Below are 59,670 nucleotides of genomic sequence, written 5' to 3' on the forward strand. Positions count from 1 at the left end.
GCAGCCCAGAGCTTTCCCAGCTGGTCCGAGAGACACTGAAGCCGAGTAGTGTGGCTTCGAGTGATCCAGAGTTTTTCCAGCTGCTCTGGGAACCACTGGAGCTGGACAGTGCGGCTGTGGACAGTTCAAGGCTTCCTCGGCCACCCTGATGACTTCTGGAGTGAGGTGGTGCAGCCCTGAGCCATTCCCCACCGCACTGGTGATTAAGAGCAGATGGACTCTAATCTGGAGATCCAGGTTTGACTCCGCATTCCTCCACATGAATGGCAGAGTCTTATCTGGTGAACCAGATCTGTTTCTCCGCATTCCTGCTGGGTGACTTTGGGCTAGTCACGGTTCTCTGGAACTCTCTCAGCCACACCTACCTTACCAGGTGTCTGTTGTGGGGAGAGGAAGGGAAAGGGGTTTGTAAGCCCTTTTGAGGCTCCTTACAAGGAGAGAAAGGGGAGGTATAAATCCAAACTGTTCTTCTTCTATTTCCGCCCTAGGAATGAATGTTAAACATTCTTGGAAGAGAAAGTAAAAGTATGCATTCTGGGCCACAACTCTAATGTAAATTAAACCTGCAATCCGTCCTGTGATTCCCCAACCAGTAAGCCTGTCCTCTTCATAGCACTGTCTCTTCAGGCTGTTTGAAGTCTGTTTCTTGGCTATTACAGGCATGACAGCATGTTGAGGACTGATTTTTATAACTAGACAGAGAATTCACTCTAAAGAACAGGCCATTTCCTCTCTCCATTTATTTATAAGCCATACTTCTCACTCACACAGAACCTGAAGTGGCTGAAATAACTAAAAACAAAATAACAAACATATTAATACAGATACAGAATAGTCTACAACAGAAACTACCATAATTCAGATGGAATGGGAATAAATCCCAGCCCTCTTATGCCCTTCCAACAGTGCTTCAGATTTATTTTTGCTTGTATGCTGGGGACAAATATATCTTAGCAACGTCTTTATTAATACCTAATATTAACACCAAATATAATAATTATATATACAATATATTATCTTATTAGATCTTTAAGTCAGCAAATTTGTCTTTATCTCAGCAGAATCAATTTAACAACAATATGGCAGAAATACATAGTACCTAAAACTGAAGGAATCTCTGACTGGGACTGCTAAAAGTAAGAGTAAGTGAAAGGACAGCTTTTTGGAAGGACTTCCATCTTTTCTCCTATATTTAATGATCTTCTCTTATTTCACAATGCAAAAGTCACTATATTCTAATTTGGTTATCTTCTTCTCATTGCGAAAATCTGCTTTTTCGATGTGGGACTTGGGACTTCCCGTCTTCCGAAGCCATTCTTTAAGCTGCTGTACTTTGAAAGCAGGGCCTTGGATCTGTCCTTGCACAGTGCCATAGTCTGTATTCTGGACCCAGCCAACCACACCTAACTTTTTTCCTTGCGCCTGAACAAAAGAAAAAATAGGTAAATATAGCAAAATAGACATTGCAGTTAGTCTGAACAGGAAGCTACAACTTTTCTTTAACAGCATCCAACATACAAGGTGAATACGCTGTACCTACCATTTTGTTGTTACTGATGCTTTTTAAAAAGTTTTGAATTGTGTTGTATTTTATGTCTGTAGGAACCATGCACCATCTGTAAGATCCCTGTCCTCAGTTGAGATACCCCAATGTGATTCCCCAGTCTCCTTAGTTGTTTTGAAGGGAACCCCCTTGAAAGCCTAATCTTAAAGAGGATGCCCGGGATAAGTTTCAGAGTGAGAAGTGGGTTATCAGAAGACAGAAAACGCAGAACAGAGGGCACCAACAGCTTGATTTTTTTCCTGCGCCTGCAACATGTATAGACAGGAAACCAGACATTGTTTGGAGTCATGCTGGTCCCTGTCCACCATCCTGGGTCCTACAACTGTAATTCCTTGGCCACCTGTCCCCCAAACCCATATTTTTCCAGTAAAAGCATTTTTGTATGCCTAGGCCAGGGAAAAAGAGTGACTGTTCCTGAAATGGAGGCTCAGTACCTTCCCCCCACCCACCCCACCCAATGACAGATAAAGTGAATGAACCCCACTCCAATCCGAGGGTACCTCTGTGCAATTGGTAGTCGTCACAAACAGTTTGAGTTTCAAGGGAATGTGACTAATGAAGGGTCATTCCGCTGATATGTTGTTGCTGTAATTCATTGGTCCAAAACTGGTGCCTTGCCACCCCTGGTCTCCATAACATAATGGCACCCAGTGGAGCAGAACCGCCCCCTGGTGTTGATAACTTATGGTGCACATGCCCTGCCAGTTCCCATGAGGCAAATATTAGCCAATATTTTGGGGATCTCCCCCCCCCCAGTCAAGTCAAGAACATCTGAGACTGAATGAAAAGAAGGTTCAGCCACAGAAGGTTCAGAGTCAAGTTTTATGTTTTGTGATTATGCATTTGCTCATTGTATGGATGCAACGGTGGTCCAGAAAGAAAACAGAAAGGAACTAAAATTAAATCGAACCTCCTGTGATCCTGCGATGGTTAAGGCTACAAAGCCAGCCACAGATGCAGGTGAAATGTCAGGATAAAGTGCTACTAAAACACAGCCATACAGCCCGGAAACCACACAACACTCCAATAAATTATTCGTTTGCATTTACAGCTACTCTCTCCCTTTTTTCATAATTCTATTTTGGGATATTCCTACCCAGGTCTACTCTTCTATATACAGACTACGAAGTCTTGCACTATTCCTTTCTGGAACCCTTTTATTTTCCCTTCTCTGTGTCCAACTCGGTAACACAACTAAAATGCTATTTGTGGAAAGATAATCTATAACTATTTTAAATTTTAAATAATTACATAATATAAATCCTCCAGGGCTCTCAAAGTTAGATTCTCACCAAAGAGCAGTGCAGGTGCCAAACAATAAAGGCTGCCCTGGGGACACTAAAGGAGAGCACACCCACCTGTGTGTGTTTGCGAAAAAACACCCCTTGGACTTTCCCAGACACTTCATAATCCACCGAAATGAGGCCGTCTCCCTCAGCCATAGCAGGTACCACCTGGATGAAAAGGAGAAGCACAGTTAGACAGACTAAGGCACGCAGAAACCAACTCCATTTCCACCTTTTCCAATGCAACAGTGCAAAGTGTTTGCGACTATTCTCCACCGATCGCAGCATAAGGAAGCCGTCTGAGTAGGCCATAGACATCGTGAGGCATTGGACTGCCTTCCCCTATAAGGGCAGGAATGGGGAAGGCAGGGAAGGTTGAAGGGCAAAGGTATACAGGGGGAATGAATACAGCTGGGACAGTCTTGCAACAGACTCCGCCCATAGTTGCAGCCCTGTGAGCAGAGTAAAGGGCGGGAGCTTTAAGACTTGCCTACTAAGTAGCTTCTCCGAGCTCTATCCAAAAGCGCGATGTTGTGCTTATTCTCCCAGGCAGCTGCTCAAGAGCCAGGACGCGCAACGAGCTCAACCGCCGCTAACGGTTCAGGACTTGCATCCCATCACCATAGAGTTGCCCTCTTCTCCGAAGGCTAGAGAAGTCCCGGAGTCTCTGGTGATAGCCACGCTAAGCCTCGGAGGGAGGCGGGGGAGGGGGCTTTTCTTAGATAAAACGCCGGCCAGAACGGCAGATAATCCGAATCATAGAGACTGAATAATTACATTCCGGGGAAAAACGAAAGACGGAAAAATATTGTTTGGAAACCGGATGTAGCGCCCGCGTGTGCGTTGCTAGGCAACTGTGGTAAACGGTCACACCTGGCGCTGGAGGCTGAGATAAGAATAGGAGGGCGGAATGAGGTCTGGCGGATGGACGGAAGAGAAGGGGGGCTTTTTGGAGCAGCCTGGCGAGATAAGTTGCTTTAGCAACCGAGCCGCCATTTACATCCTTAAGGTTCTGTGCGGAAGGCTGGGGCCCCTTACTGCTCATTGTACGGAACTGAACGGTCAAGTCCCTGCGGTGAGTATTGCTTTGTGAAATGTTTTGGTTTAAAATCTAACGAAGTTCTAGCTTTCAGTTTGGGGGTAGTGGGCTAGAATCCCCCCCGCCATGGAAGCTGTTGAGTGACTTTACACCAGTCACATACTACTTTACAAGATTATTCTGTGGATAAAAACAGGGGAAATTCTCCCGAGGGAGAAAGGCAGGGTTTAAATGAAACAGATTTAGTTGCAGAGCATTTGTGGTGTAGTGGTGAAGATTGTTGCACTAGTATCTGAAAGACCCAGATTTGAATCCTCGTTCGTCCCATGGAACCTCGTTGGGTGATCCTGGGCTACTCTCTCAACCTATCCTACTGCCTCACAAGGGTTGTTATGAGGATAAAATGGAGGAGACAGGAATGATATAAGCTGCGTTTGGGTCGCCATTGTAAAAAAGGCAAAATATTAATTAAATAAATTAGGTGTGTTTAGAGCTGGGGTCTCACCTAAGAGACCAAATAGCCAAATGTTATTCTTGGCTTCTCATAAATAGTATATGCATTTAAAATTAAGTCTGGATTAAACTTCAGCCTATTCACCCTTAGCCACTTGATCACACGAGTCAGTAGCTCAGGAAACTTAGATATATGCAATTGATTACCATCAGCACACTAATGATGTCTAGCTCCAAATAAATGGACAAACATATTAAACAACATGAATATAATACAGAACCCCATGGCACTTTGCAAGATAACTCTCAGGATGCTGATTCTTAATCTTTTACCACTATGGTCAGAATTATTTTACTCCAGCCCAGTTCAATCCATGTATTTTCTCATCTTGTAAACAGAGATTATGCACCAGATTAATTAAAGCTGTCTCTGTTCCATAACTAGACCTGAAGAAAGACTGGAGTTACTCTGCTTCCATTGTAGATAAATGACGGGTTCAAAAATCAGCCTGAATTTTCTGATTCAAATGATTATTTAATAGAAGATATATTACTGCTTCTTTAACACCCTTGAGAGAACATTCTGAGATAATTAAATGTTAATGATTTTCATTGGATGCTTCCTTATCTAGTCAGGATAGCCTGGCTCCCAAGTATTTACATTCATAACCCATAATATTTTCTGTACTATTCCCAAACTAGCGTCCAACTTGGATTGTACCTGATATCATCAAAAATATAATGCAGAAGCACTATAGCTAATTGTTAGTTCTCTTTTATTTAGAGATACCAGTCCAGGGGTTTTCAACAAACTATCTTAAATAATTAAGCTGGCCACAATTCTGCTCATGCAGTGATGGCAGTAATCATAGCCTGTTCATAATCTTATGAATTATCTCAGTGGGATCCATCATATCTTCTACCAACAACACTGTAACCATCATCCCATCTTTAAGATGTGGCTGGTCTGATCTGTGTTCCCTGGAAGCAGAGGGACAGAAGGGAAAATCCTGATCATAATCCATATGAAGAAGGCATAATCATATGGTAGACTGTCCTTAGTCTGGTGTTAGGACAAACTTCTAAAATTTTACATTGTGTACATATATGCTCTTAAGCTATCCAGAGCTGAAGGAATTCTAATAACTCTAACATTAGGAAGCACATAGGGTTAGGGCTAGAATTAGAGCAACTGTGCTTTGTGGGGAAATTGGTGTGTGTGTGAATGATTAGGTGCTAAATCTCAATTCCCCCTTTCTTACCCCTTTCCTCAGCTCTGTTGACAAATTTACAAATGCATAGGAGAACAGGGCCCCCAGCTTGCCTGGGAGTGCTTGAATAACATTTGTGCAAACTTTGGGATCCTGGATATTGTACTGATTTCCAATATGCATTTTGTGGATCACTCTTCAAGGCCACTGACATTATCTGCACCTTTATAATTGCCCTGTGGGACTAGTGAGTCTTTCCATCTCCTTTGTCTAATATAGTGGGGGAAACAAGACAGTAGAATGAGAGCGCTAATCACAGTACATACTTAGCTTGTAATATTTCCACAGGCTTTGCTATAAATGCCGAATGGCTCAATTGCAGCTTTCTGTGTGTTCTCATGCGGATCCAATGGCATCCAGCCCCAGTCTTCCTGCAATAAGTCTGAAGAAATGTCATTCAGAGGCTCTTAGAGAGCAGCCAAGGTTCGAACACCTGCAGACTAATATCCAGCAACAATTCCTGTCCAACAAAGATAAGAAGCTGAAAGATGTTTGCATCCAAAAAGGCCGGAGTGCTTCCTGTTCTGACCCTGCAGAAAGTAGCCAGCCAATTTCAGAGAATGTGGGCTTCCAGTCTGCTGGCCCTCATGACTGGTACCTCAAGAACCAAGCTAGCATTCTTCCCTCCCACTGGAGAGCCAAGCGGAGAGAAGGTGTAGACAGGGCATACCCACTAAGACCAGTCTTCCATCAAAAAGCTGGTAATGGGGCCATAACTAGTTCTTTGCAAGATGCAAGCCCGCCAGCTACACAGACTGCTTCCCCTAACATTAGTTCAGAGAAAAAAGGAAGATCACATGCAGTCAAAGCCCAGCATGTTGGAGTGCCTTGTTCTTTTTCAGTAGAGCAGTCATGGAGAGCAGCTGCTTATCCAAGAAGGGCTGAGTCCAGCTACATTCAAAAACTGGAGGCTGCTGGTAGGAATTTGGGGGAGGAGATCCAGAGAAAGGAGGCCCTCCTCAGGGAGAAGCTGATGAGAACAGAAGAGGAGCTCCGGAGGATCCAGTGGGAGAGGCGACAGGCAGAGGCAAAAGCAAGGAAGGAACATGGACTATGGATGCCTGAAAGGAAAGCAGCAGACATTTCTTGGGTTCAACTTTCCAGATCTACAGCCCAGCCAAGTGATGATCAGTGGAAGAATGTTCCAAATAGCCCTGTAGCTTCTAAAGAGACAACCCCAGTTCCCTCAGAACTCCACATGGAAAGGCTTAAAAAACAACGGTTGGTGGCTAGCAACAGTAAAATTCAAGGAAAAGTTTCCCAGGAAAATGCAACAGCTCCTTGTCCCGAGCTGGCTTCCAGGCATGACCAGCCTCCAACAACAGTCCCTTTAGGACAGACTGACAGCATGGTTGCAGCAGCACCACTACCACCAGCATACGTGGATGCAGTAAGCAGTGTAGAAGACTGGGGTGAATGTAGTTTTTGTGGACGGAAGCTTTACAGCGCCAGGTTGGAGAAGCATATAAGTATCTGCAGCAAGAATCACAGCTCCAAGAGAAAAGTATTCGATTCAAGTAAAGCCAGAGCAAAGGGCACTGAATTAGAGACGTTTAATCTCTTGATGGGCTCAGATGCCTCTCAGGTAAGGCTCTGATTTATTTATATACTATTTCTTCGTGAAACCAAGTGCCAAGCTGTCTCTGATACAACCTTTAAAAATATAACCAGATCAAATGCTCTCAGACCACCCTCTAGTTCCCACCTTGCCTAGCTAAGGTTCAATTCAGTTTTTTTTCCTTGGAGTAACCCTTAAAGCCTTATGTGTGCTGCAAGTCACAGCTGACTCACAGCAACCCCAGCAAGGGGCTTTCAAAACAAATGAGAAGCAGATGTAACTTGCTGTTGCCTTCCTCTGCAGAGTCTTCCTTGGACTCCCTTCAAAGTACCAACTCTGCTTAGCTTCCAAGGACTGATGGGATTGGCCTATACCAGGGGACTGCAGCCTGTGGCTCTCCAGATGTTCATGGACTACAAATCAGCCTGTGCCAGCATAGCCAATTGGCCATGCTGTCAGGGGCTGATGGGATTTGTAGTCCATGAACATCTGGAGAGCCACAGGCTGCAGTCCCCTGGTATAGGCCGTCCACATACTACAGATCCCTGGCCTATACCATGCTGCCTTCCCTCCCAGAATGCCTTATGCACCTTGATAATCCAAAAGTACCTTTAATTTCCACTTACTCGCTTAAATGCATTTCCACGTATAGTGACTTCCAAACATTAATTATGCTGAGCAAAAAGTTTGAAAAAATAACTGGAACTCAGTAAGATTTTGATTTAAGGCACTGCCTTGTCCAAGAAAAGTATAGCTTCTTTCATAGTACAGGAAGTGCCATAACTAATTAAGCTCAGCCACCGACAATTAATCTGTAAAAACCATGCTAATAAAACAACATTAAGGCCAGAAGCTTAGTTGGGTACAGCAAAGAATCATGGGGATGAAGAAAATATTCAAACTTGGTCATAGTGCAGACTGTAATGGAGCTTGAACGTTTTCTTTTTCAGAAAGTCTGTGCAATTTCAGAAAGTTAGTTCTGTTAAATTCTTCTCAGTTCAAGTGATTTTGTCTGTACTCCAACCACAATATTCAGATATTAAAAATAGTGGTGCAGTTGGATTAGAGAGAAAGTGCAGACCTGCAATGGGACTATAAGGAAGCCCCCAGGACTTTTGGAAGAGCACTTTGTCGATATATGTTCCATCTCCAGCCCTGCATCCTGGGGCTCCACTTGTTTAACTGCTTCAAAGGATTAGGAATTTGCTGCATTAGAAATGTCCCACTTTCAGACCTGCGACAACTGATTTGGCTTTACATCATACACAGGCAAGAAAGGTTGCACACTTTACAGTGACAAAATTACACTAATGGTTTTCTTTCTCCCCTTTGTTACTACAGAAAAGAACTTCAACCAAAAGTATTGATGCTTCCAAGCAAAGCAGTATGCAATCTAAGCAAAGCGGCTGGAGACAGAAGCATGAGTCTTTTATCAAGACACTGCGTAGGGCTCGTGAGGTGCAGCGAGTAATTTCTAAAGGGGGAAAGGCCTCAGATCTTCCCCCAATACCTGCCATGGAAAACCCAGACTACAAATTGTGCCCGTACTGCACACGTCAGTTTGCTCCTAAGGTGGCCGAGAGACACATTCCCAAGTGCAAAAACATTAAGAATAGACCACCACCGCCACCACAGCAAAAGAAATAACAGGCCCAGATGAATACTTCAACTGAAATAGTTACATTGAAACCACCTGCCATTTCCTTCAGTTTGACTGGACAAGTAGCAGAGAGCATGCTAGTGGATGTGGCTTTATTTTTTTAAAACAACAACGCAGGTGAAGTTTGTAAACCTACAAGCTGTGAGTAGATTATTAAATCTCTCATGTTGTATATTAGGGTCAGTACTTCTTAAGAGTTTAACTAGACCTAAGGCTGTATTTTCCATTTCCCTAATATCACTGACTGATCCCAGTTATTTTGTGTGTTTCTTATCCAGAAGCCCTTTCACTTTAAACTGAAGCATTTACATCTTTTGGTCCATCCCTTTTACACATTGGATCAGTGTACGACATTTTAGGCTCTTGGAAGACATGTGTTTAAGAAAAACATTCTTTGTTCTTGGCTGTTGTGTGTTTTCTGGGTAGTGTGGCCGTGGTCTGGTAGTTTTAGCTCTTAACATTTTGCCTGCATCTATTCACATCTTGCTGTGACTTGCCTCTGAAAATGCCAGCCATAGATGTAGGCAAAATGGTAGGAGCTAAAACTACCAGACCCCAGCCACACAGCCCAGAAAACCCACAACAGCCAGTTGATTCTGGCCATGAAAGCCTTCGATAATATATCCTTTGTTCCACTATGTAGAAGCATTGCCAGGTGCAGAGCCAACTAAGTTCTCAAAACTGAAACACAGACTTTACAGTTATTTAGGCTGGCCACTGTAGTAAGGTGCAGTACCTTCAGGGCAATACCTACTTGAAATAACTCATTCCATCCCTCTCACATCTGGGTTTTAAAGCCAGTGTTTTTCGTTCCCCTGCAAATTATAGTAGATAGACACTTCTTCAGCACAGCTTTTACTGCCCTTGTTCTCCTTATTTGCTGTACACCCTGGCTGGCTAGATGGCACAACTACTAATTTGATGTCACGAGCACAGCTCACCCAAATGCTTACCTTCCTAGATATACAACACAAAGCTTTAACAGAATTTGGTTTGTAAGAATACCTACAGATTTCCTGTGACCTACATTTTCCAAGTGCAGGCCAAATGTGTAGTTTTAATACTGTTTTAAAGATGGCAGGTTTAAAAGGGGTGCTGTCCACAAACTCCTATCTCATCTCATTGGTTATAAAAAATAGCTTGGAGATCACTGGAGTGTTTGGTTTGGGAAAACTTAGAATGTATGATTGACGATAGCGTGTACTTTGAAGAAACTTTTGAACTAGGAATATGACACAACAGTTGCAAAATATTCCAGAACTTCAGTTACTAACAAAATCCCCAAAAAGTTGATGCCAGTACAGCTTTTTCGATGGTTCATAGACTGTTGCCCCTTTTGAGTGTGTTCAGATCAGATGTTATCTAAGTAGCAATGCTTTTTTTGTGTGCGGCTCTCATACATCCACCTAGGAAAAACATGTTTTTAAAGGAGTTCATGAAATATATCTAAATTCAGATGCTGTTTCTCTTGAGTAATGGCTTATGATTGGTCCTGAGACAACTTCAGTTGTACTGGTTAACAATATTAATTTAAAGTGGGACAAGGGACATCTTCCCTGTTGTTGCTCTCGGATCTCTCAGTGGCCTTTGATATAGTTAATTGCTCCATTTTTAAGTAGTATGTGTGTATGAATTTTTTAGTTGGGTGTCACAAATATGCAGATAAAACTTAGTTCTGCCTTTCAAGCTTCCAGATGTGTCCATCTTGGTTCAGAATTGATACTTTAACTTGTGGCCCTCCAGATGTTATGGGCTTCAGTTCTCATCATCCCCTGCCAGCAGGGCTAATTGCTCATGATGGCAGGGGATGATGGGAACTGTACTCCATAACATCTGGAGGGCCTCAAGTTTGACACCTGTGCTTTAAGGTTATGGTCAGGTGGCTAAGGCAGAACAAGCTGAAGCTGAATCCTGACAAGACAGAGGTAATGCTGGTTAGGAAGGCTGATATTCTAGAAGCACTGAATCCACTTGTCCTAGATCAGGGGTAGGGAACAACAAGTCCAATTGGCCATGCTGGTAGGGGCTGATGGGAATTGTAGTTCCTGAACATCTGGAGGGCCGCAGGTTCCCTACCCCTGTCCTAGATGGATGCAAGTTGAACAGGTGAGAAGGAAAATGGCTGTATTACATCTGGGGTATTTTTATGACAGCCAGTGTGGTGTAGTGGTTGAAGTGTTGTACCCAGTTTCAAATCCCCACTCATACCAATGCCACCCCCAAACTCTTAATCTGCTCTGAAAAAGAAGAGGTTGCGGGTGCTAGTGGACCTTCCCTTGTTGTTTGAAAAGCAGGTTGGTATGGTGGCCAGGAATGTCTTCTGTCAGATGCATCTGATTTGCCAGCTTTCTCATTAAATAAATTCAGCTGATCTGGCTATGCTGCGCCATGATTCTATAATCATGTGGTTGGATTACTATGTAGGGCTGCCACTGAAGACAATCAGGAACCACAGCTAGTTCAGCATATGGCAGCCTGACTGCTCTCCGGGGCTAGCTGCAAGAAACACGTGCCCAGTTTGAAACATCTTTATTGGCTGCCAGTCTGTTTCTGAGTTCATTTTAAGACATTGGTTGTGACGTTTAAAGCCCTTCACAATCTGGCCCACATGTTTGAAGACCTGTGTGCTAACTATGGTCATCAGGCAGCTACATATTGGCTGTGCCACCACTTAGCCTGGCCCATCTGGCATCAACCAGGGCCCAGGATTTTTCAGTCATGGCTTCAGCTCTGTGGAAATGGGTTCCCTGAAAAGGTGAGAAGGACCCCCTAACAAGAAATCTTCAGGAGCTGCTGCAATGCTTAACCATTTCCTAGGGCTCTTGAGGGGGTTTGAATAGCAGCAGGTGTCTTTTAAGTGCATGGCTGCTCCTGTGGCCCTCCCCACCAGTGGGTCATGGCATTGAACACTACTCCTGCACTCTTGCTGCCAACATAATGGGGGCAATTGCGGGGGGTGGGGAGGTGTCCAGGAGACGAACAAACACTAGTTGGCTCCCTCCCAGCCATCACCTATGTTGCGCCAGTGGCTGGGGCTTCAGACTTACACCACCTATTTTATGGTGTAAGTCCATTAAGCCCCATGGGGGCTTTCTAGCAGCAGGAAGGCTTTTTTTGTGTTTATAGCCTCCCCGTGCTTCCAGGAAGCCTCCTTGGGAGTGGCAGGCTGGTGCAGCCACAGCACCACAGCCAGGTGCCCTTCCCATTGGATGGGGCTGTGAGACATAAAAACCCATCAATAGCAAGTTAAATAAAGCGGTGATATCTCACAAGTATGGGTTACACCTGTCATGTTAATGCAGTGAATACTAATGATATACAATGCTGATAAAATAGTGTCGTTATTAAAATAGATTGGGGGGTTTAAGTGTGTTAGGGAATCAACATTCCAGTAATGGCTAAGATGTATTACAGTAAAGAGACACACACTTACTGGAGAACACAGGACGTTTCTTACATGTTAGCATTTCTAACAGTGGGAGTTGTAGAACCATAGAAGGTGAGCAAATTCATTCCACCACAGCAAAATAGGATATCCAGTGTTAACATAGCCAGCAGGGAGCTGCAGGCAGGCAAGCATTATCTCACTTTTATTAAAAAGAGTCTGGACAGGTAGGCTAATAAGTGTGAACGTTTATTTAAAACAAAACTTCAAACCATTCCACCATTGAACATCTCAAAGATAGATAATGACAAACTAGTTTTCAGCTAGTGTCAGTGCAGATATAAGACATATTCTACCATAACAAATCAACAACAATGCTAGAAAAAGATCAACATCTGAGTGGTTAGCACTGCTGGATGGGGAAGGGATGTGGATCTGAAACCGCTTCAAGGCACCCTGGCCCACTTGTCCTTCACTCAAGTCCAGAACAAGGTCTGTTGTAAAATGCTTCTTTGGTTGCATAACATAGTCGGTGGATAAGTCATGGTCTGTAACAGGCACATACTGGATGCGTGAATCTTTTAAGGCACATATTGCTGTGCATCACAGTCACTCTCAATACAGTAAATCTACTACTGTAGTAGTTCCAAGAGGAACCCTGTTCACTTTGTTTTCCAAACATGGAGGACTGAGAAAAAAAGACAGGAGAGCTGTCTCCATCAGGTCAGCGAACCTTTGCTGGACATGGCCCCAACTTACTTCTTTCCTCTCAAAGTCTCTACTGTATAACATTCATACAAAGCAATTCCAATACTTATAGAAGACAGGAGATCCCATGTATAAAGAACACTCAAATGGCACAATCATTCGCTGAACAATTTGGAATTCATTATATTCAAGTTCTTTGAGCTGCTCCTTCCTATAGCAAGGAAGGCAAGCCTACTTGATCTTGGGTCTGAACACAGGAAAAAACTGCCTGATTCTTTTCTATATATTAGAAGCTGAACCAGGTAAAGCTTTTAAAAATCTGCTATTCCTAAAAGGATGCTCTGGCAGCCATCTCCAGCCAGAAAATATTTTATCAGCCTTCTAGAATATAAGAGTACCTAGGGATCTTAGAGTGGTTGTGGGAGACTAAGATAACATAAATTGACCAGATCAAAAGTAAGGAACATCAAAAAAAAACAGAGTGACTGCTGCAGGTTAGGTTAGACTGTGAGGAACTCTGGGAACTCTATGCTAGAGTTCAATTATTTGGCAAACTAATTAGCAAAAGTATCAATTTTATTATTTAATGGGAAATGAACTATCCTGCCATCAAAGTTACTTCATACGCAGCTTATTACTGACAGTATACAAAAACCTTTAAAGTTATATGTGGCCAAGCAGTGCCAGGAATATGGTCAGATACATTCTGCTAAAGCCCGCACAGCTGCTTTCTGGCCTTAAAGCTGTGGACAGGAAGCAAAATTTGGGGTGGGGATAGAGTGAAAGGCTTTCAACAGCACTTCTAAGAAACTAGGCACAAACAAGTTTTGGGACTCAAATCAAGCTGAACAGATGGAACAAATAACCGTCTAAATTCAAATTCTACACATTCCTCCTCTGGCTTGAAAACAGCTGTTGCAAACTCTACAAATAGAGACCCCCCTTCTTAGATAACAGGAAGTTTCAGCCAGTTTTTGTGTTTGTTTCAGCTTAGCAGGAAGGGTTAAGAATGGGTGCCTGCAATCTTCTCCCAAACACCCCTTTAAGTTAAAGCTTTAAATACTTTTGGTACAGACTGGAAGTAACAGGGCTAAAAATGCATGTGAAGTGAAAAATATACGTGCTACCATTTCTGTTTTGTGAGCTCTCATCTACATTCAGAACAAGCTCTTGTCCTGGCTTCCCATGGAGGCAGGGGTCCTGCCCCTTAACCTTTCAGGACATTTTCAGTCTGACTGCAATGCTGGGTCATACATAAGTTTCCCCCTTTTGCTTGCCCAAAGATGAAGTGACTGACATTAGAGACTCAATACTGCCCTTGGGAAGTTGTGAAAGAATGAAGTGCTAATGGCAGTTAGTCATTCCTGTGGCTACCTAACCTCAAAGGCAGGCTGATATAACAAGAGCTGGCTGCAACTGTGATACTGGAGTGTGTCCCAGCTAGAGCTTGGAGCTCTGTCACTCCAAATTTCTTCCTAGGATCTTAGCTTAAGAGGGTGTGCCCCCCCGCCCACCCCACACACATATATAGGGAAGCTGTTGTGGAGAATCTAATCTCCTATTCACAAAGGACCTGTAGTCAGGAAAGCTGCTCTTTCATTTAGTTAGTGTGCTGTGAAATTGGATGGATACCAGTGGCCTCAAAAGACTAGAGACTGAAGCGGCATGAATCAGTTCCCAGGAGACACCAGGAGTCAGAATCCAGGTCAGGCTTTGGATCCACTTCCATCTCTTCCTTGGATGTTTGTGTGGCTTTGGTGTGAACCTCCAACTGTCCAGATAAACAAGAAAATCATTCTGTACATAGTAAAGTTGCAGATGATACATTAGAACCCAAATTCCATCAACTGGATATCCATGTTCTATTATGGTACACCAAAACACATAGACAGAAAATATTGAAATGCACAGGCTAACACTCATTTGCCTAGATGTCAAGGAAGTATTATGGGACCCTTTCTGCTTCTCAGGGACTTATTTATCTAGAATTTGCTTGTGTGGACAGTCTGCCTCTGCACCAATGAATTAACTGGGCATTAAAAAAATCCCTATTAAAAATAATGGGATAATTCCCCAGCTAAACTCTATATAACAAAAGGAAGCTGGAAAAAAAAGCAACTGTTATTTTATTATCCTAACTTTTCCCTGACTGTCCATCTACAATGTTCTACATGATTTAAAATCTTGATTAGGACTGCCAATAAATAAAAGAAAAACAAACATGGAACAACGTAAAGGAAGACCTGCCGACATCAGCACCTTCGACCACAACTGATGGAGAAATTGCCATCTTCCAATCAAACCACTATTGCCTTACCTCAGTTAACTCTTTCAAGCAAGAGAAATTTAAAGAGCCCAAGTTAGTCTGAAAAAACTAATTTTTATAGCGCCTTTTGGCGATCGAATATCATTAAATCTTAACTCAATGACTGCTACATCCAGAGGTGGGATCCAACCAGTTCTAACCACTTCTCTAGAAGTGGTTACTAATTTTTTCTGAGTGCTGAGAAGGGGTTACTAAAGCAACCTCCCCGCCCAATAGGGACTGGAGGTGTGTGTGTGCAGTGACGCCACTGTTTGAATCCCACCACCATCAGAACCTGTTATTAAATTTTTTGGATCCCACCACTGGCTACATCCTAGGTTCTGAAGTCCATCCAAAAGCATAGAATCATAGAGTTGGAAGAGACCCCAAGGGCCATCAAGTCCAATGCAGGAACACAGAATCAAAGCACTAAATCGAAATATGAATCCAAATCAATTTCAGTGGCCTGCAAGAACACTTGTCAACTGACATGTAATGCGCCCTTACCGGTTGTGTTCCTTCCGCCCTGGAGAGGCTCTGAAGCTGAGCACTGAGATGAGAGGTTTCCTGCTGCAGCTTCTGCTGGTCTGCCAAGCATTTTAATACCAAACCACTCAGTCGCTCCAGTTCAGCCTGCAACAAGCTGCACTTGCATGCTGTTGGTACCACCGATGTCTTTTCTCCACTGCAGGCCTCTGTTGTATCAAAGAGGTGCTGCTACACAGGAAAGAGGATTGAGGGATATTTTTGTGAGTACCACAAATGCACAAAAACCTTCAAGACGAGTGACTGCCCAAATCATAAAAAGCCATGGATAACAAGACGACACAGATCAAAATACTAAATATCAAAATCAGAATTCTTGAAAAACTGGCGCAATAAAACATTAGCTCACAAATAAACTGTTGTCAGGTCTCTAGCCACAAATCTGGATCACTCCCTCCGTTGAGAATAACATCCAGGTTTCACTTGAAGCTGTTTTCTCAACTCTTGTTTAGATCTCTGGATATTTATTTATTTTATCTAAAACAGTTATTAACCACCTTTCTACATGTGGGGACTCAAGGCAGCTTACAATGCAATGCAAATAAAACAATATATATTTTTAAAAATGTACAAGACCACAATTTAAAATGTCAATTAAGGCTGCCAATAAATACCAACTAAATTAGTCAAATGCAGTCCTAAATAAAACTGTCCTCAACAGAAACAATTATAGAACAAGCTCCTCCAGGAGGGGCACCTGGCCTTCTTACATTCGATCTTCAGATCGAATGTGAGGAGACCAGGTGGACCTCCCTGAGGTAGTTTGTTCCATAATTGTGGGGCTGCACCAAAAAGGCCTGCTCTCACGGGCCCATCAGATGAGCTTCTTTGAGCAAACTGCCAGGAGGGCCTCTCCCTAGGATTTAGGAGCATGAGAACAAACAAAAATTTCCTTTGGGTAAAGCAGAACAGACCATGATGTCCTTAAGCAACCCCATTAGTCTGGTCTTTGCTCAATCAACTGCTCTTTCACATGTGCCGCCTGTGTTCAGCTTGGTCTCAATTCTCTCACCTGTGAATTTTGTCAATTTAGTAGTCTAGATCATCCTTTCCTTCTAGACAAACACTCTCTTTTAAGCCAATCACTGTGAACATGATTTCTGCCCTAGCCCCAAATCACTATGAGAGGTTCCGAAAGATGACAAAGATTTATGTTACCCAAGATTCTGCTGTAGACTTGTCAGTGTCAACAGGAGGAGGAGATGCCAAGTGGAGGCCCTTCAGCTCTTTGTAGGGAAGGGTCTCCTTCTTAGATCCTGAAGAGGCTAGACTTGCAAGAGATGGAGTGTCAGGCATGGGGATGAACTCTGCATTCTCCAGCTCCTAGTCACAGAGAAAGTGCAAGAATTGTGTATTAGCATTTATATACACTACCTACTCCCTGAAGAATGAGAATCAGGGATACAGGAAGATTTCTGGCTAGAAGGTGGAAAACATTTCCATTAATGGTGAGAGGGCTGCAGTCACCATCTATGTATAAACATAGTGAAAGTCAGCATATCTACCAGTGGATAGTGAGCACAGCAAAGTAAAGTAGCCTCACTCCAGCTTTAGTTTGTGAGTCCTCTTTCTATACCCGCTAACTGCAAGAGGTAATTATTGTACAGATTGGGACCACTGACCACAATGCTATTAAATTCAGAATTCATGTCAATGGAAGATCACCCATAATTGCCAAAAGAGGAACAGCTGATTTCTAAAAAGGGAACTCTGCAAAACTGAGGGAACTAGTCAGAAGGAAGCTGACAGGGAAATACAAGAGAATTACATCCTTAGAGTGCTGTCTCTTCATCCCAACATCAGGTAAACAACCTTAAACCCTGGAGTATCCTAGATGGGGCACCTTTAACCTACCACAGAAAGCTATTTAGTCAGAGATTTTCTCTAATGTTGGAAAAATCAACGATGAACATAAAACTAGCTGTTAAAGTAGGTGCAGGAGGATCTTCTTCTTTGGACTCCCTCTTGATCCTGTGTTGAAATTTTAGACATATCATCCCTATAAGTAAAATCTGCTTTGTTTTGATATGAACAGGTTGGCCAAAGAACTACAGCGGAACCTCGGTTTTCATTGCCCTCGGTTTTCATCGGTTTCGGTTTTCATCGATTTTTTCAGTGAAAAATTTGTCTTGGTTTTCATCAATCTGCAGTAAGGTGCAGGGGTTTGTGGAGAAAAATCACCCAGACAAAGCTGTTGTAGGCCATGTCTGCAACTTGTTTAATGACAATGTCTTGCCCCATTTCAGACAAATCTTAAAGATGCATCAGAAACAGACCTTTTTGGACAGCTTTCTGGTGCGACATTGGTCCACTGGCTCTGAAGCTGGTCCAAGTGTTATTGTTTGTTACTGTTTTCAGCATTAAACACTTTGTTTATTCACCAAAAATGTGTTTTTGGTATGTTTTTTGGAGTGCCAAGAACAGATTAATTGGATTGATTCCTATGGAAAAGTTTGCCTCGGTTTTCATCGGTTTCGGTTTTCATCGATTCTTTTCAGACGGATTAACAACGAAAACCGAGGTTCCACTGTACATCTGTAGAGCAATTCCAATTATACTGTTTGTGTAAAATGTGACTAATTCGCAGCCAATTTATGGAAACCCAGTAGGGTTTTCAAGGCAAGAGATGTTCAGAGGTGGTTCGTCATTGTCTTCCTCTGGTGACTTCCCATCACAGTGCTAACTTCTGAGATCTGACGAGATGAAACTAACCAGGGTCATTTAGGTCAGGGCACCAACTATACTATCTATATATATATAAAGAGACAGATTTACTGTGATCATTTAAGATCAGCCAATAAGACATTCATGTCTAGAGATGAGCCTTTCAGCCTCAACTTCTGAGTCTTTGGTGGGAAAAGATTGCTTTTCCTTCATCTTCTCAACCCAGAGACTGCAGAAAAATCAATTTAGAAATTATTACCTTGCGTAACCAGCTAGGGCAAGAGCTGCTGGCAGAAGCACTGCTATCTCCAATGTCTTCTGTTGCACTGATCCGATCCCCCATTTTGCGGTCTGCTTCCATGGTTCCTCGGAAACCTCTACTGGGATCAGGAGTCTCAGACTCTCGCTCACTTTCCTCATCTTCTCCTCCTTCAGCTGTAGAACTCTGAGCCACTAGCAGAAAACAGTGGAATATTAGTAACAATTTCCCTTACTTGTTCAGCAGAATTTCCTAGCCTGGGAATGCAGATCGCTGTCTATTTTCAAGATACCCAAGATATAAAAATGGAAGGTAATCTCACTTATCTGTGAGCTGAAGTGTCACCTCACCACAGCAGTATAAAAACTAAAACTTTGGAAGATTTAATGTACATTCTTGACACTCCTGGGGTTAACCTAAATCCACCTTCAAAAGTCATGGCAGGATGAAAATAAAATCTTCCCAAGGAACACTCAGAGTACCTTAATATGGAGGTTGGCCATTTGTATGTTAAATGAATGTAGCTAACAGAACAAAAGCGGTATCTCCTATGGCTTTAAGAGTAGAACAAATTTTACTTAAATGAGAATTGACAATCCTGTAATTAGAGATTTGGGATGCAACATGTAAGAGAATTAGTCCTCCAATTTCTCCATTAATGTCACCTATAGAAGCATAATATGATAACAGTGATGAAAAATAAAAAATTCATTACTTTTGAAGATGTGATAGACTCTCAAGGAGAAATCAAATCTTGATTAAAAAAATAAAAGAGGAGAGGAGAAAAATACAGTGGCTTTTAGATTTAAGATAAAGAAGAGAAATTACTAACAAGATTGATAGAATTTGAAAACAAAAAAGAATTTCAAGATAAATGAAAAATGCACCTCTCATATTGTTCTCAAAAACAAGATTAATAATGAAAAATGAGAATATGATTGTAGCGATGCATATAAACTATTAATAATTGCTCAAGTTTTGCTATACTAGAAATTGTTTCCAAAAAAGAGTTAAGAGGGAAACTGATTATAAGTAAGAAAATGTGATAATACAATACATATTTTGTAAGAAATATTTTAGAAATCATAGTAATATCAATGTTTCTTTTTAGTAATACATTATGCTCATTAGAATTTACTTGTTTTTTTAAAAAAACTGTAAAAACATGTTGGCTTATGATTTTACAGAATTGTATGTGTATAACCCTACTGCCTCTTAGTGCCTAGAATTATATTTGTTTTTTTCTGTATTGTTCTTATTGTTTTCCTTTTTTTCTTTCTTGGAATACTGAAAAATAAAAAATATATCAAAAAAATTCTGAAGCCTATAAGTAGAAGGATCTCATGGCTTTAAATGAGAAAAGCTTCTTCAGTTTAAAAAGAGAAAAGAATTCAACTGGGAAAATGCCAGGCACAACTGGCAAATGAAAGAATGTGCTGTTGAGTTGCAATTGATTCGTGGTGACCCCTTCAAGATGAGTGGAGGTGTTTTGTTATTGCCCTCCTCCACGTAGCAACCCCAGTCATTCTGTTGGTCTCCCATTCAAGTACTGACTGCGGTTTCCCCTCCTTAGCTCCCAAGGCCAGGTGAGCTCAGGCCAACTGGGCTAATCGGGCTGCTAAGAGGCAGCTTAAGTGAAATTAAGTGGCTTCATGAGAAGGCCCACTGAACACAAAAGGATGCAACAAATGTTGAGAAGAATCTTAAAATAACCACATTGAAGAACAAGAATCGTACTTATCGCTTATTATGTTTTCACTCTTTAGTGGCTGAATGATGTTCATTAAACTATATGCCATTCCTTTTTGCAATAAAGGACTGCAGATACAAGAAAAGTTAATTTTTTTCTTTTTATGATTGGAGATATGGTGCTCTACATGTACCCACATAAAACCTAACTTGGCATGCATTCCAATATACAAGGGGAAGAAATGAGGTGACTCCTTCCTGGATTTGAACAGACAAGATGTCCAACATCCAAAAGAAGCTGCAGTAGAAGGAGGTCAAGAAAAGCCTGGAATTCTTAAATTGAGGAAGAACCTTTAAAGAGACAAAAAGTGGTTACTCACCCGTCCCAATGGACAAGCCACTGCTACTTGAACGAAGGATGGTTTTGGAATTTATCACTTTTTCTGTAGAGAAAAAGGGATTTTTTTAAAGTAATGGATTTCCAAAAAAATCTCTGAAAGAATATAGGCACTCTTCCAAGTAACTTCTAGTTAAAGAAGACACATATCTGGAGAAATGCCCCTGATTCCTTGGCTTTTTGTACTTACCGACAATTATAATAGTGTGCCAGCCACGGCAAGACAGATCGGGAACATAATGCAGGGAGCCAAAAATGGGCCGAGGCCACGACGTACAAATATCAGAACTATGAGCTCTTTCTGTTGGTGTCATCGCTAAGCGACCATTGCCACCATTCCCCCAGGCAAAAATATGATTATCTGAAGAAGAAAAGACCTTTATCAATCTCAAATCAAACAGTCCATTACAGTCTTTCACATTCCTTTTGTTTGAATTACTAGATTTTGAAACTCTAATCAACAAGCTCATATCCACTGTACATGCACTTTTGACTATACAAACTGTCAGTAGAAGGAAGTTCCCACTGCCAAAGAAAGTTTCCTGGAATTACCTCCCATTTTGTACTACCAGTCGCCAAGAGGGCAAGAAACCATCTTTAGGACCCTATAAATTCAGGCCCACAGAGGTACTCTTTGGGGATAGGGCGGGATATAAATCCTAAATAAACAAACAAAATTAGCCCGCTAGTGGTCATACTCACCATCAGTAGCAGCTATAGTGAACTCATCCCCACAGGAAACCCTGATAACCTGCTTTCCCCCAAGGGGGCCTCCAAGCAGATTAATACCCAAACGTTTCTTATAATCTCCAACACCCAGCTGCCCACACTTGTTGGAACCAAAAGTAAGCAGGCGGCCCCGTTCTGAAAACAAAAACAAGCACAGAACCATTGTAGATGCCAAGACAGAAAGTTGATAAACTGTACCGGAGAATCTGCTGGGCTGCAGGAACATCAGTGCATGTCATCGTAAGGTGGTGAAAAAACTGTCAGCTATGCCTCAACATTATTACTACATCACTAGTAGCTTAAGCAAATATTTTAAAATGTCAATCTTTTCAATAACTGTTCCATGACACATAGGCCTGTGCCTGAAAAGTTCTGAAGCTCCATTACTATTGACTACCTAGAAAGTGTTGCTGCAGGCATCATTCCTCATCTCACTAGAGAACACTGTGCTATATCAAAATTGCATTGATTTCAGCAGCTCTGCCCTGGGGGCAATTAGCATACTCTTCTTAACCAGAAGTGGGACTTTATGCAGGGCTCAATGCAGAGTCCTGGAACAGATCTTACCATCTATAGCAGCTGTGTGTGTTTTTCCTGGGGCAATGGTGCGAATTTTGTAGAAAGAGAGCTTCTTGGCCAAGGTGAAAGTGGTGGTGTAGGGTATTTCTTGGTAAGCCTAAAGGATGACAGAAGTCAATATGACAAATCTAATGCCAGAACCCAATTCACGCATACATTTTTAGTCAAGATACATTTATACAGTAAGCCACGCAAATACATAAGCAGATACCATAAAGTTCACTCCTTTAAACTCCTGCTTGGATCAATTTGTAGTTTTATTTTATTTTTTATTTATATCCCACCCGCCCCAACAGGGCTCAGGGCGGCAACAACACAGAATCCAAGTACAATAATAAATAGCCAAAATTTCTTACACACACAAACATGCAGTAATACTACACAACTGAAGTAAATGTACTGCTGGACTTAGGAAATCCTAATTGTCCATTTATTATATCCTATACTTCCGCTAAAGGTACAATACTTGAATAAAGCTGTCCCAGTTACCGCCCCCCTCAAGAGAACATCTCTCCCATTTGAAGTGGTATTCCAGAAATGCTACTCACATCATGATTAATGAGGCCTGAAGTGCACTGGTTCAGGCCCAGCTTATTGAATTCATTCAGACCACAAGCTAAGACCTTGCCTGCCTGTGTAAGCAGAAAAGTTCCATCATTGCCACACTGGACTGAAACAATATTGGAGGTCTTCTGAATTTCCACCTATAAAGAGCAACATTAAACACCATGAGAGGCACAAAAAACATCAGAGCACCAACTGAATACCAGGTTCTGTACAGTAGTAAAGCAGAAATTTAATCTTTAAGCCAGAATACAATAACTGCTATAGTGACAAAGATTCATGCACTTCAGAAGATACACCTACAGTGCCCTGTAATGAACTGATCTTAGAATGACGTTCTCCCATCGATTTATCACTTGTAACTATCTGAATCCAACCACGTTTGCAACAATAACTGTTCCAGAATTACAAATAAAATTGTACAGAACAATGTGAAAAATGCTAGCAGCAATTTTGCTGTCTCATCAAAGGAAAAAATGCCCTGGAACAGAAGTTCAGTAAACCTGTCTATACCCTGCAAGTCATGACAAGGGATCAACCAGGGTTACCTTCTGTGGGAGGGAATGATCCTCTTCTGAATCCAGCCCTAGGCGTCCTGTATTTGGAAAGATGCAATTAGAAACAGCCCTTATTTCTCATGCTAAAATTACAGGAGTATGGAAAAATTACCGTGTATATTTAAATTCCAAGCATACTGCCCAAGTCTGAGGAAATGGAACTGAAGCATTTCTTAAAGTCAGAGACAGAGCATCCCACATCAGATGGAAAATGGTTCTAATGTTTATTTTTTCCAGAACAAATTCCTTTTGAATCTTCTTCAACTTCAGCTCCATGGAAAAATAATCCTGTCACCAGCAATTAGTATCTTTCAATTGTTTTATTATGCAACTACAGTATACTGTGGTCACCCATCTTGAAACTTAAGAACTTGGCCTATGTCTTTTGAAGTCTCCTTATTTGCTGGTTGCAGTGGGTATTCCGGACTGTGTGGCCAAGGTCTGGTGGATTTTGTTCCCAACTGGACACTGTGCATAACAGACTTCCCTTTGTGATGCACCTCTGAAGATGACAGTCACAGATGCAGGCGAAACGTTAGGAACAAAATCCACCAGACCACGGCCACACAACCCAGAAAACCCACAACAACCAGTTGAATCCGGCCACAAAAGCCTTTGACAATACATTCTCCTTATTTACTTTGTTCCACCCCCCTCTCCCAGCATTAAAGGCTGAAGAAAGAAGAAATCACGTACCATATTCTCCACAGCCCCATGTGTAGACCTCTTGGTTTCTGGTCAGCACAGCCACATGGTTATCTCCACAAGATACCTGTTCCACAGAATTGCTGAGAAAGAAGTTCAGCTGCTCAGGTTCCAGAACCTCAGAGCCAAAAGCTTTGCCAACACCTATACAGCCATAATAGTCTGAGCCAAAGGCAAATACCTGACCTTCATCTGCAAAAAAAAGGAGAGGACAATTGAATGAAGAAGGAGGAGGAGGAGGAGGAGGAGGAGGAGGAGGAAAAGGAGGAGGAGTTTGGATTTAAATTCTCCTTTTCTCTCCTGTAGAAGACTCAATGGGGCTTACAATCTCCTTGCCCTTCCCCCCACACAAACACCCTGTGAGGTGGGTGGGGCTGAGAGAACTCCGAAAAGCTGTGACTAGCCCAAGGTCAATCAGCTGGCATGTGTGGGAGTGCACAGGCTAATCTGAATTTCCCAGATAAGCCTCCACAGCTCAAGCAGCTGAGTGGGGAGTCAAACCCGGTTCCTCCAGATTAGAATGCACCTGCTCTTAACCACTACGCCACTGCTGCTCCAGGTTACCTCAGTTTACTTACTAGATGTGCTAAACTGAAAGCCATCAAACTACCATAGGTCAGCTACATGCTGAAACGAGTGGATTTCATATCTAAGCAGATTCCATATCTGTAGTGGGATGAGAGCATGACTCAATTGTAGAGCCTCTGCTTGGCATACAGAAAGTCCAAAGTTCAATGCCCAGCATCTCCAGTTAAACAGACCAGGTAGCAGGTGAGGCGAAAGCCTACCACCTGGAACTCTGGACAGATAATGCTATTCTGAGCAGGCAGTACTGACCTTGATGGACCAAGGGTCAGATTCTGAGGAAAGAAACGGCACATATTTAGTATGGCACATCTTTATCCTGCCTTTTCTCCAAAGAGCTCCAAGCCGCTTTATAACTCAGTGTGCACTGCCTCATTTTGCCACTGTCATTATGTTTCATGCCCTCCCATTAGCAAAAGTTATTTTCTGTTTCACAGTTAATACAAAATTTCAAGTCTACCACTATCTGTACACTTTGCTGTATATTCATCTCTCACCTGTGATGCACACAGTAAAGTCATCACCACAAGACACTTGGCGAATGGCCTTGCCCTGCAGTTTTTCCACATGCTTCGGTTGCCTGTAAGAGGCCCTGTCGCCATGCCCCAGTTGGCCGTGCAACTTGGTGCCCCCTTGCATGTTCTGCAAAATACAGAAGGATGCTGAAGGATGTGTACCTGGAATTCCCCGTCAGAACCAGATTACAGAATGACACAGGCTTTTAATGAGACCCAGAGAAGGCCACAAATGCTTGCAAGGCACTTCCATGCACACACTTGCAGGTGAATATGGCCAGCAAGTCATAGTTTACTTATGGCAATCCCGTCAGGTTTCCAAGGCCAGAGATGTTCAGAGTTGGTTTGCCATGGCCTGCCTCTATTAACCACTACACCACGCTAGCACTATAGTTATTCATTACAACTTTTCTTAAGTTTCACAATAAGTTAACTAATCCATTTTCTGTAATGACTATAAGCATCAACCTTGCTGGTGACTACAGCATAGTTTTTGTTTGGTCTAATAAACTTAATGATTTGACAATATATGTTCAGTTGTTTAAGAAATCTTTTCTGACTGATCAAATGGCCAGCCCCACTCAAGACTGTGCCAAAATACTCGAATATCAACAGTGGTGTCAAAAGGAAATAAAAACACACATTCACAAGCTAAATCCTTCCCTAAGGCTGAATATATTAGATACGATGCAAGACATGTTCTTATGCTTGCGTCCACCCTCTTCATGCACCCAAATGCTTCCCTCTCCTCATTTTATTGGATTAATAAACTTGGGGGTAGGGATTCAAACACGGTGGTTCACTCCATCCCAAACTTCCCAAGTTCATTTTACTTACCACCCATGTATAGAGCTCCTTCTCCACTGTCACCACCGCAAAGTGAGTGTTTCCTGCACAGACCTGTCGTGCACTGCTGCCACCTTTGATGGCATCTAGCTTTTGAGGGGTGGACTTTCCACCCCCCCATACATACACTTCACTACTGCGTGAAGTCACCACTGCAATGGGAGCCTCATTCATGGTGCTTGATCTATAAAATATAAGGGGGTAAGGAACAGTCAAGACTGCTCAGCATAAATCTCTTTCCAAGTCCCAGAACAGAAGACAGGTTGGAAGAGAAATAAGGATCCAGATTCTAGAAATCCTGATGACTTTTCCTGTTGGGGGAAAAACCCCATTCAAAGACTACAGAAACAACATAAGGCGTTCAAGTACAAGATGAGCAAATACTACAGTATCACCAATGTATGCAAATAAAATCTGGATGATACATACAGGGTTTTTGAGTTTGAGAAACTTTTCATGCATAAGAAATAGAATACATAGTCAGGCAACCTTGTTCCGAATATAACCTTATTCTTAACAGCTTTCTCTCTCCTCTTCCCCTCCCCCCCATTATTAAGAGTTATCTTCCAGTAACTGACTGTCATCATAGAGGGGGTGAAAATCCCACACCACAGTAGCATTTGTACCCGAGACAAGAAAAAATTAAAGGGTGAGTGTGGATTAAAGCATAATTTATTGTAAGACCATTCGCTGTTGAATTAACAGACAAATGCAGTTTGGTGGGAAGTCAATTCAGGCTTATAGCGAATGGACATCCATTTATAAGACATTCTTCATTCCTATGAAATGATGACTATCATCTGGTGTAGTATCATATATCCAAAATGTCATTAAACCTAACACTGTTTCACTGTTACTTCCGCCCAAGCAAGGAGTGAAGTCTTGGGACTGATTTTCTTCAACACACAAGCACCCCCCGCCCCGCCCCACCCCTCCATTACCTTGGTCGCTTGTTCGGGCCATTAAGCAGCGCAACTTTCTCTTCCATCTCTCTGCCAGAAGAAATAATAAGCATTAAAAATAACAGCACCCATGTATTAGTACAGTACTTCTCAAGGAAGATCAGAATGTTCTTTGCCAACACTGCAAACCAGGCAGAGGAATCACTCCCACCAAACTGGTGCACCACCATAAATGTGAATATATAGTCAAACCCTACTGCCAGTTCTCCCCCACTCCATCCCACTATTGCCTGCAGTGAACCCTGAAATCCTGCTCCTGTTGGGGAGGGGTCAGTGAAAACAGAATGGGGACCTGCAATGAGAACGGAGAGGCACAAATCTTGTGCAAGTGCAAAACAGCATTTATTTAGGCTTCTTACTTTGGCCATGTTGTGTTTTCACACTTAAAAGAAATGGGTGGATAGATATATGAGCAAAAAAATTAACATGCACCATGTGGTGGATATATTGCTGCTCCCCTTAATGTGCAGAAGTCATCCAAGATGCTCCTTTCAGTAGGCTAATAGTGGAAACACACATTAGGTGGAAACAACCGATTCCAAAGGAACTCCAGCAATGTGTGTGCAGCAGATATGCATGGCCAGGCAGAAGAGGGACTTTTCCCTTGCAACCCCACCCCAATCTATTTTTCACCCTCAGCAAATGGGAAGTCAAGCAGAGAAAACAGGAGAAGGGGCAAGTGAGAAAATACAAATGCTCTATCCCCACCACTCTGTATACTGACAGCAAAAATCAGGTAGAGAATTCTGTGTTTTTTGCCCAACGCATAGCTCCAGCACAGTTGTCCTTTAGACAATCAGGTACTCCAACATTTGGTGGATTTCCATTTCCATCATATCATCATCATTATCGTCATCCAATAAATAATTTGGTACTGTGAGTCTACAACAGACATATAGCCTCCAAGACAGAATTCCAGTATTACAGCAGTGGGGGAGGGCTTTTTTAAATCACTTCATTATTTGCATGCATTAGCTCAGAGGTGTCCAACTCTGGCGCTTCAGATGTTCATGGACTACAGTTCACATCAGCCCCTGCTGGCATGGCCAATTGGCCATGTAGTCCATTAACATCTGAAGCGCCAGAGTTGGACACCCCTGCATTAGCTCCTTAAAAAGGTGTTCGCCACAAATCCTCACACATGATCTATTCCTAGAAATAGTTTGCATTACTTGATTGCTTTGACTACTCTGAAGCGCTTCATGTACTGTCCCTTGTTGTAATACTTATAACAGCCCTGTAAAGTAGGTCAGTATTATTCTCTTATGAAAGTTTATTGTACTTCTGTAATGTCAAATGGAGGTTGAAATTCAGTGTTTACATTTTTAAAATTCCCAGCACCATTACAAAGGCTCCCCCTTTCTTATAAGACTTGTCTTTTTCCAGAAATAGTCACTGGGAAGTCTTTTATGACAACTCTCCTTTTGTTTTGTTTTTTAAATAAGATATCAGACTCCAACATAAAAGAGTTCTCTGGGTCTGCACTCGGGAGAAATATGGGGCATAAATGAAGTAAATGAATAAAAAAATAAAAACAGTATTCATGTTCAAAACAAATATGTTTACCTCCTGCGTTTGCTGAGAAGGGGACTACCAAGCACCTCATCAGCAGTAGGCCTCTTCTCAGGATCCTGAAAGAGGTGAGGGACAGGTCACTCCCTAAGGAAAGGGATCATTTTTTAACACAAGTCTTAGGGCAGCTAACCACAGTCTTGTGATCTCTTTCAGTTTCCCCAAAAGCCAAAGAGGTACTACGCAGAAAGTGAAAAGTTAAACCAGAATATTTAAATTGTAGATTCATCTCCCCAAAGTCAAAGGCGCTGCTGTAGCTACTTCCATGTCAGAGTTCCTGGACAGCCAAGGATACTAAATCTAGGTAATCAGAGCTCAGAGGCACAGAATGCCAAGGAATTTACATCTCAGATCTTGCAGCCCATACAAGGCCTGTCCCCACTTCACCTACAGGTGAGCATGATGGACACCAAAGCTGACAGAGAGCAGTTATCTCACCCACCTGATCAAGGCAGGAATGCACCATCTGAATGAGATCCAGAGAATAAACACTGGAATCAACCTCCATGGTCCGGTTGCCTTGCACAATCTTCACACACAGGTTCAATGGATTCTTTAAAAGGAAATAATGAAACAAGCTGAATATCTGCCTGAAAGGCATGCTATTGCCCACCACTCTAAGTAGGCAAGCAAGATATTGGCAAGGGACTTCAGGATCAGACTAAAAGACACCAGCACCCTTAAGGAAGAGACAGTGGCACAGCACCCAGGGGGCCGGGTGGGGTGCGAAGCACCGGGTGCATGCCTTGCAGGGGCATGGCTATGACGTGGCGGGGGTTTTCAGGGGGCGCAGGACAAACGCGCACCCCAGGCGCAGTTCCCCCTCAATTTGCCTTTGGGAAGAGAGGCCCATCTATATCTCTCACTTCATAAATTCTCAACAGTGGATTAGTCTCTCCCAACCGACACACACAAACAGCATGAGACAAAACTTAAGAAGGAAGAAAGCTATGTAGCACCACAGTTGTGACTTACGGTAGCATCAAAAGTTCTCTTCAGTGTGAGGAGCTCAAAAGCGACACAGCCAACTGCCCAGATGTCAGATTTGAAGTTGTATTTTACTCCCTGACACAGCTCAGGAGACATGTAGTATGGGGTTCCTACCAACTACACAAAAAACAAAAATGTTAAGAGACATTCTACCCAGCTCTTCATCAGATGTAATTAAGGTAGATATATTCTATCCAGCTCTTCATCAGACGTAGTTTAGGTTACAGGAGTTATTTTACTTCTGCAAATGGCAAGTTTTCTATTTGACATGTAACCCTCACTCAACCCCAAAACACAATGCTTAGATTTTAAGATTCTGATGTTATAACAACTGGGTTTTACCAACAGCTGGAAAATGGCCAGAAAATTCCCTTTCAGTTATCAAATTTGCTCAACCAACGGGAGATTTATTGTGAATAATATTAAAATGAAAACAAATGGTTGAATGCATGAAAATAAAAACATGGAAACATAATGATGGATATGGAATGAGTGAAACTAAACAAACAAAAAACACAGAAAACTAGTGACACATTGAGGACAGTTTGTGCAAGAGATACAGAGATTATTATTATTATTTTTTTATTTAGATTTTGTAGATTGCCTCAACCCCCGAAGGGCTCTAGGCGGTTTACAACACGTAATATCTAACAACAATTAAAACATAATTACAACCCTTAAAATCAATAGCAGCATACAAAAATTCTAAAACAGAAGCAGCTTAATCCCATATGGGTGGCGCCCGGGCCCAAGGCCAGGAGGGGCAGCAATGCCAAGAGATGAAACCAATATGAGGCATTGCTAAAGATGACAACATACAGCAGGGGCCTCACCAAGGGGCAGCCAATCCGCAGCCAGCCTCTCCAAAAGCCTGGCGGAGCAGCTCAGTTTTACAGGCCCTGTGGAACTCACCAAGGTCCCACAGGGCCCGAACAGCTGGTGGGAGAGCATTCCACCAGGCAGGGGCCAGGGCTGTAAAGACCCTGGCCCGGTTAGAGGCCAGTTGCATCATTGAAGGACCAGGGACTTCCAGCGGCTTCGCTGATAAGGAGCATAGCGGCCTATTTGGGACATATGTGGTAAGATGCAAGATATATCGGGATTTGCAAGTGGAAATGTGAATATGAAGGAAAATATTATGAAACATTAGAAGGCCAGACCCCATCTAACCTTTTGCATGCATCAGGTATTACTAGGCTGGGCTTTGATCAGTTTCAGTTATTTCATTCAAGGCAGGCCCTGGAAAGTGCATTCTGTTTCACAGAGATGATGAAATGGGATAGACCCTGCTATAAACTAGATCAGGGGTCAGGAACCTTTTACACTCAAGGAGCCATTTGGACCCATTTTCCCTGGAAAAGAAAACTCATGGAGCCGCAGATACTTTTTTACATTTAAAATGAAGATAGCACTGTGTATTTTGGTTTTTTACCTTTACGCTTTGTATAAAACAATTATAGTGTGTTGCTTATGAAATCCATTAAGTGCTACAGAGAAAATAATATTTTATACGATCTGAAGAGAAACCAGAGTTTAAATAATATTTTATTTATGTGATCAAGGTGTCTTCCCTGTCAGGTAAGTATAATTATTTATGTAAAGAACACATTTTGAACTCTTAAAAAAAATAACCAAAAAAACACGTGGAGTTGAAGGTCTCTTTCAAATGAATTAAAAAGCTGAACTTAAATTATCCACTTAAATTATCAAAAAGGAGCCAGTATTTTAAAAAAAAAATGTTTTCTGCACTAAAAATTGATGGTATGAGTATCAACTGAGGCAGTTTGGCTTTAGAAGGAAACTATGTTATACTAACTAGGATCAGAAATTTCATGTAGATTGAAGGTAAAGACTGCGAGAGGATGGGGCTGGGAAGAAGAAGGATCTCAGCAGAGTATAATTCCATGAAGTAATTCACTGCAAGGAAACTGATTTCCGTAGTTTGAAGACCCATTGTGATTTCAGGAAATCTCCAGGCCCCACCTGGAGGTTGGTAGGCTAAATTGCTGCTATATTATATGGCAATAGGCCACTTTGTTGCAGAGGTGCAAAGAAAAATGTCAGCCAAAATGCCTACCCTTCAGCATTGTAAATATTAAAGAATGCCACATCCAAACTCCATGGAATTCTGCCTGTGTAGAACTGCCCCCCACAGCCTGCCGACATGGGCTTCTGAAGCAGGCTATTAATGCATCAGACATAGCACTTTCCTTGTTTAGAAGTGTACATTAGACCATTGGTGCGTCAAAGGAGCTGACTGCATCTATTATAGCGGTACTGAAACACAAACACATTCAGCAACATTTGCAAATGTGGGCGGGGAGAAAGGAAAGCAGGCTATATCAAGTTCTACATCCATTACCTACAGTGGATGCCACAGGTGGAGTTTCATAGGAGTCTCAGGGTTTGAATTTTGGCTCTTGCTGTATTTTAATTGCAGGCATCCTGGGCTGCTCCCACATTCCATTCAAACAAACACACACAACCCCCCCCAGGAGTCTCAGGGGTGTGTGAAAGGAGGCTACCTTGCCTTGCAGTTCAGCTCGGCATGGCAGCTTAAGCACACGCCCACGCTGCCCTCAGATCTCCCAGGAAGTATCTTTGCAGCCCTCCGGGAGCTGAACAGGCAACAGGGAAGGGAAGCTCCCTGCAGGCACCCTGGGGTCAGCGTCCATCCCATTCACAATAACGCTATCACACACACACAACCCCTTGCTACGAAGGTCTCAGGGAGCATGCACAGGGGCTTCCCTACCTTTGCAGTTCAACTCCGGCCGGCAGCAAAGACACGCCCACGCCGCCCTCCGATCTCCCGGGCGTGTTTTTGCAGCCGCCGGGAGCTGAACAGCAAGGCAAGGGAAGCCCCTTGCAGGCACCCTGGGCGGCTTCCATTCACACACACACACAACCCCTTTACGAGTCTCAGGGTGCGTGCAAGGGGCTTCCCTTGTCTTGCAGTTCAGCTCCGGTCGGCAGCAAAGACACGCCCACGTCGCCCTCCGATCTCCCTGGGTGTGTCTTTCCAGCCGCCGGGAGCTGAACAGCAAGGCAAGGGAAGCTCCTTGCATGCACCCTGGGCGGCTCTGGGCGGAACTGCCTCTGCGGGCAGCGGCGGCATTGCGGCTGCCCGAGCGGGACAGCACGACCGGTCCCAACGTCCCACCACTTCGCTTCAGCGGGTGGGAAGCCATGTGGAGCCGCAGAAGAAGTGTTAAAGAGCCGCTTGCGGCTCCAGAGCCGCAGGTTCCCGACCCCTGAACTAGATGGTACAAACGTCAAGACTCCATGTGCATAATTGCTCTTCTAGATACATTATTTGAGGGCTGCTTCACAGATTTTGTTTCAGTTTTCTTTACTGTAAAACAATACTCTTCTGTGCCAGTCTAAGGAAACATGTTCCTAGATCTACCAGACCACCGCCACACAGCCCAGAAAACCCACAACCACCCACAGTTCCAGCCGTGAAAGCCTTTGACAGTGCAACTAAATGATGGTTTATGGAGGCAAGGCTGAAAGACTGAAGAAATCACAAGCCATAAAAACTTAATTATATTACTAAAAGGAAGAAAATAACTCCTATAATATTGCTACATTAGATTATTTTGGAACAAAATATTGTTTGAAAAATAATTTCAGTCTAACCAATCAGTTATAACTATAGAGAAAATATACAGATACAAAGAAAAAAATTGCTCAGCAGAACATGAAGATATAGTTTGCAACCTTATACTCAGCAACAGAATAGTTTCTAACTGTTGATAAGAGAATCCAAAAGGGAAATAGGAAAGGAATTAAAAACAAAAAGTGTTTATGACTCCTAAATCGCAGCAACACATATAATATCTCAAATGGGAAAACGAAAATATTCTCTCAAACCCAGAGAGCAGATACTTACTGTCTCAGCCATGGAATACTCAGAGTTCAACTTTTTCGCCAAACCATAATCGCCCAGTTTTATGAGATTTGCTTTAGTGAGGAAGATATTCAATGTCTTTATGTCTCTACAGAATAAAAAAGAATGAAACGTTTCAGATGATTCCTTAGTTCGCCATGCTTCATATGGAGGAGTGTGGAATCAAACCCAATTCTCCACACTACAGTCCACCATTCTCAACCACGACATCATGCTGGCTCTCACAAGATCAGTCTTTTGTTAGGGTTCAGTCTCCCTCAGCATCATACAGTCTTGTTATACAGAATTTCATACGAAATCAACTCGGGAATGCTCTTACATATTTCAGACAGAGAAACAGCTATCAGAGAATGTTATTTCCTTCTTGGTATGCTGTGATTTCATCTGCTTCTATATTTTTGATAAATACTTTATACCGAAAAGTAAGACCTCATTTACATCTACATTCTGCCAATAAATCAAATTTGGCTGACTGGGCTGTGCTAGCATTATCTGTTATATACACATGCAGTGAATAAGAAAGTCAACCAATTGAATTGAACACTTGGCTAAATTGAAGAAAATAAAAGCACTTCAAACAGCACCAAAGCAAAATTCCTATTTTTTTCTTGCTTTTATCGAAAGTAAAGAAGCATTGCATTGTCAGGGGAAAAAAGAGCGTTTCAAGCAGGTTTTATTGTCAGAAACTAGGTCACAATTAGCCCTATCTTTGTTAAACACATCTACCTGTGCAGTATTCCTTCTCTGTGGATGCAGCTTACGGCAGATACAATCTGAAATAGGTACCACACCACCATCTGCAAAGAAAGAATATTTACATATGAGCCAAACAAAATATGCAACTTTCCTAGGAAAAGTAACAGAATGCAGGGCCATTTGTTCCTTAGGAATATCTCAATCGTATTAGGCTAGCAGCACCAAAATTTCAGGGATGTTTCTGGAGTCTATCCTGATGCTATCACCCAGGTTTGGTGAGGTTTGGTTCAGGGAGTCCAAAGTTATGGACTCCCAAAGGGGGTGCCCCATCCCCATTGTTTCCAATGGGAGTTAATAGGAAATGGGGGCTACACCTTTGAGGGTCCATAACTTTGGACCTCCTGAACAAAACTTCACCAAACTTGGGAGGTATCATCAGGAGAGTCTCTTACTGATACCACCAAGGTTTTGTGAAGTTTGGTCCAGGGAGTCCAACGCTACGGACTCCCAAAAGGGGTGCCTGATCATTAGGAGAGTCTCCTGAAGATACCCTGAAAGTTTGGTGCTGTTAGCTTAACAATTGCACCCCTGACAGCAGGCACCCCCAAGTTTCCCCAGATTTTCTTTTTAAATCTCCCCCTCCCTTTGGCATGGATTTAAAGGCAGAATCTGAGGTCCCCAGTTTAAACATTGAAAGTGATGCTGTTTCAGGGGGGGGGAAGAATCCACCCCAAAATAGCATCACTTTCAATGTTATTCAAACTGGGGACTCCAGATTCTCCCTTTAAGGTGGATTTAAAAGGAGAATCTGGGCTTCCTTGTTTAAACACCATTGAAAATGATACTGTTTGGGGGTGGATTCCAGCATCACTTGTTTAAATGAGGGAGCCCAGATTCTCCTTTTAAATCCACCTTAAAGGGAGAATCTGGGGTCCCCAGTTTAAATAACATTGAAAGTCATGCTGTTTCCCTCAATTGGGGGGACTGGATACAACACCATAACATGTTTTCATAGCAGTAATAAAACATTTTGAAAGCATTTTGAAAATGTTTTCAAAAAAATATTTCTGCTGTGCAACATGGCCCATTGCTGTGTTCAGATTTGTGAGTCAGGGCATGTTCTATAATGTGATGGTGACTTTGAAACGACCTGGTGGAAAAAATCATTGCTTGGTCACGGTGGGAGAGGGTGGCCGCCCATGGGGGGGCATCAGGTTTTGCTCAGTTTGCCTAGGTACGCCACTGATAGAGGCAGTGAGGAAGTGCCATCCCCAGTTAAGGTACAACCTTTCCCTCCTTTGGATTGGGCTGCTAGTCTGGGTCCTGCATATGTTTAGTAATACATTTCTATACTTGCTTCTGAAGAAGCTTTGTTTCACATTCTATCATGTATTGCAGTTAGATCTGAGAGAGTACTATCAAGAAATTGAGTTCTAATACAGATTCCTATTCTTTCACATTCCTTGTTTCAGGCTAAGAAATAATTCCACAGTGTTGTGTGTTAGCAAAAATACCAAAGCTCTGACCTTTTGCCAGCTGATAAGAACCCCAGGTGTCAGAAATTAAAATATGGTCCCATGATTCATTCTCTGAGACATCAAAGTCATAAAATCTGGCGCCATGTTCCAGGCAATTAAGCTGATTAAACTATTGCGATGTCATTGTGAGAAGGGAGTGTTGATGTCTGTAGAGTATATCTTGCCTTATCTCATCTTGACCCTTAAGATCACCTGGTCAGCAATTTAGTGTGTAACCATCTTAGCTCATCAGGCATTGAGTTGATTGGTCATCAAGCCCCTGACCATTTCAACTCTTTGCCATAAAAATGGCTTCCCAAACCTAGCAATAAATGTTTCTTTGAGCCTTACAACAGATTTCTAGATATATTTTAGATCTTGACAAGTGTCCTGGAAACTATGGCTGCCTGATACCTTGGAACTTTGCCCTGGATTGAGTGGTCTCTTTGAAGCTGAAAATCTTGTTTTGATTTTGCTGAGCCAATGTAATTATTATCTAGCAGTGGGAATAGGTTTCTCCGTTTTATTCCTCTCTGCTATTGCTCTCTTCTGGAGTAATTTTAATAAATTTCTGTTTAATCAGATTTGAACTTGCTTTTTACTTTACCTAGCTTCAGTCTAAATTCAATCCTAAACCTCTTTTGCTACATAATACAAGGTTAGCTATTTTGGAAACTTGCTCTGCAAATGCCCAACCTCACAGGACTGTCTTTCTTGTTTCTAATCATGAAAAACCTGGAAGTTTTCCCTTTAGGTACAAGCAGATTGTTCTCTGATACGACACCTGAATTGTGGAACTCTTTTACTTCCTCATTATATAGTTCCTACCAGAAAGGAAATATTTTTAATTTGCAGAGGCTTTTGCAGGAAACTCAAGACACTTGTTTTATTCTGCTGTGTTTAGCCATTTCAGTATGAAGGCTTTTAAAATGTTAAGTTGCTTTGAGTACCAAATTACTGTAAACGTGACAAATAAACAAGCAATACATGCATTTGTCTGCTTACTAGTTTTTTAAGATTAGAATGAAGAGTGTAGGTCTTTTGTTACTTTTTGATAAAAAGTGAAGCAGAAAGGCAAGGGTTATGGCAGGAATGATCAAATTCCATATTACAGCTGATATTTCTTATTTGCTGTGTGATCACAGTCAGGGAGATCAATGAATTCCTTGGGAACAAGGATACAAGCATCAAAATGTAATGTAATGAAAATTAATGAGTCAATTAAATTGCATGATCATGTTTATATTTAAAAATAAAGACATGCATTTAATTCATTATTGTGTACCACATTCAAACTGCAATCCTATGAAGAGGTACTCCATTCTCAGTCCATTGAAGTCAATGCTTAGGTTTAACCTAAGTGGCACACTTCTAAGTCCATTAAGTTGAACAAAATGAGAAAGGTGTTCCTTGAATAGGATAGCACTGTTAGAAGAATACAGGTTAAAGACCAAAGGAAAAAATAAAAATTGAAAGGATTTAACAGCTGGAAGATCCCAGAGAAAAGCAGCTTAGTAATTCCCACTACCATTCAAGTTACCTCTTCCTCAAACAACTTGTCTTTCTGCCGCAGGATCTTATCATAGAGATTCCCCCCTGAAATTGAGAGAAATATTTAGTTGTTGATTGTAATCGCTTCATCAGTATTTACTAGAAATCCTTCCAATAATTCACTGTATTCTTCAAACCTCTTCTGTGTGCAAAACCTGTCCATCTTTCCTCATGATCTTCAACTGTTGCTGATTGTAACCTGAGCACAAGGGGCTTTTTAGGCAAAACATTCAAAGAAATAAAATGTATCTTTCACATCAGCAACAGCTCTTCTTCAAGATATACATGTAGCTTTTAAAGTAACCTCTTCTCTTTAAGATTTGTCTTCATAAGGAAGACCTTTAAGACAAAGTGAACTACTCACTGCTTCACTGATGTTACAAAAAAACCAAAACAAGTGTTCTCAACTTGAATGCAATTCAGTTCCAAGGCAAAAAGAGTTCATACTTAATTTAGTGCAGTTTATATTCTTCAGTAGAAAGGCAGACTAGAAGGTTCTGTAGTGGGCTAAAAACAACACCCAAATCAACCATGAACTGGAAAAAAAGGGGGGGACACACCCACATTCACCAGGAAAACTTGAACAACATTTGTTATGCCACATATTTTATGCTTTAGTTTCTCAAAGGTGTAGAGGTCTACCAAACCACTTCATTTTGTAATCACTTGAAGCATATACATGCAATACAGCATTGCAAATCCAACCACAGCAATGCCTAACAATTTGTGGAGTATGTCAGGCAATGACTGTCAGCTTATTTTCAAGTAAAAGAATATTTGCAGCAAATAAAGTAGAACATTTACAGTCTCTACTTTATTTACTGTTTTCACTCCATCTGTTCTTCAGCTATTTCTGCTTCCCACTAAGCGTGGCTTAGATTACTTATCCATGAACCATAAATGGCAGTCCCCCAAGATTAATCTGGTTTATGTTTCTAGATCTGCCACTACAGTTATAAACAAGACACAGCCTTTCTGTGTTCCATCTTTCCCACAGAAACCATGATGGAAGTGTTTGCTGTTTATGAGAGAAAGTGCTCACCATTACAGTATTCCAGTTCAATCAAAAGTGTGGTATTGTCCATGAAATGATTGTAATAGGCAATGATGTTGTCATGCTGCAGCAGAGCAAGAATAACAATCTCATTTAAGGCATCACGCCGTTCTTTTTCTGAGAGTCTGGTCAGGTCCACTTCCTTCCAAACTACAAGCGAGTCATCCTGGAATGCAGGAAACTTTGTTACAGTTATTGTTACACAGTTTCCCAAGATTATTTTTTTAAAACTCTCTTTAGATTTGGCAATATATTTATATGGAACTCAGATGAAATTTTTATTTCTGATGCGAAGAATTACTATCTGGAACTGGTATTCTCTTTTTTTCTAAAAGGATGGTACAAACTTTTCATGGAAAAGATTATGGTGTTACTTTACACATAACTACTCAGACATAGCTTATTTTCCATAACATAACACTTTACAGATGGGAGGTTCTAGATACTATAGCCACACATTTATATAGAAAAGACATCACAGATAAAGGGAAACAACATGTCTCCGCATTTAATATTCATATTTCATCCCTGTTATTCAGAATTCACAACAGTGATCTATAACTGTTCTTTGATACTATATTAAAGATATTAATATTTGAGAAGTGATGTTTCAGGGGTTTTTCCTCATAATAGTAAGCAAGGGAGAAATGGGAGAACGCTCCTGGAAATGATGTAATCTGTGCTGATATTTTGGACATGTTCGCTGATTTGGCAGTATATTACCACCTCTACCTTAGACAGCCACCATTAGACATGGCTTCATCTTTTAAACTAATTGGGCTAAACCAGTTAAACCAATTAATATGTAAGGGTACAGCAAATCCAGGGGGCGCCTGAATTTCTACTGGCCAATTGGGGGAGGGGGTGGAATGGGCACATGAGATAGAATGGGCTCATTCTGACACATTTGCCCTCCACTTGGAGTAGGCAGCACTTACAATGGCCAGGAAAGCAAACAGGGCAGTAGATGGGCTCCACGACCCACTTGCAGCTGCCAATTCCACAGCTATGCCGGCCTAATATGGAGACTTATGAAGCTAGGGGTGTTCTGGAGGAGTTCCCAGAGATGGAGCCAACACTAGTTGGCTTCCACTGGGCTTTGACTCTGGGAACACTGGTGGCATGGGCAATAGACCCCAAAGGGTGGTGTAACTCCACTGAGCCCTGTGGAAGGTTTTCAGGGAGCTGGGATCTTTCAGCCTTTTGTTGCCTCCTCACACTGTCTGGAAGCCCTTTGGAGGTGACGCGGCAGTAATGCCATCCCTGGCCACCCTAAGTTTTGGACTGGGCTGCTAGACAATCAAGGCTCATCTGGGTATGCCATAAAAAGACTGCAGTAATAAGCTTCTTTGAAATTGTATTGTCGAAGGCCTTTACAGTCAGAATCAACTAGATGTTGTGGGTTTTCTGGGCTGTGTGGCAAGGCCACAGTCATAGCCACAGAGGCATAACCACACAGCCCTGAAAACCCACAGCACCCAGTTGTCTGAAATTCTTTCCTTAACATTACTCCTTGCTTTATTAGCCTGAGAACCCTTTGTTATCAGTCTCCATGAACTGCAAATGGTATGCCTGCAAATTCTTGAAGAAATATGATGCGACTGTACAGCTGCCTTCTCTGTCTCTCTTCTCCCATCCTGTCATTCTTTTTCTGCCAGCAAAGGAAATTGTTAAAAAGCAGATGAAACAATGTTCTTGCATTCTTGTCCAACATTTCAATTTTTTTCAGACACCCAAATTCCAGTGCTCCCCAGTTCTCCAAATGCAAAGCTAGAACTGGACTCTAACTGCAAAAGTAGCTGAGACTGGAGCCAGACACATGAAGTTCAAACAAACAAACTTAGCAGAAGTTCTCAGACACTCCACAGACAGGAATCTCTTTGATGTCACCACCCCAATTTCCATTTAATAACAAGGTTTCATCAAACTATTTGAGACAGCCACAACTTTTCAGTGAGAAGTTCCATTCTGTCACTTCTAGTGCCTAATTTACAAAGCAGGGTTTTCAAAGCAAGAAATGGACAGAAGTGATTTGCCATCAGAGTAGCAACCCTGGACTTCCTTGGTGATCTGCCATCCAAGTACCAGCCAGAGCCAACCCTGCTTAGCTTCCAAGATCTGATGAGATCAGACTAGCCTGGCCTATCCAAGTCAGGGCACATACAACTGGATAACAGTACCTGGAGAAGGGCATTACTGTTACCACATTTCAATGGTTTATCCTGAAACTGGTCAGTAAAAGTATTCCTAACCAAACCATCATCTCTTTGCTGGCTGATACCTGCACTTTAATATCAACCGCATGGCAGACAAAAATTCAAAGTATGCAGCTCTCCCCCCCCCCCCCCCCGCTCATCTGAAAAAGGATTGGCAGGCAGAAGTGGCAAACCTACCAGAGTCTCCTACCCATTACATTGCATCACTCTAACTAGACTAGAGTTAAGACTGTAGCGGGGAGACAAGTTTTGAAAGAGGTTTACAGCGAAATGCACATTTACACAGAGCCCCACTTTATTCAACAGAGTGCACTCCCCCATAACAATTCCGGATGAGAAGCACCGTCGTTGCAAAACATAAACAGAAGTTCCGGTGGCAACTAACAAGATTTCGGTCCAGCATAAGCTTTCGTGGACCATATGTGCCGAAGTTCAGCAAAGTGCTCAAATCTAGCTTTGTTTACACTTTCACGAACTTAAGCCTAACTTCTTCGCATGCTCCCATGCAAGCGTGCACAGGTCTGCAGCTCGATACATGTCTTTAAAGGACACGGGGGAAGGGCGGAGAAAGAATTTGCGGGGGGGCACATTTTTAATACCTCAGTACGACGATACAGGGTGGCCTCCCCGAAGGCCCCCCGGCCCAGATTGCGGATGGGGGCGTAATGCAACTCCTCTTGCTCGCCGCCTAAGCCAGGAGGCGCAGGCCGGGGGCCGCTCCTGCTGGACGACTCGCTCCCGAAGTCGGAGTTGATGGAGTCGCAGTGCCTCTCGTACTCGCCCAAAGACATGGCTGCTCCTGCGCCGCCTGCTTGCCTGGGGCGGAGGAAGAGGGGAGAAGCTGCCCCGCCGGGGGTCTAGAGGAGATGGGGAGCCTCGGAGGGCTGGAGGCGGCCAGCAGCTCCCTCCAGCAGCAGCTGCAGCAGCCTCCGCCAGAGATCCAGCAAGGATCTATTAGCGCGCATGCGCGAACCCCCTTTCCCCAGCCTCAGACCAAGCAGGAAAAGGGTCCCCCCTGGGCTACCCCTTCACCGGCCTCCCGGAGGCCTCTCAACCCCCGGGCGCTCCATGTCGGCGGCTGCTTCTGTTGACCCGGAACCACTTCGCCGCTGCTGGCGCCGTTACGTCCCGCAACCGGAGGCGGGGCAGAGAGAACCCCAGGAGCTGATGGCGGAAGGGGACGGGAAGGATCGTGCCCGTCTTGAGAATGATGGGTGGGAGCAGTTGGGCGGTGGAGCTGTGGAGGGTCTCCTTTAGCGTGGCGCTCATCACTGTAAAGGCACCATAGGGACGCCGCCTTCTTCGCAGAGACCAGTGAGAAAGTTGCCACTGCTCTTTTAACACACGAGTTCATATATAACGATTGCAACTCGTTATAAACATGCTGTGTGGAATCCACTAAAGAGTTGGTTGCCGGATAACGACTCTCGCAGTGGGAAGAGGCCGCAGTAGCCTCTCCAGTCTTCATTCATAGCAAAACCTAAACCACGTAATACCTTTAATGAAGTCCAGCGAAGACAGCCCGTGTTTGATTTATGCAGCACTCAGCATGTTCCCGACCACTATAAGGCGCTGTCTTGTAAAAATTCTGCGTGCGAGGAATAGTGATGGCCAGAGGTCTAGGATTAGGCAAATTGATGGAAGAGAGGTCTGTGGCTACTAGTCATGAACTTCCTCAATCAGAAGCAGAAATCCTCTGAATCGCAGTCCCAGGAGACAAAATCAGGGGAAGGCCTTCATCACTGAATTGTGTTTTAGCCATAGGAAGTAACTGGTTACACTGTGAGACAGGATGCTGGACCAGGTGGACCACTGGTCTGATCCAACAGGGCTCTTATTGTGTTCTTATGACCAGGTATGCTGATTTAACATGGTGCTAGTGTTAGATTTTTCATGTCCCTAATAAGCCAGCTGACTTTAAATAATAAAACTCTCCTCTGGCTAATGCCATGTCAGTATGTAACAGCAGTTGATGGCATTGTTGTCCAGATCTTCAGAGGAATTTGAACCCAGGTCTATCAATCTCAGAGAGTGAAGGAAGGAACAGTAAAGAGATGATGGGGAAGGTGGAGAACTTTCCCTGACTTTTTCCAGCAAGCATGTTGGTTATTTTGATTGTTTCCAGGCCAAAGATAAGCAACTTTTTGATTCATGTTTAGTGTGTGTGTGAGGTCACATGTTAAAATGTAAGCTGACCTAAGATAGAACATATTTGTAGTTTTACATTCTGGTTATATGCTTTAAATGTTGTCTCTGTGTTTGTTGTTTTGTAGCCTGCCTTAGGTACTTTAAAAGAGAGAGAGGTCAGAAATGTTTAATATAAATAAATACTATACCCTATTTTATTTATTTAAAGCATTTAGTAGCCACATTTCTGCCTTATAGTATTCAAGGTTGCTCGCAGTATAATATCGGCCAGCAACAGTATGCATTGTTTGGATCTCCAGTCAAATACTAAATCCTTTTTTATTTTTTTAAAAAAGGAGAGTAACATGAATCTATAACCTGATTAATTCTTATTCTTATTTGTAAATAATTTGATGAGAATACTTTGTTTCTATTGAAAATGCATTATTCAATCAGGCTTTATACTATATAGGTAAGAGGAAAAAAACCAATATCTTTTAGATCTAAAAGGTCAAAGTATATTGCTTTCCCTTGTTCTTTTTTCTCTTTTATTATTTTTTTAAACTGTATTTCATAATTACTGTTGTAGATGAGCCCAGTGATCAGACCAGGAGTCCAGGTGTTCTTCATACTGTGGCCAACTACTTGCCCTGGAGAACTCTGCAGACAGTTTTGCATGTTATCAAAGAGTTTTACAGAAAATGATGAAATCACCAATCTACAAGTCTTAGTGGGAGTTGGGTTCAGGCACAGATTGTGACCTCAGAAAAACCCATCATGATGTAGTGAGTAGACTGCCTGATTAGGATCCAGGAGGGTTAGGATTGAATCTCAACTCTGCCATGGAAGTCATATACACATAACCTACCTCATAGGATTGCTGGGAAGATACAGAAATGATGTAAAGCTGTTTTGGGTCCCCATTGGGGAGGAAGGTGCTGTATAAAGGAAGTAAAATAATAATAAAATGATTTATCCATTTGTGACAAGCATAACATCAGAAAATGAAGCTATGATTCCCAAGTCTCCAAACTGGTCATGAGTTTCATTATGATTATAGGAGTTGCAGTGTCAAAAATGAGGGGAATCAGAACCTCCTGTCTCAGACTGTGTTCAGAATGCCTCCCTCATGTTCCTGTTTGCAATAGAGGTTAAGGTTGCTTGTTTTTGGCAGGCATTAACTCAACAGAAAATGAAGCTAGGTGCCTTGCAGCTGGCCAGCAGATTCCAGGTGATGGAAATTGCAGAGCCAAAAATGAAAGAGATTGTTATTTCCTGGCCTAGATTTATACATCCCTCTGCTTTTTGCAAAGGAAGCAACTTTTTACTTACAAAAAACAAGGAAGCCAGAGGTAACACAGACAGGGAAGGTTACAGAACAATGGGGGTTAACAATTTCTCTGATCTTCAGACTGTGTAACTATGATCTAGGAGACCTGGGTTCTAATTCTCACTCTCTCATGGGAACCTTGCTTGGGCTACTCAGCCCAAGGTTTGTTGTGATAATAAAATGAAGACAAGGACAATGATTCAAGCTGCTTTGGGTTCCCCAATCATTGGTGAGGAGGGCAGGGTATAAATGGAAGTAAATCCCTCTACTGTTTGCAATGGAAAGGACAGCTAATGGCTAAAATCTGGGATGGTAGAACCAACAGAGGCAGGCAGAGTGGAAAATATCCCATCCTTTACAAAACATAGGGGGTTTAATAACTTCCCTAGCCTATTAGAACCAGTGTGGTGTAGAATGTCCAGGTAAGACTAAGAGACCCAATTTCAAATCCCAATATGCCATGGGAGGTTGCTGATGACTTTGGTCCAGTTGCACTCTCTCAACCAGACTAGTTCACAGGGTTGTGCGGATAAAGTGGAGGGCAGGAGAATGATATAAACTGCTTTGGATCCCCAATGGGAAGAAAAGCAGGGTATGACTTTTGTTATAAGTCTGATTTTGGCTACAGTTGACCCAAAAAGAGGGTGTTTGCTCTTGCTATTGCTTCATCTGGTATCACCGCAACTCTTGATTGGACACTGCAAATTAAGTATTCTAACTTCTGTTAAATAAGCTATGGGGTTGGCATGGAAAAGCTAACGGATGACTTGCCTTTGGTAAATAAATAAATGGCTACTTAGTGCAGGAAGGGGTTGTGCTTCAAAAATATTAAAATGGGCATGGTTCAGGGCCAACAACGCATCAAGGACCCTCAAGATTAAAGAGTACTGATATAAGGATAATTCCCCTGAACATCACATAAAAGCCTGTTCACATAGAACAGTGGTGGCGAACCTATGGCACAGGTGCCAGAGGTGGCACTCAGAGCCCTTTCTGTGGGCACACATGCATAGAGTTCATCATGGGGGGGAGGCGGAAAATCACCCACACCCACACATGCATCTAGGCTAGCCTGGGCACTATCCTTTACCTGGGAGTAAGCTCGGTTGCTGGCAATGTGTCTTACTTCTGATTAAACTCTCCTAGGGTTGTGATTCACCCATTCGAAGCGTTGTACTGTTGCTTCACCAAGCTTACTCCTGAGTAATGTGCGCCTCAGAGCCAATCGTCTTATCTATACTAAACCTCAGTATTCAGGTTAAATTGCCGTGTTGGCACTTTGTGATAACTAAGTGGATTTTGGGTTGCAATTTGGGCACTCAGTCTCAAAAAGGTTTGCCATCACTGACATAGAACATCACAAAAAAACCTGTTCAAGCAATTATAATAAAACATTGGCACCTCTTGTCTAACAATTGTAATAAAACATTGGCACCTTTTAATAACCATAATAATGAAAAACCTCTGAGACAGGTTAGAGAACCATAGACAGGGAGAAGTACCAGATGGTATAAATGGTAAGGGGAGGACAGTATGCCGCTGTTGTATGTTGTGTGGGAGTGCAGAAACAAACAGAACATTTCAGAAATCATGCAGTGCCAAGATTTTTTAGATGCTCATGTAACAACTGTAATTCAAAGGAGGTAGTTTGTGTTATTCAGTGTCACTGGAATTTGTTCTTTTTTGTCATTCTCTTCTATTTTGTTAACTGTAGTCGACCCACGTGGTCAGCGTAAGAACGAGACGAGACGCGGAGATAACATCTGGTGGAGATCGCCAGCAGCGGGAGCCCGGAGGTCCGTGTTCCTAGCGAGTCTCCCGCGTGCTCGCTCCTGGCACCTTTTATTGTTATTTTATCGGGGGCGTGTAGGAGGGAGGACCGGGGGAAGTTCCGGGAGAGCGGGAGGCGAGGTCGAGGAGAGATCATCATGCTTGATGCATGATCTCACCTGGCTCACGCGGCTTGGGAGAGGAGCCGTAAGCTGTCTGAGCCTAATCCTCACCTGGGGGCAAGACTCATTGTCCCTGCGCCCGGTGACTGAGGCCAGACAGTTCATGACCCGTGACTCATAGGGGGGATGAGGAGTGGGGAGTCGCGGTCGCGACCAGAAGGTCGTAAGGTCCGTTAAGGCGTCCCAACGTTTCTACCACGGTGTGCTGTTGCTGGGTCAGCAGTGCATTACTACATCTCCTCGCTTACATTTTAGAAGGGGGACGGCGGAAATGCTAAGGGGTGATTTAAGGGGACGCTTTGTCTCCTCCGCCCGTCTGGTCAAGCTGACCGAAAGCTGCTTGTGTAACACATCAGGAGGAACTTGGTTAGCGGGGTAAGCGAAATTCGAGGGAGCTTCTTACTAATAACACACACGTTACAGGCAATATTAGACACACATTGAACGTAAACAAGATCCGATAACGAGGCACACAATTAAACCAATGCAGAGCTTGCACAATAAAGCACTCAACCATCCTCCCGGCAGCCAGCTCCGGAGGGCTGACCACCAATGGGGCAAAACATCATATTTCAGATTAGATACAACTTCTTGCAGCCTCACGTGACTTCATATGGAATCACAATTGCAGGAATTATCAGGAAAGATTAAAAACAACACATAGCCCATGCTTGCATTCTCACAACCTTGGTGATGTAATAACAATAAGTAATCAATAAGCGCACGATTGTCTAGGGTCAGCTTGAGCAGCCCGAAAGTTCCTGCTGCTTTCGGAGGAGCCAGAGCCGTCCAGAGCAAATGTGGAGGTAGAGTTGATGGACTGCGCAAGGGCACAGGCCAGCCCGGCCAATAGTCTTAGCATTGTAAGAAGGCGAGTCCGGGGACTCCCACCAGGGAAGTGCTGCGTAGGGAGACGAACTCCCGCTTGGGAGAGGGCGAACGCGTCAGCTCCGACAGCGGAGGGGCTCGAGAGCAGCAGAGCGAGCGGCGGCGGCGGGCGTCCGGGCTCCCGGGGTGGGAAGCCTGGGGGTAGGGACGATGAGTGAGGCTGACCGAGGGCAACAAAGAGTTCCGGCAGAGAGTCGGGCGGGGAATGTAATTAAGCGTTCTCTCCCGCAGGTCCAGAACCAGCCCCTGGGGAGCAGGATGTTTCCGAACATGGGGAATGTCCTCCGTGTGTGCAGTATTCCAATTACCGGAGCCGATGAATGGGCCCGGGTCGGTTCCCCGTTTCGCTGCGCCCGGTGATGCGAGGCGCAGGTGTTAGATTCGTGGGTTAGCTGGACAGTCTTGGTGACAAGGGAGAGAGCCGCCAGCCGGGAGGGTTTAGACGACGGGTCCCCAGTCGGCTCATAGAGTAACACCTGATGGATGGCCAGCGGTGGCATTCATGAAGGGGCTTCAGCCCAGACTCCGCTAGGAAGTCTCCGGGCGCTTTGCAGACGGGGAGCAGGCAGGAGCTTAGCAGCTCCCCGACTCCTCAGGTACTGGCCCAGGCAGAAAGATGAGACGTTGGCAGCGGCAGCAAACTGCTCCCAGATGTTGGCCACCTGGTGAAAGCTCGTCAGGGGGTGGCCGCATCATGCCATCGGCAGGAGGCAACAGAGCAGGCAGCGGATGGTGGCCGCCCGAGGTTGGCGGTGATGATCGCAAAGCAGAGCGGCACAGAGGAGTTCCTCGGAGATTGTCTCGGGGTGGTCTTGCTGGCGCAGCAGCTCCTAGGAGCTTGGCTGGTGAAGTGCGCCTTGACGTCTCCCAGGTCATTCGGGTCTTTGGGCGTTGGCGGCGGCGTTCCTGTTGAGACCGCTGGGCGGGATCCTTTAGAGAGATGTGTTCCATCTCCGGGATGGGGTTGGTTTCCTCCTGGCGCCATCTCCATGGGTTGGCAGCCTGTCATGGCGAATCGGAGTCCACAGGGACCCAGGAAGAGGGACTGAAACACACCCCCTTTCCCCAGGTTATGGGGGGCGAGGTCCCGCCAGGCTCAGTTCTAGAGCTGGATGGCGGGGAGATCGGGATCGGGTTTTTGTTTGAGTTGGGGTTTTAGAAGTTTAGGAGTTTAATATAAGAAGGCTTGTTTTGCAGTCTGTGAAGGTTGCTTTTAATGCAATCCTCCTGGGGGCCGCCTACTTACCTCTTTCTTTAATTGTTGTTTGACAGGGAGGGCAGGAGGTAGAAGCGACCCTGAGTGGGAATCTGGCTTCAGAGCGTCATCAGGGCTGCGTCAAAGGCCAGGGTCCGAGCCTCGGTGGGGAGGGAAACAGAAGCGGGTCCTGGGGGGGATTGTGGGTATGCATGCTTAATCAGCAACACAAAAGCGGGCTTCTTGGAAGCGCCTTTTAGGGGGGATGGGTGCATCCGGAGAATGATGCAATCGAGGCTTTTATTAGAGGCAGATTCCCCGCACACAAAACAAAAGGGGGGGGGTTTTCTTTGCAAGGGGTTTGCACCTTACCGTCGGGACCTTGGTGGCTGGGAACGCAGGAAGCTGGATGGTGCTAAAATTCTTTGTGCGGGATCCCGAATTATCTTGAGGAATTGCCGCCGCCGAGACCGCCTTCCTTAAGGGGCGGTTTGCTAAGCGCTTCTGGCCTTTTTTTAACGTGGTACCTGATAAAGTTGCCAGGCGCTGGGCAGCCATAACCCAAACGCGGTTTTGGGTATTAGGGGCATAATGGTGGCAGCCCCTTTTTAAACTGGGGCCTGTCCTGACAGTGCTGCGGTATCAGGACGGGCCCAGATTTTAAATCCAGGGAGGGCCAGTCAGCCAATTGGCCCTCCGCCTCTACTGAGTCGAGAAAAAACAGAAGGGGAGGAGAGGAGGGGAGAGGGAAACAGTTTTCTACGGGAAATTCAGGGAAAGTAATTTTCGAGGAAGGCACGATTGGGATCAATGATCTGTGGACGGCTTTATCCATCCCAGGAACCAAAGTCGCTTTTGACCTGACTCATGAGGTCCCTTCCCCAGAGATTGACGTGGGATGTCTAAGGCAGCGATGGGAAGCGGACTGTGAGCTGCCGCTCGAAGTCCTGGGCTGTTGACCGGGTGAGCTGAGCGGATGCTCCGTCTACAAGCTGTTTGTCTTCCCCCCACCCCCCAGATGTCGCGAGGGCAAGTTCCTCGGTGCGGCCACTGGTCGGGCCACTCGGCTGCTCTGATGACGGTAACATCAGCGCCCGGTGTCCACCAGGCTCCTTGAACATACATCCTTCTATGGCGAAGCCGCCCAGGTATGGGCGGGAGCTCCCGATAGGCGTCTCCACCGGCTGGGCGCACGGTGGTGGTTTTAGGCGCTGCGCCATGTTGGCTGCTGGGGCTTGTAGCCTTTATTGGAGTGAAGCAGCGGAGCAGCGCATGGGGCAAGAAGGAATCAACTGAGCGCAGCGCTGGCTCCGGCAGGCAACTCCTGTGGGATGTTTGTCCAGACTCTGGAGATGGATGGGTCCGCTTGGTGCTGCGGAGTTACGATCACTCCGGGGACGGCGATAGACAGTCCCTGTTCAGCGGCAGAGGCCTTTGGCAACACTCCAGCCCAATAGTCCCCGCGTATTAGGGATGGGCTCTGCCATACTGGGTTGGGGCGACAAAGAACCTCGGGTCGGGGAACTTTTAAAGGAGATGGGCTGGAGTGCATGCGAAGCGATGATGCCACGATGAGGGGGGTGGTTTCGGCAGGGGCCTTGGTGTTTGGGCTCTGCTCTAGTATTCCTCCTCCTTGGTCCTGGGCTGGGGAGACGCGCCGAGCGGGAGTTTCCTCGACGGGCAGTCGCTTTCTCCAGTGGAAGCCTCTTCTGGCATCGTGGGCACCGCCGGTTTTAGGGTGGCCTTCTCACTCCTGAGGGAGGACCCTCCTCCATCGGGGTTGTAGAGCCCCCCCTTTACCGGGCTGCTCTACACTCCCTTCGGAAGTGTCCGGATCTGCCGCAGTTAAAGCAGTCATCCTGGAGGCTGCCTCCCCGCCGGTGGAGGAAGTGCTGCGGCGAGGGAGTGCTAGCTTTGTGGGCTGGAGGATCCGATGGTCCTTGGCAAGCCTTAAGCATGTCGGCTAAGTTCAGGATTTTTTTGCCCAGGCCCGTGCATTGTTCTTGGCGGCACCTCGCCGTGGAGTATGCGTTCTCTTTATGCGACGCATGAGAGGAGCCTCGCTTTTGGGCCTCTTACCGCTATCTACCTGCCTCTTTGAGCGCTTCCTGGAGCCTGTTCACAAACTGCGGCGCATAGGGCTCTTGGGGGTTTTTTTTGCCGGATGGTGGAGAAAACTCTGGGTTGGCTGGCCGGCATTGGGGACTTTGATAAATGCCTTTATAGGCGACACTCCAGAAGGCGCACCGGTGAAGGGTGGCCTTCAGGCAGGATCGCGAGAGATCTGATCGTTGGGGTTGGCGAAGCATCGAAACCGGTAAAGCTGAGCGGCTGTGTAGGCGCCGCCGAGGCGGCCCCCCTGCTGATGCATTGCTGGCGGAACTCGGGCTTTCCCCAGATCAGCAAATTGTGCAGGGCTCAGTGAGCATCGCGGTAAAGGGTGGTTTTCCAGTCGCTCTGGAACCATTATTAGGTGATTCCTCGGGCGATTGCCTCCCAGCATGCCCTCTCACGTAGGGGCTAGTGATTCCTACGCCTCGTGACGCTTAAACTGCGGAGCTCGCAGTGAGGATGTTATAGCGTTTAAAAGGGCGGTACTCGACAACCCATTCCGCCTAATGACGCACCCTCCCCCCCCCCGTATCTGTGAAATGGACCGGGGCATAATGCAAGCAGATATCGGCATCGCTCTTCCTCGCCAGGGTTTCTTTCTTCTGCAGGATCGGCTTGGCTAATACGCTCTGGCGAGAAGTTTTGAAACCCGCGCCATTACGTGGCGTTTCGACGGAGAGTGCGAGTGGCTTCGGAAAATGAAGGCGAAGCAAGCAGGGAGGCATTGAGCGGCGGAGAGAGTTTGAAATGGGCTGTAAGGGCGAGCAAGGGGGGCAGAAGGAGGGACAGGCGTCCAATTTAGTGGGATAGGAGAAAATTCCGGGGTTGAAATTGAAGGTGAAAGATCGAAGGAGGCATGCGGACTCTACAGCAAGGGGAGAGCCATGAGAGTCTGCAGGCTGATGGCATGACATAACATTGTCTCCATCGCCAGTAAGTAGTGACATCGGTGCTTGGCTGAGGGCTCTGTGCGCCTTAAAGAGTGCGCCTCGGGATGTTTTCCTGCAGTCCTTAGTCCCAGATTCAATGTCCCCCCCCCTCTGGGTACCCGGCTGGACACTGAGCTTCCAATCTCCTCAACCAGTTTCGCGCGAGCTCCCTTCTCTTTACCCAGGGGACCCTGCGCATTTCGCTAACGGCTTTCAGGTTCGCTTCAACGCGTCCTTAAGTCATAAGCTCCTGCTTTTTGCAAAAACTTTTCCCATACCTTCACCACGGTGTTCCTGGTCTGGACGCAGAGAGTGTCCTAGGATCCAGCGTGATCTCTTGGATGCGCCCGATCCAGAGGGACAGGCGATACCGAAATGGTGGTCCCTGGATGCGCCGATCCAGCGGACTTCGGTATCGCGGCCCTTTCCCAGGCGACGGTGAGCAGGGTGGAGGTTCGAGGATTCCCGGGTTTCGGCACCAGCTTGTAGTCGACCCACGTGGTCAGCGTAAGAACGAGACGAGACGCGGAGATAACATCTGGTGGAGATCGCCAGCAGCGGGAGCCCGGAGGTCCGTGTTCCTAGCGAGTCTCCCGCGTGCTCGCTCCTGGCACCTTTTATTGTTATTTTATCGGGGGCGTGTAGGAGGGAGGACCGGGGGGAGTTCCGGGAGAGCGGGAGGCGGGAGGTCGGGAGATCATCATGTGATGCATGATCTCACCTGGCTACGTGCGGAGAGGAGCGTAAGCGTCTGAGCCTAATCCTCACCTGGGGGCAAGACCATTGTCCCTGCGCCCGGTGACTGAGCCAGACAGTTCATGACCCGTGACTCATAGGGGGATGAGGAGTGGGGGTGCGGTGCGACCAGAAAGCCGTAGGTCCGTTGGCATCCCAACGTTCTACCACGGTGCTGCTGGGTCAGCAGTGCATTACTACAGTTAACATTGGTTATTGTTTCTTTGTTCAAGTCACTGGAATGCTGCATTTAGACTTCTGATTCTATTTCTGTCATCTTTTACTTTTGCTTCTCATCTGACATTAGCAATTTTAAGGATGTCATCAGTCATCCATTGAGGCTTTAATTTCTTTTTGCTACAGGAATAATCTTTGTGCATTCTTCTATAGTAATATCTCTGGTTTCAACCTATAGTTTTCTAGGTGCTATTCACTGTAGGGGTGAGCCCGCGAACCCAGCAGAACCATAGACAGAGCGCCTGGAATGCCGGTGCCAGCTACGGCCTTCTGGGCGCACACGCTCCCCCAACCCCCGCTCCCCCGTGAGTCACGGGTCATGAACTGCCTGACTCGCGGTCACCAGGTGTCCCATACAAAGGGACAAAAGGGCCCCTGCCCTCAGGTGAGGATTAGACCCAGACGCGGATGCTTCCTCCTGCACGTAGCAGCCCGATGAGATCATACATGATGATCTCCTGTTCTCCCGACCTCCCACTCTCCCGCCTGTCCGACCCCTTTACACGCCCCTAATGAAACCCTAATAAAAGGTGCAAGGGATGAGCACACGGCAGAGTTGCCAGGATCACGGGATCCCGCGCTTCCTGCTACTGGCTCTCTCCACCAGATGATATCTCCGCATCTCGTCTCTTCCTTGCGGCGTCGCGGGCACGACTTCAATTCACTTTAAGTTAGTAATCGGATCTGTTCTTTATATGGTCTTCAAACTCTTTAGGAATATTGTTTAGTTTATATTTTGGCATTATGAACATTTTGTTATTTTTCTTAAGATTTATTCTATAGGCCCACTCTGCATGGCCCAATAAACACAGGTTTAAAATGGTTTTAAAAAACCATTTTGAGGGGAAACTTCGCACAGATCCTGCCCATAAAATGAGTCTGCCCTGTGTTATTTTCCCCAAACCGAATTTTTTTAGACACACGCTATTCTCGAGTCTTTTGAAAAATCCCGGGTTGCAGCCACTTGTGAGTGAACAGCCAGGAAGGAGGTGTTTTATCTGCCTCCATTTCCCTTTTTAAAAGATTTCTTGGCTTACATCTGCGTGACCGCACAGGTGCAGATGGTTGTATTGTGAAACTTCAGCATGGCTGTGGGGGTTCATTTGTGCAAGCCTGTGTAGCTACGCATTGGTGGGAAGTAAATTTTAAAAAGACGCATTTCCGTGCAAAGGCGCAACAGCAACCTGTATTGTTTCTGTGGGCTCCAATCGAAGCCTATACAGATGCATTGCCATGCAAAAACAGGAAAACGGGTTACTTTATCCCGACTACAACCCACTGTACATTTGCTGTGCGGAAGGGGCCCTAACCATTCATGGACTGTACTACATTTAGCTTCTGGTGTTTTTAGCAGAGCGGCTAGAGTGTCTTTATCTTCTGCTTCTAATTATGTAATCTATTTGACTTGTATATTGACCATCCAGAGGTATTCATGTATACAGTCATCTGTTTGGTTGAAACATGTTTGCAATGAACAACTTCATGGAATTTTATGAGTCACTTTCTTGCTTCATTTCATGCTTTTCCCCCACATTTTCTAACAATGTCTAATTTTACTTTGTTTCCCATTTTTGCATTCCAGCCACCTATGATTATATTTGTTTTAAGTGTGTGATCAGTTTCTTATCAGCATCAGTAGTTGGAGCTTAAACATGAATGATAGTTATGTTGATAGGATACTTGTGAAGTCTGAATGAGGTTATTCAATCAGGCTTTGCATTTATAGCCCCTAACTGGCTGTGCTATATTTCTCCTCGCTATTAGAGCAACTCCATTTCTTCTATGCTTGTCATTTCCTGAGTAAAACACTTTGTAATTTTCTATGCTGCAATTGTCCTAATCCAGTTTAGCTCATTCACTCTCAGCCTTGCAGTATTTAAACTGTCCTTTCTTGATTTACAATCTCATGTTTAGCCTGATTCATACTTGTCACATTCCATGTTCCTATTATGTGTGTCAAACAGCTTTGGACCTTCCCTTTGTTTCCATTCACATCAACAACTGAACATCCTTTTGGCTGTAATCCAGTTGCATCATTAAAAATAGCGCTATTCATCGTTGTCCTCAGCTGTTCCCCAGTAACTGATTGAGTGCTATCCAACCTGGGGGCTCCATCTTCCTGCACGATATCTTTTTTCATTTTAGATTGTCTCAGCATAAGTTTTAAGGTATGAAATGATCAGAAGTGGTTTTCATTGCCACCTTCTGTGCGATACTAATCAGGGTTAGCTGCAGTGGTACTGCTGTTGTCTATGAAATATCCTCTGCCAGTGTCACTTACTACTGCTGCTGCTGTCCAGTAGCTTCCCCTCAAAGATTCCCCATTACCATTGGAACCAGTGGCGTAGCGCCAAGGGGACGGGGGGTGCACGCGATGCACCGGGAGTGCACTGGTGTGGGGGTGTGGCAGGGGTGCATGGCGAACACATGCCCCAGGTTTCCCCTCACTCCGGCCCTGATTGTTCTCTTTTGCTCATGTGGCTGTTGATTCCTGAAGGGGGTGCTTCCACATTAGTTTAGTGTCTCAGCTGTGACCATTCCACCTCCACTAGGAGTTTATTATTTATTTTATTTCATTTATATCCCGCCCTATTCCCGGAGGGCTCAGGGAGAGTTACAACATAAAACTTAAAACAATTAGTTGAACTTTAAAATGCAACATTCAAATATAAGCAATTAAAACCAGTTAAATAACAGTACTGAGCGCCAACACTGATAAAAAAATCTATGGCAATAAATGAATCTTTCCAACCTTTAGCCTCTTGTCAGAGTATAAATTCCTAAAGGTTTTGCTCTCAGATTTGATGGTGCAAAAAATCCCCTTTTCACGTTAAGGTGTGTGTTGTAATAAGGTAGAATATAAATATTTGAAATAAATAGCCCAGGCCTTTGTAAGTATGAAAGGCATATTTAATTGAGTTCTACTACAGCGTGCAGAACATGTCCTGTGTGTTTATATGTAAAGAATGGATTGTTGAAGTTGTCCTTCAGAATAGTACTTCAAAATAGTGCTTATCTCGCAGGTTTTTTTTTTAAAAAAAATACTATTCCACACAATTGATATAAAAATAAGCACACAAATATCTGTTAATTCCTATGAAACAAAAAATGCAATTAACATTGAGAGTCTCTGAACCTGTTACAATGTATTGTGAAAGACTGCTATGTTTTCTTTAAGATGTCACAAAATAATTCATGTACATTATATCCCTCACATCTTTTTCTACAACTACAAGCCTCCGCCTAATTAACATCTTCTCCACAAGTTCAAAGTAATCAGGATTCACATCCTTTAACAGAGCCAAAATAGACAGCAAGCCTTTTTTTGAGCTTTAATTACACAAAAATGCGTCATTCAAAATTGATTTGCACTGAACAAAAGTATCACTAGTCCATTCTGTTTCAATCCAGATTGCAACAAAAGATTCTGAATTTTCGCCATTTGCTCATATAATGTTGTGCAAGAGACATCTGAAATTATATAGGATAGTAGCAAAATCTCTATCTGAAAGACAATTTGTCCTGACATAGTAGATGGAATTACAATTTCAATTTGCTCCTTATGAGATTAAAATGCTTCTCTTCTATACAGATTGTACTGTCACTTCAAATGGGAGTAAGCAGGACTGGATTAAGATCTTTAGAAGCACTAAGCACTGAAAATATTATGGTACCCCCCCATGTACTGTATGTGTAATTCAAAATAAAAACCATGGTAAACCATCATTTGTATGAAACAAAACACCTGTTATTCCAGTGCTTTCTTGCCTTGGAGATACATAGTATTTTATCTTACACGAATCAAAGATGCAAAATGTTTATACTGTTGCTTACTTATAATTTTCTTTATACTACAAAAAGTTTTCTCCTGCATTTTTGAATTGCAAATTCTTTGATCATATCCTCAAAATTAATCTGCCATAACAAATCTGCTTCAATGCTTTGCAGAGAAAAGGAGGGGAAAAACTCTATGGGACCCTCTTTACTTGAGACCCTAAGCCAGGGGTAGGGAACCTGCGGCTCTCCAGATGTTCAGGAACTACAATTCCCATCAGCCCCTACCAGCATGGCCAATTTCAATTTGCTCCTTATGAGATTAAAATGCTTCTCTTCTATACATCTATACAGATGTACATCTATACATCTATACAGATCTGCTTCAATGCTTTGAAGAGAGAGCCGCAGGTTCCCTACCCCTGCCCTAAGCACATGCTTATTTTGCTTAATGGTTAATCTAGGGCTGGGAGTAAGCCACTGCTGGCTCTTTCTGCTTTGACCCAATATAGGAGGACATTTTTCCATATCCCAATAAGCAGAGCTTTTAAAAAGAAGGCTCTGTCAAATTTATCTTCCTGTGTATGTACACTTGCCCACAGTTCTTTCCTTCAAATCTCTCAGGAGGAACAGCAAAAAATACTGCTGAATCCATAGCACTAGTTCAGCTCTTGTGATCAAGAGCACACCCAGTGGGGGGATTCTAATTTTTTAACAACTGATTCAGGGGGGGCCCCGCCATGTGCCTCCTGCCGCATGCCACTGCCGCCCACCTACCTGGCTGCAGTGCTCCCCTTTTCCATGTTGGGCTGGGGGGAGACAAGAGAAGGCTGCGCCTTGGCCTGAAGGGCCCGCGTGCCTGGGCTGGAGGCTGGAGCCCTGCTGGAGGTTGGCCAGGCCTCCTGGCTGCGCCGCAGTGGCCTTCTTGGGTTACGGCAGTGGCTGGGAGGCCTGGGCAGCCTCCATGGGAAGGAAGGAAGCCCCAGCCACCCCCCTCCCAAAGGCTTGCGTCCGGCTGCTCGCCGACCAGAAGGCCAAAGCCTGGCGCCGTGGCGCTTTTGGCTGGCGGCTGGGGCTTTCTCCAGCACAAGAGTCCTTGCCTCGTCCCCCAGCCAGCCAGGCAACCTCCTTATGGGGAGGAAACCCCAGCAAACTCCCAGCCAAAGACCTTGGCCTTTGGGCTGGCGGGCAGCCGGGTGCGAGCCTCAGGGGTGCGGCTGGGGCTTCCTCCCCCGAGTTGAGGATTCCTGTGCTCCTTCTAAGGGCAGGTGCTGCAGGGCCTCTTTGCTGTAGGAGTACCGGTTTGGCGAACTAGCTACAAATTTAGCTACCGGTTCTAGTGAACCGGTCTGAACCAGCTGAATCCCACCTCTGGGCACACCCAACAGCAGTAAAAGGCCAGCATGAGTCCACTCCACTACCAGGATTAGATTTTTAAATGCTATTTAGCCCTACAAGAGAGGGAACTTCAAAATCCGTTTGAAAACAAGCTGCAATGCATGTAAAAATAGATGATCTGGTAAAGTATTTGTTGTAAATAGTGCTGGATTTATCATTTTCTAGCTGGGTAATTCCAGGACATTTTATTTTTCATAGGTGGGAAAAAGTAATATATGAAAGAATGCATGTTCCTTGGAACTTGAGTCAAATTGCTATTTCTTTGCTTCAGTTTACCTTGGATAGAGCCTGGCAGTGTTTACATGCTTGAAAACTTTCAAGCAAGGGCTTGCAAAGAGCATCATAAATAAAGATGCTGGGAATTTCCCTTTCTGAAGACCTAACAGGTTTGCTTTTAGACTTCATCTAATTAAACACAGCCTGCAGCACAACTTGCAGTGGACTAATCAAAATACAGGAAAAGCAGATCTGAAGAAGGCTAGTTGGAACCTGCACTTACAAAGAGACTAAACTGATACAGACGTATGGGTTTACTAGCTGAACCTGCCCATTAGCAGATAGCAAACCACTTTGTTGGTGTTTTATTTTATTTCGGACATTCACTGGGATTCGGAATGGGACGATGCTGGAAAGATAGCTACTCACTGTACCCAAGTCATGTGCATCTCAAAAGGTAGTATTAATAAGCTGGTGAAGTATGTATCTAGTTATCACAATCCCCCTAAAAGGGTAGAGAGTTCCTTTTATTATTAGTTGTTATTAAATTTGTATTCCGCCCCCCCTCAATTAAGGTCAAGCTCAGGGCAGCACACATTTTAAAGCAATTTACTATTACATAAAATAACCTATTTGTCATTAAAGACATACTACTGAATTCAAGATGGCGAACAAACTAGCTCATGTTAGCCCAGTGGTAGCAAACCTATGGCATGGGTGCCAGAGGTGGCACTCAGAGCCCTCTCTGTGGGCACGCGTGCACAGAGTTTGTCATGTGGGGGGGAAATCACCCCCCCCACACACACACACATCTAGGCTGGCCTGGGCCGCTGGACTTGATGTGCGTGCACCCCAGCAAGCAGGGAAACTGGCTGGCCTGGTGCCTGTGCTCCAGATGGCTGCTGCCTGGGGCAGGGTGGGGGGTGGGGTGGGCAGAGGCTGCAAAGATGCTAGAGAGGCACAGAGTGGTGCATGTGGGACTTACTGGAGGCTACAGCAGGCTGGCCCCTGCTCGAGGGGGTTATTCAGGTTAAATTGCTGCATTGGCACTTTGCGATAAATAAGTGGGTTTTGGGTTGCAATTTGGGCACTCGGTCTCGAAAAGGTTCACCATCACTGTGTTAGCCCATCTGGCCCAGCTTGGTATGAATTCTCCTAACACAGTATGAACATGGGCCAGGACCTCACCTACACTACTGTGTTCAGTTCTGGGCAATTTAAGAAGGATATTGACAAGCTGGAATGTATCCAGAGGAGGGCAACCAAAATGGTAAAAGGTCTGGAATCCATGAAGAGAGGTTTAGGGAGCTGGGGATGTTTAGTCTGGAGAAGCAAAGGTTAAGGGGAGACAGTATAGCTTTGTTTAAATATTTGAAGGGATGTCATGCCAAAGAGAAAGCAAGCTTGTTTTTCTGTCTCAGAGACTACAACACGGAGCAATGGATTCAAAGTGCAGGAAAAGGGATTCCACCTAAACATTAGGAAGAACTTTGTCAGGGCTGTTAGACAGTGGAATTCACTGCCTTGGAGAGTGGTGGAGTCTCTTTCTTCAGAGGTTTTTAAACAGTGGCTGGATGATCATATGTCAGGAGTGTTTTGCTTGTGTGTTCCTGCATGGCAGGGGGTTGGACTTGATGGCAATTGTGGTCTCTTCCAATTCTATGATTTCTAACTCAGGAGGGGGAAGAATGTGTATCATGTGTCAGGCAAACCTTCTTGATATCAAACCCATGGTAGTGGGGGTGGGGGTGAACTCGACTTCCGGTCAGAATCAGCTGTATGTCCTCTGTGATAGCAAAAGAACACAGCAGATGGTTTTCAGGGCTGGGGGGGGGGGGTACGCCAAACCTGACTTGTCAGCTCCAGACAGTGACTTAAGATTACCCACTGAGCTCCAGAAGGTGACTCCTTGAGGAGACGGTGAATCAGAGGATTCATCTGATCCAAGGCTGGGAATCACCCACTCAGGGTGTTGTCCTCCCAAAGGAGAATAGTTCTGCGCATGCTGAGGGGAAAGAGCGCTCTAGGAAGCTAGAAAGTTCTCTCCTGGCAGGCTTGCATAGTACCAAATGTGTGCCTGTGCAGAAAATTGAAGATGAACTACTAGCAGTTCACTAGCTACATTAGCTATTACAAACTGGCTTGTACATCGTTTAGAAGATGTAGGAAAAGATAAAACCATCAAGACTAGTATTTATTTTTAAGGTTTTATATGTTGCATACTTTGTAGCCTGAAGTGATGTAGACGCAATAAGTTGCTTAAGTCACAGATGCATGAAGGATGATTAAGTGAATTAAGGTAAAAGAATTTGAGAAAGATTGAGACACACCATTCTAAAGGATTTTTTTTATTCCCAAAAAAACATTTATTGAGGAAAAAAGTGACAAATCCCCAAACTGATGGTTGCAGATAAATCTGTACAGGTTTTCAACGCCTGTTCT

The 59,670-nt window shown here is 44.2% G+C and overlaps 3 protein-coding genes across 5 annotated transcripts; 1 reads left to right on the plus strand and 2 right to left on the minus strand.

The window, feature by feature from the left end:
• Nucleotides 1-722: 722 nt before the first annotated feature.
• ACYP1 (acylphosphatase 1) lies at nt 723-3,473 on the minus strand. Of its 2 annotated transcripts, XM_048484940.1 has the most exons (3): nt 3,341-3,473; nt 2,923-3,018; nt 723-1,422 (listed from the first exon to the last, which is right to left on the minus strand). In XM_048484940.1, exons 2-3 carry the CDS (start codon nt 3,004-3,006, stop codon nt 1,207-1,209), a joined length of 300 nt encoding a protein of 99 aa, XP_048340897.1. In that variant the 5' UTR covers nt 3,007-3,018; nt 3,341-3,473; the 3' UTR covers nt 723-1,206. The 2 variants fall into 2 exon arrangements, with proteins under 2 accessions (XP_048340897.1, XP_048340896.1); XM_048484939.1 differs by lacking the exon at nt 3,341-3,473 and having other exon boundaries at nt 2,923-3,249.
• Nucleotides 3,474-3,596: 123 nt separating this feature from the next.
• Nucleotides 3,597-9,084, plus strand: ZC2HC1C (zinc finger C2HC-type containing 1C). Its single transcript, XM_048484938.1, has 3 exons — nt 3,597-3,925; nt 5,902-7,198; nt 8,513-9,084. Exons 2-3 carry the CDS (start codon nt 5,921-5,923, stop codon nt 8,816-8,818), a joined length of 1,584 nt encoding a protein of 527 aa, XP_048340895.1. The 5' UTR covers nt 3,597-3,925; nt 5,902-5,920; the 3' UTR covers nt 8,819-9,084.
• Nucleotides 9,085-12,449: 3,365 nt separating this feature from the next.
• On the minus strand, nt 12,450-41,417 carry NEK9 (NIMA related kinase 9). Of its 2 annotated transcripts, none has more exons than XM_048484937.1 (22): nt 40,935-41,417; nt 38,108-38,285; nt 37,055-37,110; nt 34,028-34,098; nt 33,284-33,389; nt 29,374-29,505; nt 28,841-28,951; nt 28,393-28,457; nt 26,806-26,856; nt 25,856-26,048; nt 25,001-25,145; nt 23,910-24,110; nt 23,205-23,251; nt 22,641-22,796; nt 22,081-22,189; nt 21,487-21,648; nt 20,975-21,145; nt 20,768-20,830; nt 18,699-18,892; nt 16,934-17,098; nt 15,737-15,943; nt 12,450-14,695 (listed from the first exon to the last, which is right to left on the minus strand). In XM_048484937.1, the coding sequence occupies exons 1-22, from the start codon at nt 41,124-41,126 to the stop codon at nt 14,573-14,575; spliced, it is 2,898 nt and encodes a 965-aa protein (XP_048340894.1). In that variant the 5' UTR covers nt 41,127-41,417; the 3' UTR covers nt 12,450-14,572. The 2 variants fall into 2 exon arrangements, with proteins under 2 accessions (XP_048340894.1, XP_048340893.1); XM_048484936.1 differs by having other exon boundaries at nt 15,737-15,946; nt 40,935-41,416.
• Nucleotides 41,418-59,670: the final 18,253 nt, after the last annotated feature.

This window comes from Sphaerodactylus townsendi, linkage group LG02 (assembly GCF_021028975.2).
Source record: "Sphaerodactylus townsendi isolate TG3544 linkage group LG02, MPM_Stown_v2.3, whole genome shotgun sequence".
Taxonomy (NCBI): Eukaryota; Metazoa; Chordata; class Lepidosauria; order Squamata; family Sphaerodactylidae; genus Sphaerodactylus; species Sphaerodactylus townsendi.

Coding starts and splice junctions, on each gene's coding strand:
- ACYP1 (XM_048484939.1), bottom strand. CDS start 3,168: ATGTCTATGGCCTACTCAGACGGCTTCCTTATGCTGCGATCGGTGGAG. Junction 1,423..2,922: donor TTTTTCGCAAACACACACAG/GTGGGTGTGCTC, acceptor TCTTTTGTTCAG/GCGCAAGGAAAAAAGTTAGG.
- ZC2HC1C (XM_048484938.1), top strand. CDS start 5,921: ATGGCTCAATTGCAGCTTTCTGTGTGTTCTCATGCGGATCCAATGGCA. Junction 7,199..8,512: donor TGGGCTCAGATGCCTCTCAG/GTAAGGCTCTGA, acceptor TTGTTACTACAG/AAAAGAACTTCAACCAAAAG.
- NEK9 (XM_048484936.1), bottom strand. CDS start 41,126: ATGTCTTTGGGCGAGTACGAGAGGCACTGCGACTCCATCAACTCCGAC. Junction 29,506..33,283: donor AGTATTCCATGGCTGAGACA/GTAAGTATCTGC, acceptor TTTTTTGTGTAG/TTGGTAGGAACCCCATACTA. Junction 21,649..22,080: donor ACACACAGCTGCTATAGATG/GTAAGATCTGTT, acceptor TTTTGTTTTCAG/AACGGGGCCGCCTGCTTACT.